This window comes from Homo sapiens, chromosome 18 (genome assembly GCF_000001405.40).
Source record: "Homo sapiens chromosome 18, GRCh38.p14 Primary Assembly".
Taxonomy (NCBI): domain Eukaryota; kingdom Metazoa; phylum Chordata; class Mammalia; order Primates; family Hominidae; genus Homo; species Homo sapiens.
This window is the reverse complement of record NC_000018.10, coordinates 70,617,719-70,689,807: the sequence shown is the minus strand read 5'-3', so window position 1 is coordinate 70,689,807 and position 72,089 is coordinate 70,617,719. Positions and strand designations below refer to the sequence as shown.

General features: G+C 38.2%; 1 long non-coding RNA gene across 1 annotated transcript; it reads left to right on the top strand.

The window, feature by feature from the left end:
- Positions 1-38,853: 38,853 nt before the first annotated feature.
- GTSCR1 (Gilles de la Tourette syndrome chromosome region, candidate 1) lies at positions 38,854-59,289 on the top strand. Its single transcript, NR_160904.1, has 3 exons — positions 38,854-39,198; positions 47,085-47,263; positions 59,119-59,289. It is a non-coding gene; the product is annotated as a Gilles de la Tourette syndrome chromosome region, candidate 1 (long non-coding RNA).
- The last annotated feature ends 12,800 nt before the right edge of the window (positions 59,290-72,089 follow it).

Sequence of the window (72,089 nt, the reverse complement as noted above, 5' to 3'; positions counted from 1 at the left end):
GGCCAAAATGGTGAAACCCCATCTCTACTAAAAATACAAAAATTAGCCAGGTGTGGTGGTGGGCACCTGTAATCCCAGCTACTTGGGAGGCTGAGGCAGGAGAATCGCTTGGACCCGGGAGGTGTAGGTTGCAGTGAGCCAAGATTGCGCCACTGCACTCCAGCCTGGGTGACAGAGCAAGACTTCGTCTCAAAAAAAAAAAATTAAAATTTTAAGGTGATAATAGGCCACATCTACAGGTCCAGCACTTACCCAAGATGTGGCTGAGTCCCCAAAATTCCTTTCTTTTTTTTTTTTTTGCTCTGTTATGCAGCTCTCCAAAACAGTAAGTGTTATTCTAGAAGCTGACACTTCTAGACACTTCTAGAAATCAACAATCGATTATTTTAACTAAAAGGTGGCTAGGATTTCTTCAGACTTTTATGATATTTGGGTTATGTGTTTGGTATACACTGAATTATTTTAGAATAAAAGTGTTTTAAGTCCACTACTTAGTGCTAGATGATAGATCAATATGAGAAAAATCTAAATATTTTCTTTGACTATATAAATACCAATCTCAATGCACATATAATCCTCTAATTCTAGTTGGTCGGTCTTAGAGGGGCTTTTGAATAAAAAGCATAGTTAGTTACTTATTATCATTAGTATGACTTCTTAAAGGAGTTATTGACATCACAATCCAGTTGTATTATAACTGCTCCTCAATCCAACACACTAACAGATGCAAGTACACAATGTATATGTTAAGAAACAACAGAATATCATTCCATGGCAAAACAAGCTGGGAAGTAATCTTTAAATACACACACACACACACACACACACACACACACACACACACAAATAGTGTTAAGGTTTTTAAATGTTTAAAAAATTCTACAACGATAAATGTAAAAGAAAGTATTTAATAGCTCTTATGAAACTGCAAAGTTCAACCAAAACATTCACTTGTCTGTGTATGTGTGTGTGCATGTGTAAACACATAACACATATATACACATATATACTTGTTATATATACACACATACACATATCTATATCTGTATATATATATACACACACACATATATACACACACATATATATACTCAAGTATATATAACTATATAAGACATTCAAGATTTAGTCATAGTTATTTGGCATTTTGTAGACAAAACAAAAAGAAAGAAGTAGGTTTGAGACCTGGTACGGTGAGAACTCTGTCACTCTTTATTGTTCTTCCTTCTTGTCTTAGTTAGCTCAGGCTGCTATAATAAATTATCCTAGACTGGGTGGCTTAAACAACAGACATTTTTTTTTTCCTCACTGTTCTGAAGGCTGGAAGCCTAAGATTAAGATGCTGGCAGATTACACTCCTGATAAAGGCCCTTCTCCTGAATCATAGAATGCTGCTTCTTACTGTGTCCTCACATGGCAGAGAAACAGGGAAAGAGAATGAGAGAGAGAGAGACAGAGAGAGAGAGAGAGAGAGAAAGAGAAAGAGAGAGAGAGAGAGAGACAGAGAGTATGTGTTCTTGTTCTTCTTATAAAGCCACCAAACTCATGATCTCATCTAACTCAAATTACCTCCCAATTCTCCCCACCTTCACATGCCAACACATTGAGGGTTAGGGCTTTTCTGGGGGTGGGAAAGAGACACAATTCAGCCCAGGCACTTCTTATTTCTTCTTTGCCCATTACTTCTTTTATCTTTAAAAAATATTTCACAACAGATGTGAAAATCTTGTTTGACTAGAGGTGCAAACGTGTGTGTCCGATGATGCCCAATTTAAGTATATTTAGACAGAAAGATATAAGATTCTGTGAGTGAAAAATGCCATGCATTAATAGTGATTGTCTAGGGAAAGTGTTTCTCATTTTCAGTGAAAGTTGGTTTTGCAATACAAATAGTGTTGTGTGTCCCATTATATGTTATACATTAAATTAGTAGAAATACATGCACGAAATGTATTAAAAACATGCACAAAATGCACATGAATGGTAGCAGTTATGAGCACACTCCAAAGCCAAACAGTCTGGGTTTGAACACTCATTCTGCTACATACTAGCTGGATGACTTTGGCCAAGTAAATTGATTTGTCTGTGCCTCAGTTTCCTTACCTATAAAATAAGAACAACAGTATCCACCCCCTCAGTTTCCTCACCTATAAAATAAGAACAACAGTATCCACCCCATTTGATGGTTGTAAAGATTAAACGTATCAAATTACATATATAAACATGTATAGACACATAGATGCAGAACAATGTCTAGCTTTCAGAAAGTACTGTATGTTTATTCCCGATAAAGTACTAAACATGAAGATGAAACACAACACATGCTTTCAGAGGAGTTCCGATTACAAATAAGACTGAAAAGAAATATAGAACTTACCACCAAGTCACGGAACAATAACCCCAGAAACACAGAGTTTCTAAACTGGTAGTCTCATGTCATTTTATACCGAGGTTAAACTTTTATGATGACAACCAGAGCATCCCTCAAATCAAACGGGGGATGTATGAGGACTCTTTTGGTTCATTACTGAATCCTAGAATTCAACCAATACCTGTTGAACATAGTTATAAAGAAATAATAAGTTCCAAAGGGGATAATGCATGCATGAGAAATATTCAACATAAATGGTGACAACAAATTAGGCCAGTCAGAGTTTGAAGGAAGCACAGCAGATATCTGATCAAAAATAAAAAGGGGAATGTAATCTTCTCATTTGTGAAATCTGGATTCTTAGCATTAAAGAGTATAACTCAAAACCAAAACCAAACCCTGGCTAAGTGTATCAAAGAACATGATACTTAAGTGCCTTGAATTCACCTACATAGAACTATCGAGAAGCCAGGTGTCAAAGATATTGTGAGAAGTCCAGGAATAGGTAATAATTAACCACAGGCTCCAGCAATGCAGGCAAGAGAGCTGTTACATATATGCCTGCTGCTTGTTTGGCTATTAAAGTCATTTCTTTTAGAAACACCATATGATTCATCTCTGAATAAAATAAAGTCTTCCAAAATTAGGGGAATCCCAGCTTGAAAAGGTATCAGACAAAAAATCTGACCTGTGTTGGAAGCACTATAGCAAGAGGACTTCGCTCTATAAAGAACCAGCTCTGCCAAAAAAGAGCCCGCATCGCCAAGTCAATCCTAAGCCAAAAGAACAAAGCTGGAGGCATCACACTACCTGACTTCAAACTATACTACAAGGCTACAGTAACCAAAACAGCCTGGTACTGGTACCAAAACAGAGATATAGATCAATGGAACAGAACAGAGCCCTCAGAAATAATGCCGCATATCTACAACTATCTGATCTTTGACAAACCTGAGAAAAACAAGCAATGGGGAAAGGATTCCCTATTTAATAAATGGTGCTGGGAAAACTGGCTAGCCATATGTAGAAAGCTGAAACTGGATCCCTTCCTTACACCTTATACAAAAATCAATTCAAGATGGATTAAAGATTTAAACGTTAGACCTAAAACCATAAAAACCCTAGAAGAAAACCTAGGCATTACCATTCAGGACATAGGCGTGGGCAAGGACTTCATGTCCAAAACACCAAAAGCAATGGCAACAAAAGCCAAAATTGACAAATGGGATCTAATTAAACTAAAGAGCTTCTGCACAGCAAAAGAAACTACCATCAGAGTGAACAGGCAACCTACAACATGGGAGAAAATTTTCGCAACCTACTCATCGGACAAAGGGCTAATATCCAGAATCTACAATGAACTCAAACAAATTTACAAGAAAAAAACAAACAACCCCATCAAAAAGTGGGCGAAGGACATGAACAGACACTTCTCAAAAGAAGACATTTATGCAGCCAAAAAACACATGAAGAAATGCTCATCATCACTGGCCATCAGAGAAATGCAAATCAAAACCACTATGAGATATCATCTCACACCAGTTAGAATGGCAATCATTAAAAAGTCAGGCAACAACAGGTGCTGGAGAGGATGTGGAGAAATAGGAACACTTTTACACTGTTGGTGGGACTGTAAACTAGTTCAACCATTGTGGAAGTCAGTGTGGCGATTCCTCAGGGATCTAGAACTAGAAATACCATTTGACCCAGCCATCCCATTACTGGGTATATACCCAAAGGACTATAAATCATGCTGCTATAAAGACACATGCACACGTATGTTTATTGCGGCACTATTCACAATAGCAAAGACTTGGAACCAACCCAAATGTCCAACAATGATAGACTGGATTAAGAAAATGTGGCACATATACACCATGGAATACTATGCAGCCATAAAAAATGATGAGTTCATGTCCTTTGTAGGGACATGGATGAAATTGGAAACCATCATTCTCAGTAAACTATTGCAAGAACAAAAAACCAAACACCGCATATTCTCACTCATAGGTGGGAATTGAACAATGAGATCACATGGACACAGGAAGGGGAATATCACACTCTGGGGACTGTGGTGGGGTCGGGGGAGGGGGGAGGGATAGCATTGGGAGATATACCTAATGCTAGATGACACGTTAGTGGGTGCAGCGCACCAACATGGCACATGTATACATATGTAACTAACCTGCACAATGTGCACATGTACCCTAAAACTTAGAGTATAATAAAAAAAAAAAAAGAAAAAAAAAAAAGAAAATTAAAAAGTAAAAAAAAAAAAAAAAAAAAAAAAAAAAAAGAACCAGCTCTGCCTTTCACTATTGCAAATCACTATCTATGACTAGCAGCCATATGTCTGGCCTGTTTCGGGTTTTGTCACAGCGTGACTTTAATGCATAAATAGCTACAGTTCCAAAATCTACAGGTGCTTGGCCATACTATTCCAAGTCTCCAGTAGCCTTTTAAAATTCTATTCCCAGAGTAGTTAAATGATGGAAAGTTTAGTCAACATTTATGCAGATATACTTTTGGCTCTTTCAAAGTCTTCTGAATATTCATCTTCTCTAAATGTTAACACTACAAAGTTTTCCAATTTTAATGTATTTTTTAATTTTTCAAATAACATAATGACTGACTGAAAAAATTCTGTTTATTATCTCAAGAAAACTGCTAAAAAGAAATGGAAGTTCAAGTGAGCAGGTTTACTAAGGAATGAATAGGAATTGAGAAATAGAGATAGTGACAGCTGATTTAATATATCAGTTGCATTTAGAATCACTGGGTATATTAATAAAAGGAAGATTACTAATACTTATATAATTTCTACTGAATCTCAATTTCTAATCATAGAGCTAAACAAAATATGTTTTGAAGAGTCTTCACATACGGCCCCAATGTTCCTGAAACACCAGTATAGACAACGCTGGCAGATGTGCTAAGGAAGGAAAGATCTAAGCAGGTTTAAAAAGAAAAACTGGAAACAGCAAGATGACAGTGAAATAATGAAAAAAGAAATAATGGGCTAATCAATGCAAACAAGGTCTCTCTGGGGACAGGATGAGAAAGGCAGAGAGAGGTACTAGGTTTACAGAGAAGAAAGAACCAACTTCCACATTGAAGCAGAAGACACAAAGGAAAGAAAGAGCAGAGACGCAATTCAGTCCATATGTTACGTGGCATAAAGTTGACATTTCCAGACTCTTCTCAAGCCCAAGCCATCTCCTGAGAATGAGGGAAGAGGCAGGAAGTACAGAGGTTCAGTGCAAGTCCAGAAAGCTTGAAGCTGCTGATTGCTTTCTAATTAAGATACTATATATGTTCTTTGTTTTAGAGAGGTAAAGGGATACTCACTAGCAATCTCTCATTAGTATTTCTTAGGTGCTTTAAACTGCTGTAACTACCACCAATTCAAATATAACTTCTAGGATTGATGAATTGGTCTGGGCAATTAGAATAGCAGAAAAAGCATATTGAAAGGAATTTATCAATTTCTACCAAGGCAGGTTTTTTTTTTTTTTTTGCGACAGCCTTTGTTAATTTCAGATATCATATCATCCATGATTACCATCATCTATAATAAATCATGTGATTTCTGCATCACAGCTTATTTTTAAAACAAGAAAAGGAAGGTAAAAAATTATTGTCTCTTCATAGTCAATGTAATCTTGTTGAATCAACCCAATTTTTTTTCCTAGGTGAATTTTGGTAGAAAGAAGATGAATTTGGGACAAATGAAGAAGAATGTCAAAGAGAGGGAGGAAGGGAGAGACTCATTATCCCCCAGTGTTTATATAGTGTATTTATTGTTCCTTTCTGTTTTCTGAAAAACGCAGATGCATTTAAATTGATTAGTAAGTCAGACATCTCTATAAACAACAGGAAATTGTATGCTCAAGTCTAACTACCACCAAAATCAGAAGAACTTCTTCAGACGCCAGGAAAACACTGATCTGCATTCTGTAACTACAGATTTGATTTGTCCTCTCTACAGTTTCATATGATGCAATTATACAGGATGTACTCTTTCATGTCTAGCTACTTCAGCGTAGGTTTTGCGATTCTCCCATATCGTTATCTGTACTTTGCTCTTTTTATTGTTGAGTAGTGTTCCATTGTATGGATGTGCCACAATTTGTTTATCCATTTGGCATTTCATGAATATTTAGGTGTTTAAAGTTCCAAACAACAAGAAATGGGAGTTCCATTTCCTTCATAGCCTCACCTCCAATTTGGATTGTCAGTTTAAGAATTTTAGCTATTTAAGTGAGTGAATAGCGGCAAACTGTGTTTTTTTGTAAAATTTTCATTTCCCTAATGACCAGATGATAGTAAAATGTACTTACTAGCCACTTATGTGTCTTATTTAATGAACTATTGAAATCTTTTGCTCATTTTCAATTATGCTGTTTGTCATATTATTGAATTGTATATGTGGACATGGACAAAGATATATATAGATAAAGATATATAAATGATGTATATACAGTATAGCTATATTTTAGAACCAAGTCCTTTATCAAGTAAGTGTATTCCAAATATGTTCTTACAGTCTGTAACTTGTTTTTCCATTGCCTTAATGATGTCTTCCAAAGAGCATTTTTTCACTGTGAGAAAGACCAATAGTGTTAGTTTACTTTTGCTGCGGTAACAAATGACCAGAAACATAGTGGCTTACAACAGCATAAATGTGTCATGTGACAGTTCTATAGGTTAGACATTTGGCATGGCCTCAGTGTTCTAAAATCAAGGTGTTGGCAGGGCTGTGTTTCTTTCTGAAGGCTCTAGGGACTCTTTCTGCTTCCAGAAGTGGCCAGCATTCCTTGGTTCATGGTCCTCTTCCTCTATCTTCAAAGCCAGCAACTTGATATCTTGCTGACTGTTCTTTTTCAGTCACATGTCCTCCTGCTTTTAAGGATTTCTATGATTACATTAAGCCCATCTGGATAATCAAAAATAATGTCTCCCATCTCAAAATTCTTAATGTAATCACATCTACAAAAGTTCCTTTTGCCATGTATGGTAACATATTTAGAAGTTCTGGGGATAAAAATGTGTACAACTTGTGGAGGGGAGGAAATTATTTTGTCCAGCATACCAGTGTGCATTCTAAGAAACCTTTACCTAAACCAAGTTTGCAAATATATTTTTTCTAGTAGGTGGTTTGTAGTTTTAGCTCTTATATTTTGATCTATCATGTATTTGAATTCAAATCTTGCCTGTGGTGTGAGGTAAGGGTTGATGTTTTATTTGTCCCATTATAATTAGTTGTTACACCATTGTAAAAATGACTATTTCCTATTTGAATTACCTTGGAACTTTGTCAAAAATCAACTCTGACTACATGTGTCTGGATATATTTCTGGATTTTATATTCTGTTCTATTGATTTGTATGTCTAATCTTACATTGATAATTCTCTTTTGATTATTGTAGCTTTTTAGCAAATCTTGAAATCTCTGGAGCTTTCTCTGGAAGCACAGCATGAATATAATAATATTCTTTTATAATTTAAAAATGAATAACAGAATTGACCTGGTAATAATAATGAATTGCTGCTTGGCACTTTGTCTCGACAGAACTATCAATATCTATGCTGTCAAAATCTCTCCATTTTGACTAAAAGGATTTTAGTTCAACATTTCAAAAATGTACAAAAATGTGCCCACTATGGTCCTGGATGTGGTAGAGTAGAAAAATAAGGCACGTGTGCAGTGTGGTGAAAAGAGAGACACACGGGGTAGCACAGTGCGATTGTCTTTGCAGGGTACTTAGGCACCAAGCCCAGCTCACTCACAGGAGCAGGAGTCCCTGTCCACCTGCGGAGCCAGTGGTAGCTCCACAGAGGATGAGGCCAAAAGCTGTGGGACTTTAAAGACAAGTACGACTTCCCAGCAGAGAATCATGATGAAAAGAAACAGTTGAGACGTGACTTCCAGCACTTACTTTTAGGACTCAGATAAAGTTCTTCATATTCATCCTTACTAAATTTAGAATCATTTGTTTTGGATGAATCCCCAGGCTATCGAGTGTTTTTAAAAGAATTCTTGGCCGAGCGCGGTGGCTCACGCCTGTAATCCCAGCACTTTGGGAGGCCGAGGCAGGTGGATCACCTGAAGTCAGGAGTTTGAGGGCAGCCTGGCCAACAGGGTGAAAACCCATCTCTACTAAAAATACAAAAATTCACTGGGTGTGGTGGCGGGCGCCTGTAATCCCAGCTATTCGGGAGGCTGAGGCAGGAGAATCACTTGAACTCGGGAGGCAGAGGTTGCAGTAAGCTGAGATCATGCCACTGCACTCCAGCCTGGGAGCCTGGGACAGGGCAAGACTCCATCTCAAAAAAAAAAAAAAAAAAAAAAAAAAAAAGAATTCTTAGTATATTACCCAAGCACATTGGTGTGAGGTCATTTGTGAAGGTGAGATGCACTTGTTATATTAGATTGGACAAGCCAACGGCTAACAGGAGACCTGCCTTTGTTAAAATATGACCTCAGGAACCAAGAGGTGTTGGTTGGGTGCTGACTAGATACTGGTAACTGCTCAGGGCGTCATCGAGAAAACAAATACAAGTTTCCAGTTGCTGAGATTGCTAATTACTACCTTCTACAAATAGTTGATAGAGGGAAGAATATGGCAAATAAAATATGACTGCCACATAATAAGAGGGTGAAAGACTTTGCTATTATGACCTTGTTGCATGCTGTATTCATTTCCTAGAGCTGCCGTATCAAAATACCAAAAATTGAGCAGCTTAAATCAACATACATTTATTTTCTTATTAGTGCCGGTGGTTAGAAGTCCAAAATGAAGGTGCTGGCAGGGTCATGCTCTCTCCGACAGTTTTAGAGAAGCATCTTTCCTTGCCTCGTCTAGCTTCCAGTGTTTGCAGGCAATCCTTGACATTCCTCGGCATGTAGATGCTTCAGTGCAGTCACTTGGCTGACTTCTTCCTATACCTGTACATCGTTTCCCTTCTGTGCACGTCTGTATGTGCCCCCAATTTCCCCTTTCATAAGGACCATCAGTTATATTGGATTACGGCCCACCCTAACTACTTCCTTTTAACTTAATTACCTGTGTAAAGACTCTGTTTCCAAATAAGGTCACATTCTGAGGTACTGGAGGCTATGACATCAACAGATCTTTTCTGAGGCAGACACAATTCAGTCCATAACACATGCCTTACTAAAATATAAACAGAGACACTGTTTACAACCCTTCATTGATCTATATAATAAATAAGCTTAATTTGGAGAGACTACTATTGGGTAACTCCAACACACTTCAGAGTGGTCATATTTTTTTCAATAATTACACAGAAATCCTATGTTTAATAATCTGCTTAAGATCATATTTACAATCCTATATTTGATTATTCATATCCTATTTGCTGATGTAAAAACATCCCACAGTTTCCAAAGATAATCGAGTGCCTGTCAATTCCTCATTGCCACTTCCTGATAGCTAATAATTTTTCTAAATTATACCTTCTGTACATCACGACACCTGGTTTTACCTAGTAGTTTTAACCTTTCTCATTTCTGTTCAAATTACCATTTCTAGGTCTCTTGATAAGGATTAGGACTCTTCATTTCTAAAGCCAGTGTTTGGAATTTTCATAGTGGGGATGTTTTTAAAAATCCGTGGTAAAATAGAATAAATAATATTTTTAAACAAAGTAAAATAGGCTTATTTACTTTCAAACACTTCAGCCTTTTGTATACAGGCATATATTGAAAATCATGAAGAAAAGGATGTAATAGGCAATGCTGAACATATTTATTTGCCCATGGAATACTTTTATCATATCACACATAAGAAACACACTTAAGAAATCACAGACCTACAATAAATAAATTATAAAATCTTATTCTTTAAAATCATCTGTGTGTTCAGGTATTCACTTTTCTTGTTGTCCTTTCTGCTTGGTTTCATGACCTTCAACCCAGAAGAAGAAATTAAAATATTTTCTTTATTTTCTGTTAATACCATCTTCTACTTAGTAAAAAAAATCACCAAAGTTTTCTGTTTCTTTCTTCCAGTTAATCAATTAAATGTTGGTATACTTAAGTAGACATGTATCTATCTACCTAAGTCACTTCCTTTGGGAAACAATCCTTTCTCTCACTCTTCAAAAATACTGCTCGGCCGATTAGGTTTGGTCAGGGCTAACCCTACACAAGAGAGAGCAAAATAAATGTACTCCACCTCCTTAAGTCAGAATTTCACACATGAAAGTGGGAGAAGGAGAAGAAAAAGAAAGAAAAGGAAAGAAGAAAGAAGAAAGGAAAGGAAAGGAAAGAGGAAAAGAGAGGAAAGGAAAGGAGAAAGGGAAGGAAAGGAAAAAGGGGAGGGGAGGGCAAGGAGAGGGGAGGGGAGGGGAGGCAAAGGGGAAAGAGAAGAGGAAGGGGAAGGGACTCTTGGTTTGCCTGAAACTTCAAACTGTAAAAATCATATCAGTGTTTCATTTCCAGAACCATTATGCTCATATCCCTTTTGCTTAGGGAAGTTTGAATTAACTTTCTGTCTCAGACCACTGAGAAAGTAATAATAAATGCTTTTTCGTTGTTAACAAGTCATCAATGACTCTTATAGTTCACACGTAGGCAAATGATACCCAATATAATTGAATGTTTCTCCATGTAGAAGCAACCCCAATTTCGCACAGAAATGAATGATAATTAACTTTCTTCTCTAGTCCCATTTGTTTCCTTTAGGAGCAGTACTTGCCATTCCAGCAAGTTTCTTTCTTCAGAGAGTGGGTTGCCTAAGAGAAGAGAAGATGCATTGTCTTTTTTGCATTTTTCACAAATCTCAGCCAAGTGTTCAATAAATTTTTTAATTAAATTACTTCTTTGATATCTTAGATAATGTATCATAGAGTTTATTGATTATAATTAATTGCTCCATCTCCAATTAAAATTTGTTCACTGTAACTCAAATAGCATACCCATCTTAAGATGTTTTATATAAATTGTATTCCAAAGTGAATATCATGTTAAAGGATTTTCTCTGCCCTTGCTTCTAGCAGCCTGCTTTCCCTTAATGTGAAATATTAGCCTCTGAAGACTACTTTCCTTTGAGCAGATTATCAAGATTAACCATCATTCTGCACTTTATATTCTACAAGGAAGGCTTTTTGCTCAATTTCTTCAAGAAAACATATGCACTCACTACTCTTTCTGATTTGTTGGGTTAGCTTATGTTATTTTGTTATTGGTGTTGCTGTTGTTGTTTTTGTTGTTACATTGTTCAATTTTTGGAGTTAAGCTTTCTGGATAACATTGAGAACATCCCCATAAAGCTTTGATTTTTTTTCTTGAAATACTAGTGAACAGTATTCCTACAGAAACTATAGGATTGATCAATGGTGAAATTTTTTTTAAAAAAGAAACTCTAGGACCAAGATGACCCTTTGGTGCCTATATATTTCCACTGTATTATAATATAAAGATCTTATTTCACCCTAAGATTCAATTAACATAAGCTTTAACAAACATTATTATTTAATGTTAAGCTATTAACATTACCATTATTTGATGTTCTATTATATTTAACATTATTTAATGTTCTATTATTCAACATTAAACTTAATAACAGAAACAGATGTTGTATTATTACAGGAAAAATGAGAAAATTATTGACGATAAATATTGGTCTCAACAATCAATAGAATTTATATACCCTCTTTTTTCTTTGCATTCTGACACAATCCACTGGGTACATGGTTATTAATGAGTTCCTTTTGAAATTATAAGATATTCTACCTATAACAGTAGTTTATCCTTGGTTACAGAGTAGGTCATTAGTTGTTAAGAACCATAACTTCAGATAAGGTTTTACAGTTAAATTTCCTTTAATCACTAACAAATAGCTTCTATTAAAGCCAAACTCTCTGCTGAAATTATCTTACCCAACTGCCCAGGGATTCCCAGGAGCTATGAATTTAGGTCTTTTTCTCATTTATTGAGCAGATCATCATATGGTAAGTAATCCTCAGCTTTGGAATCCAGAGGTTATAACAGACACCTATAAATTCTATGTAAAGTGTTATCTCTTTTTTTTTTCTTCCAGAAATACTTACTGTGCCTCAATGGGAAAATAGAAGAAACACAGTTGTGTGGTAACAATATAATTGTAGCCCAATTCGTTCTGCTCATTTCAATATTGCCTTTATTATTAATGCCCTCTCATTACTTTTCACTTAACAAATGATAAGACTAAAGAAAAGAAATTACTATAGGATATGATCGGGATTTTTTTCATGTACTCATACAAAGGTGATATCAAAAAAGGAGCACTTGTTCAAAAGATGTTAGGGTAGACTTTAGGGAGAGAAAGTGAAATAATTATCAGCGGCTGAGAAAAAAGAAAGATAAGAATTGTTTAATGTTCATAGGATATCCCAAATAGCAATGAAAAATCAGGATGTAAAAACTGGTTTTGCATAGTAAATGTGTTTTATGAAACAGAAGTATTGCTTTGAAATGAAGGTGCAAGGTACATCAGTTCTAAGTGCCTTATCCATCACATACAAAGCTTCCACAGTCAGGCAGCATTAATTCTATGGTTTTGTATTGCAAGTCAGGCCACAGGATACATATTATTTTAAAAGGAAATATTGGAAATGGTTGGAGGTGCTTGTAAACATATAATAGAGATGGAATAATGATGCATAGCACATTTACTGTACACACAGAATTTAGATAAGTGGAAGGAGAAGTCTTGTTCATCTTAAAGGCTCAGCTCACCATTCCTTAGGTAAGGTTTATGCCCTGGTTCAACACATTTACATTATGTAGGAGGAGAGGAAGGTACACCAAACAATTAATATAAAACCTTGAAGAACATGAGCATCCTGTTAATGGCCTATGAACAAGAAAGCCTTCTCTCACCATGGTAACCAGGAAGAGCTGTCAGAGTTTTCACAGTTGAGGCTTCCATTGTTGCTCAAGGGAATCCTGTGGATGCCTTAATTTCCTCTGCTTCTAGACATGTTTTCTAAAGGTTAAGACACTTTTTTGAGGGTCATGTTTAAGGTTCTTTTTCAGAATTAAAAATAAAATCAAATAAAGTGGGCCTAATTGAACACTCTGTGCAATGTATTAGAACTTGCTAAACAAGGTGACTTCTGCAATCTAAAGCTCTGGTGCAAGGTATGAAAAACTGGCATGGTGCCCTAGAAGGCAAGAACAGGTATGAATATGTGAGTGCACAGGGACTCCAGGAAGCCCATAGTTGAATTTGTTATACACATGTCATTTTCATTTTCTGGGAGAAAAGATGGCTAAGAATTGAAAGTGCTATATGATTCTAATGGAGGGGCCGTCTCAAAAAAGAGTGTGCAAATGTTCAATTTCAGTCCAAATGGACAATGGAGAATCATGGACTGTCCATTAAAGAAAGGTTGGGTCATGGATATGCATGGCATATATATGGTCAGGAGATGACAATGATCACTTCTCACATGATCCACTTATGAAGAAACTTTCTCAGAACGAGCTGCTCTTGTTTACACCTGCTGGACTTGCTGTCTACGCTCAATCTCAACTCACCAACTCCTTGCATTTATCTTCTCGGTATTAACCCTTAAGTCTTATATGTGATATCCATGTTCTCTGCTTGGGAAATTAATATTTTCAAGTATCTATCATGGTGACAACTGGGGCCAGTGGTCTTATATCTAAAGGGTCTGTTATTTTATGGTCAATGTTATATGTCAATCGGACTGGGCTAAGGAATGCCCTGAGAGCTGGTAAAACATGAATTCTGGGTGTGTCCATGAAGGTGTTTCTGGGAGAGATTAGCATTTGAATCAGTAGACTAGTAAAGGACTGAATGACACCTACCTACTGGGTACCAAGATGGTGGGCAGCATTCGATCCATGGAAGGCCAGCATAGAAAAATAAGGCAGAAGAAGTGTGAATTCACTCTCTCCTTATGCTGGAACATCTATCCTCCTGCCCTTGAACCTCCAAGCTCTTGGTTTCAGGCCTTCAGACTTCAGGCCTTGAAATTACACCAACAACCTCACACCCTTCCCCCATCCCTTTACACACCAACCTCCCTCCCACCCCCATTCTCAGGTTTTGGTCTCTGTCTGGGAGTGACACCATCAGCTCCCTTCCTTCTCAGCTCTTGGGACTCGGACTGAATTACGCCACAGAATTCCTAGTTCTCATGCAGATGTCATGTTGTGAGAATTCTTGGCATCCATAATTCCATGAGCCAAGTCCCATAATTAATTTCCTCTTATAGATCTGTATATCCTATTGGTTCTGTTTCTTTGCAGAACCGTAATGCAAAGCCCCAGGAAATATGCTCCAGAATCAAACAATGACAGATGGTTGCAGAGCCTCAAGGAAGAAGACATGCCAGCCATGCCCAGTTATCTCAGACTCCTCTCTTCAATAATCTTATAATAACTATATTTATAAGCTCAAGATTTGAACATATAGACATGCTGTGTCTCAATTCCCATAGGACACGTGAAAAAGATTTTTTGTAATATACTGATTGAGCATCCCTAATCTGAAAATCTGAAATCCAAAATGCTTCAATCTTCAAAGCCTTAGAAATCTGACATGATACCACAAGCAGAAAATTCCACATGTAAGTACTTAACACAATTTTTTATGCACAAAATTAATAAAACTATTGTATAAAATTACCTTTAGACTATGTTTATAAGGTATATATGAAACATAAATGAGTTTTATGCTTAGCCATGGGTACCATCCCTAAGATACCTCATTATATATATGCAAATATTCCAGAATCTGAAATCCAAAACACTTCTGGTCCCAAGCATTTCACATAAGGGATACTCAACCTGTATTGATAAATATATACTAGAGTCAATAGAGTTACATATACACATAGCAGGGTGTACAGCCTGCCATAAAAATCTTAATCAGTGGGTTGATATAGAAATGTTTTAAAAGAGAAAGAAAAAAATGTTTTAGAAATATTTCAGAGTTTCACTCTTGGCTTATTCCATTTAACACAGAGATATAAAAGATTTTTATCTAGAATTTGGATGTCAGATTTCAGAATAATAGGAAATTGATCAGATGTTGTAATTATCATTCAATATTATCCTTTTAAGGAGGAATAACAGCTTGAAATATGGAATATTAAGCTACCAAAATAGACATTTGACATTAGTCCATATGGAAAAGGGTCAATATAAATCAACATAGGAATACAATATATAAACAGTAAATGTGAAATAAGGCTCGAATGACAGAAACAAAGCCATAGAATCAAGAAATATTATTCACTCACTAGAATTCAAACGGCCGTTTAAGTACCTATGCACCGTGAACATGATCAAGATTTAACATGTGAATGAGGCCTAGACATCAGGAAACTTTCAGCATGACAAGTCTGGTGGGAGAGACAGACTTGTAAACACAAATGTCAAGACGTGTGATATGCAGAGCTGACATTCAACAGTGCTGCCCAGCAACATACAGGCTTGCATTAGCTCAGACTAGCAATAGACACCATGTAACGCTGATTAAAACATATTTTTAATATCAACTGAACTGGGTGATACAGGTTCCATAATACTGTTGTGCTTAAAGATAGGCAGAATTTCTAACAAGAAAGGAACCAGGAAATGACGCTGAAGACTGAAGGAGCATCATGGAGCCTAGAAACATAAAACTTTTGGTAGTTTTCACCAGTCAAGTTCGGTGAAAGAGCTTTGGTGGGAGACAGGCCTGGAAGAGTAGAAAGTGAGCCCAGGGATGGATTTGGGAGCCACTCACGTGGATGTGATAGTTACAGTAACAAAAGTGAATACAATCTTCAAGGAAGAGAATGCAAATGAAAAAACAGTAGAAGGCCCTATTAAGTGAAAATTGGATTTATATTTCAAGAGAAGTTAAAAAAAAATCATGAAGCTCGGTAATGTAGAAAAGCTAGGCTTTCATAGAAAACTGAGGGTAAAAAGCTCAGAGAGTACAGTTCTGCCCTGTCCTCTACATCTGGGTCCTGGAACACAACCATGTACAGAGGACATCATTGGATCAAGTAGAACAGAGCATAAGTAATCAGAGGATTTTCTTTGTCCTGTTAAAATCTCCAATGCTGTTCACGGTAGAATATATGACCCCATATATTCCACTGAGAAACTTCAAGATTCAGTTTGCTGTCAATGTGTCTCCAGCTAAATTAGGCTAATAAGTTAGCCTAATTTATTCTTTCTGAGGGCTTTTGTGCTTAGTAAAGACAACCTGAAAGCATAGATTTTCACTCTTTGGTGTCAGCAATCTTCTTATCCCAACATCATCCTTGGTAATCTTGATAATGTTGGAGGAGAAAGAAAATGAAGAAAAATCTGTGATAAGATTTATCTCAGAAGCACCCTAAATGATAAATTATGATTTTCATGGGCATTCACAACAGTCTCTGATAGGAGCTTCATGCTTGGAAAATGAAAGGGTTCGTTTCTGATACATCTCCCTGGGCCATCTTGCAGCATTCCTTGATCTTCCCTTCAATATGTTACCAGTCACGCAGTAGCACTCTGTCACCTAATTTAATGGTGCACCTGAGAGAAACTGCGTCTGCCTTCCACAGACAGAACATTAGCAATAACAGGAAACCACAAGTCTGTTAGGAGGTCACAGTTGGCAATTTTATTGTTATTATTGAGGATGGTGATCAGAGGCTCGGGAGTGAACATCACCCTTGACAGAGATTGTTCTGGAACAACCACAATTTCATTTTATGGCTCCTTTTTCAAAAGTGCATATATTTATGAAATCGCTCTTATGAAGTTCAGCACAATCTTGATGGAACACTTCTGCATTGTTGTGTGATACGGTACAGTGGCAGAGGCTGAAAATATCTTTAAATCAAAAATAGTGATACCAGTTGCAATTTTTTAGTTAAAAAAGGAAGAAATGCTTCCCAACAATAATCCCTTATGCCAAACCAACTGTTAGAGCAGAGATTACTATCCTTACCACAGTTACCATATGCTTAGAGAATCTGCTCCAAGCACAAGTAACAGCTGTCACTCCCATATGCGGGGTTAGTGAGAGCCCAGCGGTGCTGTGCTGCTATTTCCATTGCACGTCTGGGTGTGCATGCTCATGCCTGATTCAGGTTCACATAAACTGAAGGTGTGTGCCTCACAGGTGCTGCACTTTGCTGGTGGCATATACTACGAGGCCCAGTCATGTCTGTGTGACAGCCCACAGGTTGAAAATGCAGGCTGTGGCATTTGCAGAGAGCTTATTTTAAATGGATTTGTCCTCTTCTAAAGGTATTGCTCCAGCATTACGTAAAGTCAAAAAGTCCTTCGACTCATGGGCTCAGAACCCCGGGGCTACAGAGACTCATGAAACTTTCATCAAAAACAATTCTCAGTTCTCAATTTATTAAAGAGATCACCTGTGTATAGGTTTTGACAGTTATTTATGGAATTCATGGTGGTTAAGTCTAAAGTTCTATATCTCGTTTCCAGTGGTTCTTTAAGATACCTCTCGACTAGACATTTTTATGGCATATATTGTTGGTAGTGAACAAAGAAGTGTAAAATTATATTACATTAGAGGTATAATCTGACCCAACATCCAACTTGGTTACTTCAAAGATGAAGAAACCAAGTTAATATTTTATTATTTTTGTTTATATCTTTATTAGGCCATTAGATTTTTGTTCTTCAAAACCTCACTGCCTTTTTGTGACTCCCTGTTTCCCTGGAAAATTCAAGGTTTATGTAAGGTTTGTAAAAATAAGTCAGCTTCATTCTCATGGATGTTCTTATTATGATGATCTTTTTGTATCTATTCTATCATCTGAGAAAAGGCACAAATGAAATGTTAGCTCTCCTTTCTCTCATGCATCAAGTCATTTTAAATTGGAGAAACTGTGCAACAGGGAGTATCACAGTATAAAATTTACATACATGTTTTTCCACTTTATATTACCTGCTAGGAGGACCTATAAAAGAGGAGGATTCATGGACAAATTTTAGAAGCATAGAGTCTACCAGATCACTATTTTAAATTAAGGATTTTTTTAATCTCCAATTTACATACAAGTTTAGAGCTAAGCAATGAATACTAAAGGCATTGACCTCACTGGAAATGGACTTCTTAGATGGAAATGTTATAAAATACTCTAGGAATTGCACTATCAGCTTAGTACAAGGTCTGCATTAAAAACCTAAGTAGTTAGAAGCCAGGGGCCATGACCAGAATCTAATCCCAGAACAGTCAAATGAATAGAGTTGGGTCATTTAACTTTGAGAACTACGCTGTCCACTTTAAAACAAATAGAATGATACCAGGTGACTGAAAAGGGTATCTGGGGGGTGCACAATCATCGATGTAGCTGAAGCCTCAGCAGGGACAGAGAGTCCACATGACTAAGCTGAGTTCAAAGATGGATTCTAAACACTCTTCCTGATTCAGCTGAACAGCCCTGGGTGTGGGCATTGTTTAACTGGAAATTGAGTTGAAAGCACATACGACCTTAAATTCATGGTGCCCTTTAAGGATTCTCCTGTAATCCAAATTCTGTGATTCTAGAATACTCATTGAGAAAGATGATGTTCACCTACTGCAAGGAGTAGAGATCGCACTCCAAGGCTATGCTGAAGGTGCTTTTCCATTACATAAAAGTTCCCTCAATAGAATGAGCTCTTAGTGTGATAGCTGAATTTAGTGGTAGCCTTGATCTTATTTGTTTTTTATTTTTATGAACAACGCTGTGAACTCCACAATGCAAGTTGTGTAGAGATAGGCCAAACTGTCCTTAGCTCTGGTTTCAATGAAGTTTATTATTTTCATACTATTTCTTTTCAGAGCAATTAAGAGAGCAAAAAAATACAGACAACAAAGCCCCCACATCTTGGCATTTTTAAAGAATAGTTAACAGAGACAAAGATGGAGAAATAGGAGGTCCCCAGCCATCATCCCCCTACAGAAGCAACAATTTTCCAGCCACCCGTGGACAAAAGTGCCTTTGTGGGAGCCTTGGGATCCAGGTAGGAGGTTGTGAAACCCTGATGGAGCCCAAGAATAAGAAAGCCCACTTTGAAAGGGCAGGCCCATGCCCTGGTGATAGGCCTGCTGACAGTAGTCCTGGCTATAGATTCAAAAGCAGCCCATGCCCCTGGGGACTTGGCTTCAGCCCCATTTGGGGTTCAGCCACTACACAAAACCAGGCATGCTGGCTGTGGCAGGGTAGGCAACTCCAGGTGCCAGCATGGGTGCTGGATCCCTACAAGGCTGCAGCTGGTCCAGGTGTACCACAAGCAGCTTCCACAGGTGGCACTGGGGAACTGAGTGGCACATGGAAGCTTGGAGATGCCAGGAATGCAGGCTCTGAGAGTTCCCAGGTCTGGGCTCCCCAGAGGGCCACAGCTCTTCTCTCTTCTCTCCTTCTTGTCATCCACAACATGATGAGCAAGGGGCATGTTTCAGTTTGTGTTACAACTCTTTTAGACCTGCCATGTGGTGGCTCCCAAGTTCTTGTCCTGTGTCCAGGAAGAATTAGGTGTGCAGACAAGTGGAGGGTGAGCATGGTGAAGAGGAGCTTTATTGAGTGACAGAACAGCTCAGAGGAGAACTGAATTGGGTAGCTCCTCTCTGTAGGCAGGGTGTCTCGATAAGTGTTCAGCTGTCAGCAGAAAGGAGACCATGGAGTGGGTAGCTCCTCTCCACATCCAGTCATCCAATAATCTCCACAAGTCAGGCTGAGTCCAGGGTGTTTATGGGCCTCAGAGCAGGGAAGTGCACACCGATTGGTCCATGGGTTGCCATGGATGGGCCTAGAAAAAGCACCACAAGTTCCCACTCTGGTCTGTGGGACTGGCAGCCCGGGCCCCAGGCTTTAGGCCCTATCCAGCTTGAAGGTGAGGCTTCACTAAGGACTTGCCCTTTCTACTCAGGCACCTGTCTGCCTCCTGCCCCCATTCATGGAGATCAGGCTGTTCATGAAAAGGGGTCCCTGCAGGCCAGCACTGAACTGCCCTCAGTCCCTGCTTAGCCTTCCTCCTGTGCTCCTTGGTGCCCAAAGTCTGGAGGGGGCTGAGACAGCAGGGGGCTGGTGTATCAGCACTGCCATGAGTGTGTGCACACCCAGCTAAGTTGCAACAGCACCTGGGCTCAGCCCCAACCTTGCTCTGAGATTGGAGAAGGAGTCAGGAGCCAGGAGAGGCCAAGCAGCAGGAGCAGACACCTCTGAGCCTGCAGGGGCAGCGAGGGCCTTTCCAGGACCCTGAGAGTGCAAAGATGCCTGGGTCCACAGCTGAGGCTGCACCTGGGAGGGCGGGACTCCTGCCTGCTCCCAGCCCCCAAGTACACAGGGAGGTCCAAGCCACAGCTGCAACTTGGGCAGCTGCAGATGCACCCAGGAGAGTGGGGCTCCTGCCTGCTCCATGGAGCACACAGCCCCACCATACCTCCCCTACTGCAGTTGGTGTCATGGCAGCAGCTGCTCCCAATGGGCCACCACTGCCACTAACAACGCAACCAAAGGAAACTGGTAAAGCTCCAGTAACTAACCCTAAGAAAATGAAGACCTACAAACTGAGACAAATCAAAATAACCAGCTTAAAAAAGCTCAATGAACTACAAGATCACAACTAAATAAAGTAAGCAAAGCAATACAAGAACAAAATGTTAACAAATATTATAGCAGCATGATTTCTAGTCCTTTGGGTATATACCCAGTAATGGGATGGCTGGGTCAAATGGTATTTCTAGTTCTAGATCCCTGAGGAATCGCCACACTGTCTTCCACAATGGTTGAACTAGTTTACAGTCCCACCAACAGTGTAAAAGTGTTCCTATTTCTCCACATCCTCTCCAGCACCTGTTGTTTCCTGACTTTTTAATGATTGCCATTCTAACTGATGTGAGATGGTATCTCATTGTGGTTTTGATTTGCATTTCTCTGATGGCCAGTGATGGTGAGCACTTTTTCATGTGTTTTTTGGCTGCATAAATGTCTTCTTTTGAGAAGTGTCTGTTCATGTCCTTTGCCCACTTTTTGATGGGGTTGTTTGTTTTTTTCTTGTAAATTTGTTTGAGTTCATTGTAGATCCTGGATATTAGCCCTTCGTCAGATAAGTAGGTTGTGAAAATTTTCTCCCATGTTGTAGGTTGCCTGTTCACTCTGATGGTAGTTTCTTTATTGCAGCACTGTTCACAATAGCAAAGACTTGGAACCAACCCAAATGTCCAACGCTGATAGACTGTATTAAGAAAATTGGCACATATACACCATGGAATACTATGCAGCCATAAAAAATGATGAGTTCATGTCCTTTGTAGGGACATGGATGAAATTGGAAATCATCATTCTCAGTAAACTACCGCAAGGACAAAAAACCAAACACCGCATGTTCTCACTCATAGGTGGGAACTGAACAATGAGAACACATGGACACAGGAAGGGGAACATCACACTGTGGGGACTGTTGTGGGGTGGGGGGAGGGGGGAGGGATAGTATTAGGAGCTATACCTAATGCTAAATGGCGAGTTAATGGGTGCAGCACACCAGCATGACACATGTATACATATGTAACTAACCTGCACATTGTGCACATGTACCCTAAAACTTAAAGTATAATAATAATAAAATAAAAAATATATATTAACAAAATATTTCTTAATAAAGAAATAGAAACCACAAACTAAAACTGAGCAGATATCCTGGAACTGAAAAAATCAATGGAAAAATACTGAAAGCTTCTCCTCTAAGATTTGGTGTGAAACAAGGATGTCCCCTTTTGCCACTTCTATTAACGAGAGCAAATAAACAAGAAAATAATTTAAAAGTATTTAGTATTAGTAATTTAAAGTTATTTACTATTATTAGTAGTCCCAGCTACTCAGGAGGCTGAGGTGAAAGGATCACTTGAGCCCAGGAGTTTGAGTCTGAAATGAGCTATAATTGTGCCACTGCATTTCAGCCTGGGCAACAGAGCAAGACCTCGTCTTTTAACAATAAGGAGGAAGGGAAGGGAAGGGAAGGGGAGGGAAGGGGAGGGGAGGGGAGGGAAGGGGAGGGGAGGGGAGGGGAGGGGAGGGGAGGGGAGGGGGAGGGGAGGGGGAAGGGAGGGGAAGGGGAAGGGAGGGGAAAGGGAAGGGAGGGGAGGGAAGGGGAGGGGAAAGGGAAAGGAGGGGAGGGAAGGGGAGGGGAAAGAAGGGGAGGGGAAAGGGAAAGGAGGGGAGGGAAGGGGAGGGGAAGGAAGGGGAGGGGAAGGGAAGGGAGGGAAGGAGGGAGGGAGATTTTAACAGGCAACTAATTGGAAAGAAAAAGTAAAATTATCTCTACAGATGAGATGATATGATCATGTATAGAGAAAATTCTGAAGTCTGTAAAGACAACAAAAAATTATTGTCTTAATAAATTCAGTAAAGTTGCAGAATACAAAATCAACATACAAAAAATCAGTGGAACCTTTATGAACAGATAAAAAATTATCTCATAAGAAAAATTTTAAAATAACTCCATCTACAATAGCAATAAAATACTTAGGAATAAATTTAACCATGCAGTTAAAAGACTTGTACACTGGAAAACAGAAAATATTGATGAAGAAAATTACAGAAGAGACAATGAAATGGAAAGGTATCCCATGTTCGTGGACTGAAAGAATTAATATTATTAAAATTAATATTATTAATATTATTAAAAAGTCCATACTAACCAAAGAACTCTACAGATTTAATGAAATCCCTAGCAAAATTCCAACTGAATTTTCCTCAGAAATAAAAAAATCTATTCAAAGGTGTATGTAGAACCACAAAAGACACCCGAATAGTCGAAGAAATTCTGATAAAGAAGGACAAGGCTGAAGACATCATACTACCTCACTTCAAAATATATTACAAAGCTATAATAATCAAGACAGTATGGTATTGGCATAAAAGCAGACACATAAACAAATGGAACATAATAGAGAGCCCATAAATAAATCCATGCATTTACAACTAACTGATTTTTCAAAAGGGTGCCAAGAACACACAACGGGGAAGAACAGTCTTTTCAATAAACGGTTCCAGGAAAACTGAATATTCACACACGGAACAATGAAATTGGACCCTTTTCTCATACCATATACAAAATTGTACTGAAAATGAACTAAAGACTTAAACACAAGACCTAAAACTGTAAAACTACTAGAAGAAAACAAAGGGAAAAATCTCGATGACCATATTTTTTAAGATATGATTAAAAGCACAGGCCACAAAAGCAAAAATAAACAAGAGTGATTGCATCAAACTAAAATTCTTCTGCAAAGCAAATGAAAAGTCAATGGAGTAAAAAGGCAACCTACAGAATAAGAATATATCCTAATTATTGTGTGTCTATGTATATAATGTATATATAATAATGTATATATGTATATACACATACACATATGTATATACACATACATATACATATGTATTATATATCTGTATATCTGATAAGAGGCAAATATCCAAAATATATAAGAAACTTAAACAACTCTATATAGCAAAAAAATAACCTGACTTAAAAATGGGCAAAAGGCCTGAATGCATATTTCTCAAAAGAAGACATAAAACAAACTAACGTATGTATGAAAAGGTGCTGAACATCACTAAATGTCAGAAAAATACAAATCAAAACCACAATAAGATATTACATCACACTATTAGAATGGCTATTATCAAAAACACAAGACGTACCAAGTGTTGTGAAGATGTGGAGAAATGGGGAACCCTTATATACTACTGGTGGGGATGTAAATTGACACAGCCATTAAAGAAAAAAAATAGTAATTCTTCAAAAAATAAAAAAGTAGAACTGCCATTTGACCCACCAATCCCACTTCTGAGTATATATCGAAAGGAAATAAAATCAGTTTATTGGAGAAACAGCTGCACTTTCATGTTCTTTGAAGCATTATTTACAATAGCCAAGATACAGAACCAACCTGTTTTCATCAAAGATGAATGGATAAAGATAATGTGGGAGATATATATGTTTATAAAATAAGATGATATTATTCAGCCTTTATAAAAAGAAATTCCTGCCATTTGCAACAACATGGATGAACCTGGAGAACATTATGCTAAGTGAAGTAAGCCAGACATAGAAAGACAAATAATACACGACCTCACTTATATCTGGACTCTAACATAGTCAAACTCAAACGGAGAGTAAAATGGTGGTTGTCAGAGTTGGGGAAGGAGGAGTAGGGGAAAATGGGGAGATGTTGGTCTAAAGGTATAAAATTTCAGCTATTCAAGATAACTAAGCTCTGAGATCTAATGGACAACATGGTGAACATAGTTAATGCTACTGTATTGTACACTTGAAATTTGATAAGAGGGTAAATCTCAGGTGTTCTCACCAAAAAAAAGCAGGTAGCTATGTGAGGCGATAGATATATTAATTAGCTTGACTGTGGTAATCATTTCAAAATGAAGATGTATATTAAAACATAAAATTGTATACCTTAAATATGTACAATTTGTGTCAGTTATATCTCAATAGAGCTACAAATAGTAGTTAATAGAACGGTGATGCTTGACTGCATTCCAACTTGGAGGTAAAAAGCTTAGTATGTGTCAAAATTCTGTCAATGAATTTATTCACTGTCTCAGATCTGTAGTAGATGGGTAATTGCAGAACTGAAGAAGTGCAAATGAATGCCAGGCCCTATGCCAAGTATTTTATCAACATAATTTTACTTAACTCTTAAAACACATCTTTAAGCAAAGCTGTAAAAGAGCAACAATTTTTTCCCATCACAAACATGGTAAAAGGCAGCGTTTAAAATTCTAACTCACATTTGTCTCACTTAAAACTCTATCATCTTCTGAATATACGACTATTTTGAAATATATATTCTTACATATTATAAAACATTGAAATATAGAGAGGTGACAAATTTAGATATCTGCTCACTATACTGTGACCACTCAACTCCATTAAGAAGGGAAGATCACACAAATCTGTCATCTGTACCGAAAAGGATGAAAATCTTCCTTTGTTAAACTGGAAGTGTTGGTACTTTGGCTACAATTAAATCCACAGAACCACCCTGTTCAAATAGCAGTCAACTCTTCTATGAGTTGTCAAATATTCCCATGCATCAAGTAAGGCCCATTCTTCACATTAAACAAAATGCTGAACTAAGTAGATTAGCAGGAGTTTTATTGTTTTCACTTATTCTTTATTTATTTTGTCTCATTACATGTGAAAAAATTATCTGCTGCAGTTTAGAAAAAAACTTTTGAAGTCAAATAACACACTATCTCAAGTGAGCCAAGAAGGTTAACGATCTATACTTTCAAAGCACTAGCTCAGTTAAAGTTTAAAATAATCCTTTGAAGACAGCAGAACTAGTTATCATTTTACCATTTTGCAGATGAGGAAACTGAGGCCTAAAAATTTTAGTTGCTTGCCCAAAGTCAGAAGGCGAGTGAGTGTAGCCAATGTTGCTTTGAGGGAGGAGAACGTCTCCTTGCTTTGACAATCTGTGAGTCAGGATCAGTTTGACTCTGCTATAATTAAAATCAGTCCAGTGAAAATTTGTGTTAGATGGGTTAATAGTGATAATTATTTAATATATCACACTGATAGCTAGTCAATTCCCTAAACATTAGTTGGTGTATTGTCAGGTGCTATATGCTAACTTTCATCTTACCATTTAAAAAAATTCTAAAAACACCTAACAGATTCATCAAGAAACCAAATGTAGATGGTTTCAGTGTAACTACTCTCAGTTGATTCTTAAGTTTTAAAACAATTGTAGATAGAGGTAAATTTGGGGTTAAACAATAAACTCTGTTGCTCAGATTTCATTAATTTGGTGCATTTTTCTTTCAAGATTAAATTTAACTCATATGGCTAATTATCAAAAAAGAATAATAAAATAAAGTATATTTGTTTATAAGTATAGGTTATTGCAAGTCTCACTTGGCTATAAAAATTACTATTTTCCAAAAATTAAGCTTGTAACTGCTCTCAGTTAATTCTTAATTTCTTCTATCCAAGAAGAAAATTGAAATGATTGAATCAGATACATCACCATCTATCTTGGCAGCACATACAAAAATTATCAGACCACATCCGTTATTCTACCAGTTCTGGTTTTGTGTTGTTTTTGCTTTCTGATAACTGACTCCTTACTTATGAAATGTTAGAGAAAGTTCTCATTAAACTTCAAAAGAAACTTTTCAGAAATAAATAAATCTGTCCAATACACTGGGATCTTGGGAAACAGATTCCTTTACAGGCATAGGCTGTTACACTGTGCACTAAATTTGAGAATTCGGAACAGCTATCAGAATGCATTTTGTGTAGCTATGATGCCTGTGGAGTCTAGACAGAGAGAGGCCGAGCCATTCCTTCAATTGCTCCCACTTTCTCTCGGACTGATCAGGGTTCATGCAGGAAGGACACAGCATAGTCACAGGTAACTCAGAAGAGTTTTATAAAAGGAGAATTTACAACGCAGAGAGAACTAACAAACATTGGTGAAGCAAGAGTGGAAAGTCTACCATCAGGAAGACGCCTGATAGGTAAAGGAGGGAACATCATCGCTGGATCCCTGAGGGAGAGCTGTGGTCAGGAGCCCAGGTACTGGTCTCCATACTGCGTGGCATAAGAGATCTGACTTGCTTGCTCCCAACTCCTGCTGACACCTCTCACTGGCCATGCCCTATCAGAAGCCAGAGGGTAGCAGCATCCCTTGCAGCCAATAAGGGTTAGACTCCTGGGGGACAGTGCAAGGCAGAGAAGGGCAGAGGGTAAGTAGGTGTAGAGAGGCCACTGGAAAATATCCAGGACCACCCCCCACCAAGAGCACCCAGCAGTCAGAAAGGTCCCCAGACAGGTTTGGGAAAGGTGTGAGGAGAAGGGCAAAAACACAGCCAGTAATGACCACGTGAACATAGTGGGAAGACCAGGTTATAATTTCCTAGCTTTGCATTAAGATCATGAGTTATAGAATTCATAGAAATCATCATTCTTATTTTACAGATGAGATAACTGAGGTGCAGAAAAGTTAAATAAATTGTCAAAATTCATACAACCAGTAAGTGGCAAAATTGAGATTTAAATTAATGCTTTCTGATATCAAATCATATGCTTTTCAAGTAGAGAATCCACACCCCTAGCAATATGTGAGGAGCCATTTGATTTCCCACTGGTCTGAGAGGTAGCCCTAGTAAGAAAAATCAGATGTTGTTCAACCCTGCTTGCATTTAGATTAGAAGTAACTGGAGGTCCTTGAGACTTGAGTAACCAAGAAATGCATTAAATAACATGAAGAACAAGACTAGTCATGGAAAGTTTGCTTTTTCTTTGCCTTTCTTTGAAAGAAAATTTGCCACCAAGGCATTTTTTTTCTCTTTGCCAGAGGCATTTCTAGCACTTGAGAGAACAGACTGTCATTTATACAATCCTGAAGTGGTTAATATTTATGATCAGTTGCCTGCTACCCTCTTCCCCAGGACAACTTGAGCTAATTTTTAGACTATAATTCACAATATGCTTTCTAAAAATAAGAAAAATAGTATGTGTCACCAATCTGTTTTTTATTTGGCCTCAATAAACTCCTCTCCACTAATATCTCTCAATTGTCCAACTATTCTTCAAAGAAAAGACCATTTCTTTTATCTTTCTAATCTTAAGGAAAACATTCATATTAACTGGATTTATCATTTTGTGATCAGACCATATAATCTGAATTAGGAAACTATTTTGGCAAAAAATGATAATAATTGTTTTTTGTTGTAATTTTGATGGAAATATCGCTGTGGAAATTCCTTTCTATCTAACATATGAGGAAGATCACCTACCGAGACTCCAGTACTTATATGTCATTTGCCTGAGAGTGCACACATTAAATACTTCATTGGTCACATTAAATATCTCAATCTTAAATTTTGGGTTGATTCTATTAAGTCTTTCTATAGTCATGAAGGAGCAACATGGATATATAATACTACTTATCTCTACGATAGACTTATGTTAAAATACTGACTCTGCAATGGTCATTGGCTAGGTACTGTTGGGAGGTGAGGACAGAGAAGACATAAGGAATAAAACAAATGCACGTACATGAACTCACACACATATGAATTCACATATGTGAACACATATAGAACACACAGGCGAACACACATGCATATGAACACTTATGGACCACGCACAAATCATCTTGGAACTAAAGTTCTTCACCATCTGATGGGGTGAGTGAATCTCTCTTACAGGCTAACAGACAAGTCACATACACGATCATTAATTTGTAGAACAACACATGCACTATTATGTTATTTCTGTAACTCACACAAAAGATAACACTGTCCATTTTATGTGGGGCCATGTATATGCATATAGAAATAAAAGTGGCTGGTGGGATATTCCCACACTGAGAACAGTGGTTAATCCAAAGAGTGGTTAATCTAAAAGATAACACTGTCCATTTTATATGGGGCCAGGAAATGTGTACAGAAATAAAAGTGGCCTGGTGGGATATTCCCACACTGAGAACAGGGGTTAATCCAAAGAGCGTGGAATGGAAGAATGGAGAGTAGTGATGAGAGATTTGACCCTTATTCATGCTACTTCACCTTTTATAAGAAGAATATATTTTCTTAATTGTGGTGTATTTTAAAAAACCTTTACAATAAGCCAAGTATTCTAATAGTGGTGTATACACAGTAATGTTAGCACAGATGAAGGAAAGATTAAATGTTTATGCATCCTTGGAAGCCATCTTAGAGGAGGTGCTATTTGAATTCAGTCTTAAAGATAAAAAAGAATGTTCTTATAAGAAATATGAGGGTGGGAGCATATCCAAAGAAACACAATAACGTATTGAAAGACAAAGAAATGGGACAAAACATGGTGTATTCACATTTTGGTGTGGCTCACAAGGAGAATGTGTATGCAGGGGAAATGAACTGGTGAAGAAGAGTTACTGTATTTGAAAGAGGCTTGCCTGTCAGATGAGACTTTAGAATCACTTTTAACCCATGACCCCTTAGATAAACAGAAATATCTCCTGCCTTCTTTTAATGTTAATTGAAACTGCACAAATAATGTGAATATTGCAAACTAAAAATGAAACAAAGGAATAGTAGCTTTAGAATCACACACACACACACACAATCATATTATCTGCTTTTGCTGGCTACACATTTTCTATTCTATGCATCATAAAAGAAAGAGAGAACAGAGAGCTGACATGCAATATTGAACCATTCCTACTGCTTTACTTCCATAGGGACAATGAACACAGAGTAACTTCCCAATTACATACAAATTAAAATAACAAGACAATACCCAAAGCCCACCAGAGCACACCGTTTACCTCATAATCAAATCCTAAAAATGATTTTCTAGAAGTTAACTGTATCAAATGAATGAAGCATTAATTTTTAAAAATTAAACTTCTCTGGGATAGCGACAAAAACTGGGCATCTCTGAGGAGAGTTTTGCACAAGCTTCCTTCTCGGCCAGAGCACGCGAGGTCATGGATTCATTCCCTGGATTTCACTTTCCCCACCTGAGCTGTGCTTTTGTCCCTTTGAACCACTGTCAAGCCGGGTGCTCTTTGAGATCTTCACTGAAGGATGAGACATTTGGTGTTGTGATTTTGTTAGCTGGGGCTGGAGCTTATATATGGATGCTGTAGGGCTTTTTTCCCATCAGTTTCAGTTTCAGCATATTTGAAGCTCGAATATACTTGCCAATTTTGCTAAGTTCTTTTGAAAATTATCATTTTTGGAGGTTTGAAGCATTTGGTAATTTTCCCTGGTGTTCTGAAACCAGAGCAACTTTAGGTCGCAAATCGGGGCAAGCATATTTCTATTTGACAAGGTTGCAGCGTGTTTTCCATGAGCTAATTTCAATAATGTATAAGCAGTCTATTCCAGGTCCCCTGAGTCAAGCTTTGTGGTTCACCAAATTAAATATATATGTGTGTGTGTGTGCATGTCTCTGTGTGTGTGTGTGTATAATTTATACATATATGTATATGTGTGTATATATATATAAAAAACATTAGATCTTTACGAAAGAAAAAGAAGTAGTGCATAGAATGGATGAGCCTGAAGCATGGATCCTGGAATAGTTCTGCCACCTAGTTCCCTCACAGTCTAATCCACACTCTGTCCTCACGAGCCTGGGTGAACATTTCTTCTGGAGGAATCCGTGTTAATAGCTCCTCCTAGAACAGGGCTCAGCTGTGCGGATGTCGTCTTATCAACCACAAGCAAACATGGGGGTAGGGAGCTGTGCGTCAGTGAATCTTGCTCGTGGGAAAATTGTTCTATCAGTCACAGTAGTATGTAGCAGGGCTACATTTTTTTAAAATAGTGCCTGCCCTTCTTGACTGTCTAAAAAAGCAGAACGAAATTCTCACTGAACCAGTAAACCAGCCAAGGAAAAGTGTGTCAATCACATTGATGATTTATTTCTAAGACTCTTGCTGAGTACAAACATTCTAAGTACCATTGGTTAAACTATTATCTTACTTAGAGGGAATAGCTACATAAATCAGAATATTCTTCTCAAGGACTTGCCTTTTGATTTATAATACTTTGGGACAAAATATATTCATCATCTCCATTCTAAAATGAGTAAGTTATTGGTTTCATATTTTTCCCTGCCTAGAATATGGAAAGCATCTTCAGAAGAAATTCCCAAACACAGTGCAAAAAGAGCTTCACTTTAAAAATGTTCAGGTCCAGTGGGACGATATGGGACGATATTCATAATCTGAAGTTTTAAAATTCTGATAGACATTCAAATGGCATCATTGTGGAAAATAAGCAAATTCTATTTGTCATTCAGGATCCTCACATTGCAATTTGAACAATCTACTAATCAACAGTTTTTAATTAACTGCATTACTCACAATGGACTCTCACCCTGGATCACTAAACAGGGTTTTCAAAGCTAAAATTTGGTAACAAATGATCTAATACATTCCTGAAAGAACTTGTTTCCTTCGACTTTCCACCAGAAATCCCTATTACAAAGCTAGCATAGCTGGCATTTTACCAGCTCATGCTCCAATCAGCTTTTTTCTAAATTAATTCATTACATCAAAGAATTTTATTCAGCTGCAAAGCTATCATCAGCTTTATTGTAATCTTCAAGACTTGAGAAAAAATCAGACATTTTTCTACAGATTTTTTTAACCACATATGCTATACATACACTAGTAGTTGGGAAAAAACTGCTTTGCTATAAAATTCATCACAATAAGTAACATAAGAGTAATAATGTCATTCCTGGCATATCCTACATTTTGATATGCTAAATTATTAATTCAGTGGTGGACATTGTGATGATTGATTTTATGTGTCAACTTGGCTCAGCCTTGGTACCCAAACAGTTGGTCAAAAATTATCCAAGGCCAAGCATGGCAGCTCACACCTGGAATCCCTGCACTTTGGGAGGCTGAGGTGGGAGGATTGCTTGAGTACAGGATTCAAGACCGGCCTATGCAACATGGCAAGACCCAATCTCTACAAAAAAAAAAATTTAAAATTAGCTGGGCATAGTGGTCCATGCCTGTGATCCCAGCTACTCAAGAGGCTGAGGCAGGAGGATTGCCTGAACCCAGGAGTTTGAGACATTTAACCACTAGAAATAGAACCAATAGCGTGTGTGTGTGTGTGTGTGTGTGTGTGTGTGTGTTTGTGTGTGTGTGTGTGTGTATGTGTGTCTATGTGTGCATGTGTGTCTGTGTTTGTCGGTGTGCATGTGTATGTCTATATATAAATTTTGATCTTTTTCAAGAAATTGGCTTGCAATTTTGGAGGCTGGCAAGTCTGAAATATGCAGAGTAGGCTGGCAGCTGGAAGCCCAGGAAGAGTTGATAGCACAGTTCGAGCCTGAAGGCCATCTGCTGTCAGAATTCCCTCTTTTCTTTGAGGGAGGTTAGTCTTTGTTCTATTCAGGCCTTTAACTGATTATATGAGGCCTATCTACTTATAAAGAGTAATCTGCTTTACTCAAAGTCTACTGGTTAACTGTTAGCTTCATCTAAAACATACCTTACAAAAATATCTAGGATTTTTTTTTCTTTGAGACAGGGTCTCTGTTGCCCAGGCTGAAGTGCAGTAGTGTGATCGCGGCTCACTGCAGTCTAAAACTCCCTGACTAACACAACTATATATCCAGATAAATTCATATTCTGGAATTTCTTCTCAATTTTCACTGCAGGTAAAATTTGGAAGCCATTATAATAAATATTTTTATGAGGTTTCCTCAGAAATGTGGCATTTAAAAATTATTTGTAATTGGAAGTGTAAGTTCTCAAATTATACCTTTAAATGGGGTTTGCACAAGTATGACTTCAATAGTGTTCAAGTAGTCAAGAGGGTGATGCAATATTATTGTGTAGAATTTTTAGACTAAAATATTCCCAAAACCACAATCCTTTTCTTTTCAATACATGTGAATCAATACTGGATATAAGCTTTGAAAGTTTTTGAACTGTATATTTCCATTATCAGCCACCTAAAAGAACAAGAGGAAAATAGGAATAATGACCCGTCACTCTTACAGAAGAGAAATCATGCTAGCTGTTGCCAGTGATAGGTAGAAGTCTTCCAAACATGCACTCTTTTCTGATCCATGGAAAAGAAACTTTGTATTTACTTTTCGTATATACCTAAAACCACAGTCTATTAATAACCAGCAATTGGTAATGCCCAAAATTAAATATAAATTATTTTATGTTGACAATCTTCTGGTATTTAGCTAGCAAAGCCAAGGATGAAAACTAACTCCTGGGGAAGATGGAATAAAATACAATACGCTTCTCAGGGTTCAGAGATGCTTTACATGTACCCAGTTAGAATAGAAATAGTAAATTTCAATAGAAATAATTTTTTAAAAACTGGATTAATGGTGGTTATGTGCATAGGAATATTTATAATTTGCTAAAAAGAAGCCATTTGATTGGCAGTCACAGAGTTGATTCAATGGTTCAAAGCCATCAAACCTAGGCTCCTTCAACCTTCTGTTTTAGGGTGTTGGCTTTGTCCTCAGGCTTGAATCCTCACTGTCACAAGATAGCTGCCATACCTCCAGCCATCATTCCCAACACAGGAAGCAAAGGAGCAGTCAAAAGAATAGATTTTCTCATTACAGAATTACAATATTTCTCTCAAGAAGAAATATTTTTCTAGAGAAGCCCAGAGGACTTCATAGATCACTGCCCAGAACTGGGTCATATGGCCCCCTAGGACAATCACTGTCAAAGGGAACTAGAATTACTAGCATTCTCTGAGACTCACCATGATTTATCTACCAAATTCAAGCACTTTGCCACATGAACAACACTGGAATTTTGTTAGCAAGAAAGAATTGTAGCATAGGCCGGGTGCAGCAGCTCATGACTATAATCCCAGCACTTTGGGAGGCCGAGGCAGGTGGATCATGAGGTCGGGAGATCAAGACCATCCCGGCTAACATGGTGAAACCCCGCCTCCACTAAAAATACAAAAAAAAAAAAAAAATTAGCCGGGCATGGTGGTGGGCGCCTGTAATCCCAGCTACTTGGGAGGCTGAGGCAGGAGAATGGTGAACCCGGGAGGCGGAGCTTGCAGTGAGCCGAGATCGTGCCACTGCACTCCAGCCTGGGCAACAGAGCAAGACTCCACCTCAAAAAAAAAAAAAATTGTAGCATAAACATTGGGTGGGCAGCCAACTGGCCCACAGTAACTGCCTGCCTTAAATCAGTCAACTTGTAGATGCATAAGATCTTTATCCATAATTAACAAACATGACACAGTCTTTGTAATAGTAGGGTTTACATCAAATATTTTCTCATTCTACACTGAGCATATTTCCACTTGCCATGAAAATGTTGCCAAGCATTACTTCTTTTGTTTTTATTTAGCATTTAGTGTTTTATTTAATTTGTATAATGAAATTGTGTAAGATTTTACTTGTATAAAATATAAATTAATCCAATTGAGTAAAATTTCTCAAACCACTCTATACCTTTATTCAGACATGCATTTTCCTTGCCAGCTAAAGAATCATTAGCTCAGAATGCACCCTAATATGATGCCATCTGAGAGTTTTGAGTGGGAAATGGCAAAAGGTGAGCTACAGACATGGAGGAAGAACCAGAGTTAGAAAGATAACTCCACCAAGGGACAGATAATGCAGGCCAAGGCAGCTGCAATAAAAATAGGGGGAAGGCCAGGTGTGGTGGCTCACGCCTGTAATCCCATCACGTTGGGAGGCCGAGGCAGGCAGATCACCTGAGGTCAAAAGGTCAAGACCATCCTGGCCAACATAGTGAAACCCCGACTCTACTAAAAATACAGAAACCAGCCGGGCATGGTGGCACGTGCCTGTAGTCCCACCTACTCATGAGGCTGAGGCAGGAGAATCGCTTGAACCCGGGAGACGGAGGTTGGAGTGAGCTGAGATCGTGCTATTGCACTTCAGCCTCGGCAACAGAGTGATACTCCACCAAAAAATAAAAATAAAAAGTAAAAAATAATAGGGGGAGAAAGCCCAGAAAGATATTCAGAAGCTCAAGCGACATAAATTTTTGACCAGATAGGAAGCAATTACTGCACTATACAAAACCTGGGCTTTGGGTGAGGTACACCTGAGTCTGAGTCGTGATCTTTCTGCTCACTAACTGAGGTTTTGAACAAGTGATTTTTCTTTCCTAAACCTGAGTTTCATCCAATATGAAATAGGAATAAATGAGAATGCTCAGTAGTTGTAAATACTAAATGACACAATATATAACATGTCTGTCCCCTGTTGAGTATTGAATAAATAAAATAGAAGCTGAATATGATGATCATGATGCTTGTTTCTAGGATAGAAGACAAGTAGATGATATTCAATGAGGATATGAAATATAGTGGAAGATGAGGCTGAGAAGGAACTGTATCAAGTTCAGTTTTAGCCTGCATTGTATTTTATTTGTGTTTATTAAATCCTCATAAAATGTAGAACACAATCTTGGACACAGAGGATTCTCTGTCCAGTGCACCTCCCTGACTCTCAGAACCGCCACCCCTCCCAGCCGACATGGGTCACTTTCAAGTTCACCCAAGTTACAACAAGAGTACTTGGGCACCCTAAACCTCAGCTTCTTCATCTGAAATGGAGAAAATATTACCCAACTGACAATATAAATAGTAAATGTATATAAAACACATAACTACCAGCTGCATAGACAATCAATTAAAAAAAATTCTTCCCTTTCTTTCATCTGAAATTCATACCCCAACATTTCCAGTAGATTTTGAAGGAGTTCCAGTTGACCCAATTTACAGACCAGTAAGAGTTCTAATTCCAGAAATTTAAGAATTCTAATTCCAGCTATTTACACGGGGCCTATGCAAACCAAGGTCCATATGGATTGTAATACAACTAATGCCACCTTGTTAACACAATTAATGCTTTTTCTACTACTTATTAAAACTGATATCATGGCTTTTAGCTATCCCTTACATTACATAATTTGTGGATCAGTTTTCTCACCAGGCTTGCAAAAGCAGTTTACTGTGATCAAGTTCACTCACTGTAAATATCCACCAAATTTGCTAGAAGAGGAAGTCTGCAATAACTTATCTTGCTGATAAACCAATGGGCAGGTCTCATATCTTCTTATCCATGTTTTTCCCTACCTAGTGCCTCACTTATAATAAACATTCAACAAATGCTTTGCAAATAAATGAGGCAGATAACTTTTAGAAGAAACTTCACCCCCAAAAAATTCAATTCATATGTGGAGCAATATTTCAAAGACCTAAATGCAATCTAAGATAAAGGGAATGAATACTACTATATCATTTCCAGCAAAATGATTCACTATTATAAGACTATCCAAATGTAATTAACTAATTTAAAAAATACATGCATCTTTCAAATTTTCCATTTTTTTCACCAGTAATACAAGATGGTAAATCATAACCATTGATCATTCCCAGGTAACATTTTGACTTGCTAAAACAGCAGTCCTTCATATTTTCAAAGGATAAAAATCCATTGGTGAAAGGAAATTCTTCTATACCACAAAATGTTGAAGAAAAGAATATTGAGGCTGTAAAAAAATTATATAGAATATTTCCATATCCCTTTATTCAAAATTGATATAATTAATGTTAACGGTAATAGCTAAATAAAGAAAAACAATTTTAAAAATGCTGTGGATATTCTGGGTATAGGAGTGGCATTAAAATAGTTGCAAATAATAATGAAGCATAAATCATAATAAATATTGATAATTAACATGCAAAAAAGAATATATCACTGTCTGTCCACATGAGCCTTCATTGCTGAAAGCACTGAAAGCAAGAGCCAAAGCTACCTATTGAAGAGGCTAAAAAACAATTGTCAAGTCAGGAATAACCTCCCATGTCCTACTGATGTTTAAGATTCTAAATACTAAGTAATATATTAATAATGTACTGTCTTGGTTCATCTAGTTTAGCAAATTTACTCTCTAGAATATGAAATTCTATTGATTATATCAGCATCAAAAATATATAAAAGTGATTGAGAATGAGGCTTTAAGATAACCTCCTAATAATATGTATCTGATTAGGATATGCCACATCCCACTTTCCAACCCACATATCTATAAAGACAAAATCTGAATCACATGGAAAAGCAAGCTATTAGTAAACAATTTGCAGGAGTCTGAGAAAATTTATAACTATAGAGTAGATAACACTTCAGTTTTAAACATAATCAGTGACTTATACTCAACTTGTTCTCAGAAATGTCATCTTACAAGTTGGTATAATAACCCAGTTCAGAAATATGGAATATACAAGTTACAGGAAAGTGGTTAGGCATATTCAAATTTTTGCACCCAACCATGCTCTACCCTCTTAGCCACACTATGGGTATTATTTTCTGAGGCAGTCAAAATTGACTGCCACTCATTTTTCAAAATCTGTTCTATGACTGCAAGCTCTCAAAGACAGCAATGCAGAAAGGATAGGAGATTGAGTCCTGCATATGGACTCTTCCATAAATCAATGTGATGAAGGACAATATAATCTCTTATCTTGCTGAAAATTAGTGAGCAAGACCCATGTCATATTCATATTGTGCCCTACTTAGTGTCTCACTCATAATAAACACAACAAATACTTTACAAATGAAGAAGATGACTTCTATAAATCAGTGTGATCAAGGGCAGAGACACTAGCCCTGGTGATTGGAATTTCCCTGGAAGAACTACAACATGACTCCAATTATTTGAAAAATGAAATAGCTCACTAATATACAGGGAAGACTGAATATTAGAAGGCCCACATTAGACACATGCATTCTAGACCTAATTTGGGCCAGACATGTGCTCATTAGTGTATAATTCAACTTCAGATCTGGGGAAGGGGGTTGCAAGGTGGGGAAGGGCAGGGAATTCTTTTAGTCACATGTCCAATCCATACAGTACTCTCAGTCATTTGAAAACATAAAATCCAGGAAGGCAAGGCCAGCTTGCCTCTCCTTACCATCTGTTCACTCTCTCAGCTTCAGGGAACTTCAGGGAGCAGTTATACCGGGTACATCACAAATGTTTGACCTCAGCCACAAATGTTTGACCTCTGTGAATGCCACCAGCATCCAATAAATAGCTCAATATAGAGACCTAGGAATTATCTAAGACTCCTCCACTGCCCCAGGTTACATATCCAACCTTTATCGATCTTATCCATTTTACTTCCCAAATATCTCTCATTTTTCTCCATTTCCATTATTCCCACAGTAGTCCAAGCTAATGTCATCTTTCTCCAGTAATATGCCATCACTTGCTAACTGATCAAGCAATATCCACACTGCAAACCTCCTTCAGACGATCTATTCTGCCCTGCATAACCAGAGTGTCCCTTTCAAAATTCAAATCCAGTGTCACTACCCAAATCCCATCTCGAATTGTAACCCCCATGGTTTGGCTCTGTGTCCCCACCCAAATCCCATCTCGAATTGTAACCCCCATGTGTTGAGGAAGGGACCTGTAATCCCCAAATCTCAAGGGAAGGAGGTGACTGGATCATGTAAACAGTTTCCCCCATGCTGTTCTCATGACAGTGAGTGAGTTCTCATGAGATCTGATGGTTTATAAGTGTTTGACTGTTCCTCCTTCATAGGCTCTCTCTCGCCTGCCACCACGTAAGACATCCCTCCTTCCCCTTCTGACATGATTGTAAGTTTCCTGAGGCCTCACCAGCCATGCGGAACTGTGAGTCACCTAAATCTCTTTTCTGTATAAATGACCCAGTCTCAGGCAGTTCTTTACAGCAGTGTGAAAATGGACTAATATGCTACCCCATCTCCATCCCACTGCCATCCTCCCTAAAGCCCTACAGTAGATTGCTGTTACTCTTAGAATCAAGACCAGACTGCTTCCGGGGTCTATACCACCTTCTGTGGTTTTGTCCCCAGCTAGTTTACATCACATGCCCCTCCTCTTCCTTTCTCCATCACATTTCACATTTGCCATTTACTTTTTTTTTTTTTTCATTTCAACCTTCCTTTGCTTTTACCCTATCATGCTCCCTCACCCCACAAAGCTTTTGTACATTCTGCATCTCCTTCCTGGAACATTCTACCTCCCTCTGCATCTAGGTCTCTGCCTGAGCTCAGGTTCCCTAAAAAGCCTGGTCTGAGGCAATGACTAAAAAGGCTCCTATTTTGTTTAAGGACGTGCAAACTCATGGCAAGAAGGTGAGGAAAACAGCTACGGAGGGAAGGATGAGAAGCAATGCAAAGTGACATATACCATCCTGGCCACAGCTTCCCAAGTTGGGTCCTTTGCTGGGTGCACTCATGTGGCCATGAGGGACATCTCAGAGAGACTGCAGAGGTAAGCAAGATCTCTTTCCTGAAACAGTTTGTTCATCAGAAAAAGGGAGAAGAGGAAATGAATCTTCCTAGCTCTTTCAAGGTCTTTTTTCCTTATTACTCAATTCCCTGAACAGGGGGTTAATTCACTCAGTTTCAGATTGTGACTTCCAGCCTCATTATTTGGGAAGCCAGGCTGCAAACCATAGTACATTATTTTATCCAAACCTTGAAGTAATGGGGAAAACATTAAAAAAAAAAAAAAAAAAAAAAAAAAAAACAGAGACTCGGGTGCACAGCTGGTTAGATTGGCTGTAGGTGGCAGCCAAGGGGAGAGCCTGGCCTTCTGAGGTGCAGACTGGTCACGTTTAGGCAGGAGCATGGGTCAGCCAAGGCTGTGGCCTAATTAGAGGATACAGTGGAGCATTAAGTCAATGGCGATGCACTCTTAGAATGTGGCTACGCCCCTTGTAACCACTATGGTATTTACAACCATTCTAAGGACACAGAAAACTTGTTCATAGTATTAAGAAAAAATGGTATATAAAACTGTGTATAAAGTATGTTTCAATTATAATCTTTAATTCTGTTAGAATTCTTTTTTCCCAAGAGTATGCATTAACTTTACAGTTTTCTTAAAAAAAAAAATGGAAGAAAACAGTTTCCAAGAAGAAGGGTCAACAGATTCCACAGTATTGACTCAGGAAAGTGCAAGCATTGCAGGGACCAGGAACATCCAGGCTGGCAAGAAGCCAAAACAGGAGGGAGCGGGGAGGGGCGCAGCCCCGAAGCAATGTTAGGAGGCTCTGACCACTTTCCGAAGAACGTTGTATCTCCAAGGCCTTCGCTTCTCTATCTGTAAATTTCAAACAAGATCCCGGTGTGTGATGTTCCCCTTCCTGTGTCCATGTGTTCTCATTGTTCAATTCCCACCTAAGAGTGAGAACATGCCGTGTTTGGTTTTGTGTCCTTGCGATAGTTTGCTGAGAATGATGGTTTCCAGCTTCATCCATGTCCCTAAAAAGGACATGAACTCATCATTTTTTATGGCTGCATAGTATTCCATGGTGTATATGTGCCACATTTTCTTAATCCAGTCTATCATTGTTGGACATTTGGGTTGGTTCCAAGTCTTTGCTATTGTGAATAGTGCCGCAATGTTGTGGGGTGGGGGGAGGGGGGAGGGATAGCATTAGGAGATATACCTAATGTTAAATGATGAGTTAATGGGTGCAGCACACCCACATGGCACATGAATACATATGTAACAAACCTGCACGTTGTGCACATGTACCCTAAAACTTAAAGTATAATTTAAAAAAAGTTCAAACAAGATCTTCATTTGGGTATAATGAAGAGAAAGTGAGGACATGCATCTGAAAGCTGACTCAGAAACTCTGACGCTCTTCCTACATTTCCTAACTGCTGCCAATGGAGAAATGTCCTATGTCACTTTTCCTCACAGAGACTATGGCCTTTTACGAATTTATCTTTTTTTCTGAAACTTCTCTCTAACTTTATTTGACATTGCAGTACTAAATAATAGATGTGAAGCTTTTCACATCTGTACTGGAAAAAAATATGTTACAAAATAAAGTTGTATAATGCCTCCAGCTATCATTATAACTGAACAGCAGAGAATATTTCAAAATATTTTGAAAAAAGATTGTTATGAAAAATTTGCACTTCAGGCCGGGTGCAGTGGCTCACACCTGTAATCCCAGTACTTTGGGAGGCCAAGGCGGGCAGATCATGAGGTCAGGAGATCGAGACCATCCTGGCTAACACAGTGAAATCCCGTCTCTACTAAAAACAATACAAAAAATTAGCTGGGCGTGGTGGCGGGCGCCTGTAGTCCCAGCTACTCAGGAGGCTGAGGCAGGAGAATGGCGTGAACCCGCGAGGAGCTTGCAGTGAGCCAAGATCTCGCCACTGCACTCCAGCCTGGGCGACAGAGCGAGACTCTGTCTCAAAAACAAATAAATTAAAAAAAAAAGAAAAAGAAAAATTCGCACTTCACCAAGTGGTTTTCTTTTACTGTTGGGATGTTTCTGCACTTTCCAAATTTTCTACAACCAGCATAAATTTCTCATATTTCAAGAAGTATCCATTCTTCTAATATCCATAACGAAATGATCTATCAATTTAAGATATATTTTTAAATGATGATGGGCAATACTAATAGCATGAGGTGGTTCGGGCATTCTCATAATTATTAGAAAAAAGTATCCAGTCTATTTGGGAAACAATTACGTCAACTTGGGAAACAACTGGAAAAGTGCATATCACTTTTAAATGATTACATTCATTGCTGCAGGAAATTTTTTTATTTTTTGAAACTGACTCTCACTCTGTCGCCCAGGCTGGGGTGCAGTGGCACAATCTCAGCTCACTGCAACCTCCACATCCTGGGTTCAAGCCATTCTCACGCCTCAGCCTCCCAAGTAGCTGGGACTACAGGCATGTGCCACCACATCCAGCTGATTTTTGTATTTTTTAGTAGAGACAGGGTTTTCCCGTGTTAGCCAGGGCTGGTCTCGAACTCCTGGCCTCAAGTAATCTGCCCACCTTGGCCTCCAAAAGTGCTGGGATTACAGGCGTGATGCCTGTATCCCAGGCTGGCCTGGTGCAGTAATATACCCCCAAAATTCTCCCCCAGACTAATTTTAAATGTTGGTAAAATTTCATGCACAGAGAAATGTGGATTACCATACCTTACATGATCTTGAAAAATAAAAAATACATAAAATGTCCCCAAATTGTATAATATAAATGATTACATGAATATATCCTTATTGTGACCATCATAAAGCCATTAGAAATTAAATTTATAGAAAAACTTTAACTTTTAATCATGAAAACGTTTAAATATATGCAAAATACAGAGAACAGTATAATAAATTCCATCATTTCCATCACCCAGATTCAACAATTATCAGCACAGTACCAAACTTACTTCATTCATACTCCTACTTACTTTGCCCCTCTCGAGTACATATTTTGAAGCAAAATCCTGACATATTATTACATCTATAAATTCCTCAGTATGTGTGCTTCCAAGATAAAAACTTTCAGAATATGACATTATTACACACAAACATTAATAATTCTTAACATAAAATATCTAGTCAACATTACAAATAATTTGTATTTTTCTCTATGACAGAGGAATTTTAATTCTTCTAACGACATGGGAAATGCATAGAAGGGGAACTGCAGGTGCAAATCTGTATATACAACATTATTCAAACACGCACAAACAAGTGTGGAAAGAGATTATACACGGGCCTTCTACAATTGAATATCTGTCCCTTCAGCTGTCCACGAGCCCCCTTGTCTTCTCACATTTCTGATCTGTCACATGTCCTACCAGGAGTCCTACCCCTGTGAGTTTATATGTTAGTAGGTGAACATGAGTGGGCACTCAGGGTGAACAAAGCCCATCTTCCAGCATGTGCCTTCCAGATGAGTTTTGCTGTTCTCAAAATCATTGTACATGTACTTTATGGAAAGATACATATGTAGATTTGGGGATTTCCAAAATCTTTGTAAAATTTCCTTCTCAAATGTCATAGACCTAGTGCAGCAAAATGTTTAATAAAGTTAACCTTCTGTTAAAGAGATAATGCTTTCCAATTTACATACTGAATGCTTATTTTTTCTTCTATTTAAAAAATCAGAGCCAACATATTATTGCCACACTAAATTGTGAATCAAATTAGCCAATGCTTGCCAGTCACCTACTATCATACCTGCAGCACAGAGAACATACTAGAAATGGAGGTAATTATGGGGCCATGTTTTATGTTTATCCCTGAAGATTAAAAAAAGAATATATGGCACTAGCTTTCCATCTAAGAGAAACAGATTGAGTAAATTTTATTTATCTTCCCTACTTTACCACATATCTGAGCATTACTTTTTACACATATCAAACTATATGATCTAATGATAAGCCACATATAACCTGTTTTTTTAACAAAGTCTTTGTACTCCTTGCCTGTATTGTTTTGAGCTTAACCCTTTTAAATTCTCCATGTTTCTCAACTACTACAGGGTATTATTTCACCATTCCATATAACATCCAAGAAGGAAATCTCTCATATTATACGTATTTTCAAAATTGAATTAAAGGCAAGTATAAGTAAAGAAAATTAGTAATGAGTGACTAGAAACCTTTTTAAGCCGTAATCCAGGTTTCTACAACATGAACCTAAATGATAGATGTGTTGTCTGCAATAATTATTTTAGACGAGGATATTCTAAAGACCTATATTTACATATATCTAGCTATAATATGCACTATTAGTGAATGTAACATGAAAGACAACTTAGATTTTGAGTTTGAATTTTTAAAAAATCTACTATTATAACAGAAGGAAGAAATCAAAGGTCGTGTCCCAGCCTTTGCTCTCCCCGTAAGAGAGAGCACTTCCCATGAGCCAGACTTCCCTTCAGCGCCTTATGACTCAATAGTGACTGTGAAGGACATCGTCATCTATTCAATATACTATATTTGGATCATGAAGCAAGTAGTGTACGCTGTCAAATATAATTCAGAAAATGCTAGTGGTTTGTAAATATTACTTTTTAAAATAGTAGAAAATAAGTATATTCTTAACAGTGCTTGTCAAGAGGAAAAAGAAATTACCAGCCTGCTGTCTTTAGAAAGCATATGTGTCATAAATAGTTTAATAAAAGACAGCTGTAAAGAGGGAGGTTTCACAATGATTGTCAATAGGCGATGTGCTTATATGCACAAATGTGGTGTGTGTGTGTATACGTGTGCAAGCATGCGTGTGTGTTGTAGCAGGAGAGGAAAAGGGGTATTTAGCAGAATCATCTGGAGCCATTTCAAAATATACCTTCCTTCTTTCAATTAGGACTTCACCTAACAAAGGTTTATCAAGTATCCATCAGGTACAGACAGCTTTTAGTATGTGCAACACCCCTATCCTTTAATACCACCCCTTCAACAAGACACATATTCATGGATGTGTTGGCTCTGTCTCTGGAGGTGAGAGATAGTGTATGCTGTGCTTCATCTGTTTACCTCTGCAAAAGTCTTCCTTATCTTTAATTAAAGACTCTTCCATACAATATCCAAGGAGGCAATCTATTATCACATCTATTTTCGAGCTAGAAAACAAAAAAGACACCAAAAATTTGAGAAATTTCTCCAAGATTACACAGCTAGCCATTAGTAAAGGTAAGATTTGGGCTCCAAAGAGCAGATGAGAATGCATGCCATGGACAGGCAGATGAACCTGGGGGAGAGAGAAAAAGGAAGCCATTAGGACTGAGCCAAGCATGGCCAGTTCCTCCTTCTCACCAGTCAGGGAAGGGACATGCCTCCTTCTCCTGGAGTAATGTCCAGGATGAGGGGCAGAGGAAAGCGGAAGTCCCAAATACAAGTCCCTCCATAGGAAACATGAGCCCATCTTTTAAGATTCTCCCTAAGAGCAATTACTTGTTCTAGGGGAAACAAGTGCCTGGATGAGGACTAGAGCAGTGTGAGAAGCAAGGTTCAGTTTGTGGATTCTTCTTGAAAGATGGAATGCATATTTTCTCTAGCCTCCCTGTTTAATCATGCCTTATTATGCCAAGTTTACATGATACTTAAGATAGAGAAAACTTTAGAAACCCAAATGAACACACTTAGCACAGCCTATCTAAGGAAGAAAATTCAGTGTGTCCACATGGCTGAGCTCCCAACTCCTACCTATTGATTGTATACAGTGTACATATAATCTCTCCATTTCTCTCCTCATGCCAGTGCATAGCAAAACACTCTGGCTCTCTCCCATGGGACTCTCACAGCCATGTCAAGTTCATCCTCCTTCTCTCAAGACTGCTTTTAAAATCCCAGTGTGTGTGTGTTTGTGTGCATGTGTATATTCTACTCTGCACGTATCATTACTTCCTTCTTGTTTTCTTATTCCTAATTTCCTCTTTAATTATTTTTTTCTTTTTCTTTTTCTTTTTTTTTTTTTTTTCGAGAGGCAGTCTCACTGTGTCACCCAGGCTGGAGTGCAGTGGTGCAATCTCAGCTCACTGCAACCTCCACCTCCTGGGTTCAAGTGATTCTTCTGCCTCGGTCTCCCAAGTATCTGGGATTACAGATGCACCCCACCACACCTGGCTAATTTTTTATCTTTAGTAGAGATGGGGTTTCGCCATGTTGGCCAGGCTGATCTCCAACTCCTGACCTCAAGCGATTCACCTGCCTCAGCCTCCCAAAGTGCTGGGATTACAGGTGTGAGCCACCATGCCCGGCCTCCTCTTTAATTATTATCAGCATTTCCTACACCAAATTTCACACTACATATCTGTTTTCTTCTCCTCAAAAAACGTTCAAATAGGCCTATTCAGAGATTCAAAGAAAATTGAAATCTTCCACAATGGTTAATAAAACGGTTGTTATGACATATAAAAAGTGTGGAGATTATCCATTGATTTTGCATAATATTCATGGCAGTTAGCTCAAGAATTCTGGAATTGGCTTCTCAATTGCTTTCAGGCTAATATTGAAGTCTAAAAAGAAGAAAAAAATAAAACCTTAATAAATTAGAAAATTAATAGATTAATAAAATAATAAATTAAAATTAAAATTTTATTTAAAAAATAATAAAATAAAATTTAAAAATTAAAACCGTAATAAAAAGTTGTCCTCCAACTAAGAAAAAGCTCCAGGAGTCCCAATGACCCCAAACACTCACTCCCATTAAGGTAATCTCCATAAAATGCACTGAATGAGTGCACAATTACAAAATAAGGGAGATTGTATGCAAATTTTTGTAGGCTTTTTTCCCCCATATTCCAGAGCTAAATTGAGCCTCTGTCTAAACCCTCTTGTTTTTCTCCTCCCCTGAGACAACGTACAACATCACAGCATGAATTCAGCAGGGTGCAGGACATCACATACAGAGATCATTGCTTCTGAAGGGTTTTCACGTGCACAAAGACAGGCTACAGGTGGTGCAGTAAAATTCAGAAATGCACCGGAGTATCATGCATCCTGATTCAACCATCCTATCTGTATATATAAAAAAACGGGATCCTCGCAAAGCATACATTGATTCATTTCTATGCTGATTCTTATTTTATCAATGGCCTGTGGGCATATGCAAATATTTTTAGCTAGGTCAGTATCACATGCATACACACCACACATGGCAGACAAAAAATTGCCACCTACCAGCCTTCTTTAAATAAACAAATTCAAACAAGTCAAAACCAAAGACGGTCAAGGAAAATAAACGTGTTGTTATAATTAGGTAATGCTTTCATAATTCCATTTGGATATTTTCCACAAACTGCAAGTAGGTTAAATCCCCAAGTAAAATCTACATTCCTCCCAAATGTATGATTCACAGGTGTAGCTGCAGCCTAAGGGAGAGGGCATCTTGCTGATGCAGCCAGTCCCCAGGAGGTCTGCATTCCACCCTGTGCCAGGTCTCCCTCCATAGCATTCCAAGAAATACCCAGCCCACCTCAGAAAGAATCACATAGCATCCTTTCTGAGAAAATAATAAGCCAAACAATTAAATTAGTTGACAGCAAATTTCTCTTCATTTCATTGCAATCTGAATGTGAATTTTCAAGTTGTCTAATAGATTAAAGCGCTCATGTTTGCATCCCTATGTTATCTCCATTGATTTTACTCTTGTCATTAGTATAATGCTTGCAGGACTGAGCCAAAACATCTGGAAAAAAGCAGAAGATTAAGTATGGATCTCCTCTAAACTTTTGTTTACATCTCACAATTTTTTTTAAAAAAAGCACATTCATCAACACAAAATTTTGTAACTAAATATTACACAATAAATTAAATAGCAAACTTGGACTACTTTCAATTAGAACTATATTAATGCAACTCAGTTCACAGTCCCCATTTTACTTTGTCAGATCAGAAAAACTCATCAAAATGGAGACCTGCAAATAAGAGGAGGAAGAGGGAGGAGAGAGAGCACAGAAATCTTCCAAGTGGCTTCAGTGACAGAAGGGGAGGAGTCACCACCTGCCATTTGCATGGAAGTGTTTTTGTTCCTCTGGTTTATTGCTCCTATTTATGCATGCGTGTGCAGGTATGTATTAGCTATACCAGAATTTAATTTTCTGTATATAATCAACACATCCCACAAAAGGTTTGAAATAGGTGCCATTCACATTAAAGAATGTACATAAGTCACTCCTAAAAGCTGAGAACTTTCTAAACACACAAAAAACGGTACCTAGTTGCAGAAGTTGCCCAGAATGTGGTCACCAATGATTGGACAGTCAGAATCAAAGTAACTCAGGAAAGAGGGTTTATTTCTAGCCACAGAGGTCCAGAAGGCATAACAGAGAAAAGGGGACTGAGAGGACCCTGACGTGATGTTAAGATAGGTGAAGAAATGTGTAGAAAGAAGACAAATGACAACTAGTTGAAACACAGGAAAAAAAAAAGTACGTGATTCAAACATTTCAATGTGGTCACCATTATCTTCACTACTTCTACTAGTATTTATATTATTTATGTACATTAAGGACCTGTATTGGAACACATTCAAGGCAAAAACTTAAAGCAACAAATGAAAACATTAGTGTGATTGGAGCAAATGTTTTGTGAAAGGAGTACTAATCAAAAATAAGGCTAAAAATAAAAACTGGACCCAAACTTTGGAGACTTGGAAATCCAAAATAATAATGTGTTTAGATTTTAACCTATAGGTAACAGGAGTCATTAAAGGGTTTTATGCTGTAACCTATGTAAAAGAGATGTTTCTGAAGTATTCAATTGGTAGTGATGTTAGGAGGAATAAAACTGGGAAAAGGAGACAACTTCAACCAAATAAATGAGGTGTGTTCATTCCAATGCAAGACAAATAAAATTTTTATGAAATTCTCTACTTCGGTTTTGAAAAAGACAAATGGATGTTGACAAATCAAGGCATAAAACAAAGTTGGAGGCATCAGGGTCAGAAATATGTCTGTGGTATTTCTTTTAGTCAAACAGTTCAGAGGCAGGGCCCTGTTCAATAATTAAACATTTGTTCTCAATGCACTCTATTGTGCCACTCCAGAATATCCAGGAAGCAAAAAAAGATGATTGTAGGTCACTCAATTTCAATTGGAAGGAATTTTGACCAATGAAGTAAGCACACAAGTAATTTCTCCCAAAATATTGCAGAGTAGCTGGAGTCAGTGCTGTGAGTGCAGCCGAGAGCAGTGAGGGGCACAGTCTGTGGTGGCAGGCGCTTTGTCCTACGTGCTGCTGCACATCAGGATTCCAAATCACACACTTGGGAGGGAGCTGACACCTTATCCTGAGACGACAACACCAGCATGTCCAAGGTTTCTCTTGCATGGCTGTGACCCAGACGGGACAACTGGTCAGGCACAAAGCTGAGATTTCTGCTAGGGTCAGTCAGACCAGGAAACACTGTTTTATTCCATGCTGCTCAGGGCCTCAAAGAGCCTCATGCTTACCCAGCTCTACCTAACACCTCCCATTCTCCAAAATGATCTGGCAACACTCCCACTAATATCCCTGCCATGGCATCATCCCCACTTCCATCTGACTATATCCCTTCAGGTATTAGAAGGGAAACAACCTATTTATTTTTAATTAATTATGAAAAATAATTAGTTATTTATACCATCATCTCATTACATGAAGGACTTGAGCCAGATTTCAGAGATATGTATAAGAAAATGAGATAATAAATAAGTCAGAAATTTGAAGAAAAAAGATGAAGGAAGGAAAATAAGATGATAGAAATAAAAGTCATAAAAAGATGATATTATAAAGTATATATTGAAAATCCACTGAGTAGGGCTCATTGGAAGAGACTAGATATTAAAGCTTTAGAAACAAGTAAATATGAGATTGGTTGATAAGTCTATGGACCTGTATTCACTGCAGGTCATTGGAAGAACTGAACTGAAAGTAAAACATAAGTCAGTAAAATGCCCAGAATAGAAAGAGATACATAGTTAAGATAAATGAGAAAAACTAAGCAAAGCCTGCTATCGTGATTGTTGAGAAAGAGGAATCATGATGCCCTGCATTCTCGTGGGGACAGGGACCCAGCAGAAACAGCTCTGCCACAATTCACAAAGCAGGTGGGATGGTGTGGAATTTGAAATTTTACCAAGATGTCTATGGCTACCTTGTCCAGGTCACAGGCTGGGGAATTTAAGTCTAAAATTTTGCCAATTTCTCTCTGAGCCTCTTGGCAACCAAAACAAAGTAAAGAGGAAAATCATGAAACTGTAGCAGCATTTCACAAACTGGTATCTGCTTAATGCTGTTCTGTCAGATCATAATTGAAATGCCCACATACCACACACATGATGTAAGAAATATTGGCAAATTCAGGATTTAAATAAAGTTAATGTTTGTTTCTTCTTAACTGTTCAATCACACACAGCCGTTAATATGATGATTACCATATAAAGGGGCCAGAAACTTTTTCCATGTGCCACTTACCAGTCTGCTTAGAAAAAGACTGCAGAACACAGTCTGGGGAGTAATGACTTAAAAAAATTAATGGTGGAAAACCCTCAAAAAACTGTGTATAGAAGAAATATACCTCAACAAAATAAAAGTTACATATGACAGATCCACAGCTAGTATCATACTGGATGGGGGAAAACTGAAAACTTTTTCTCTAGTATCTGGAACATGACAAGGATGCCCACTTTCACCACTGTTATTCAACATAATACTAGAAATCCTAGCTAGAGTAATCAGACAAGAGAAAGAAATAAAGTGCATCCAAACCAGAAAGGAAGAAGTCAAATTATCCTTACTTACAGATGATACAACCTTGTATTTGGAAAAACCCAAAGACTCCACCAAAAACTATTAGAATTTATTCACAAATTCAGTAAAGTTGCAGTATACAAAGTCAACATACAAAAATCAGTAACACTTCTCTGTGCCAACAGTGAACAATATGAAAAAGAAATCAAGAAAGTAATCCCATTTATGACAGCTACAAATAAAATAAAATACCTAGGCATAAATTTAACCAAATAGGTGAAAGATCTCTGCAATGAAAACTATAAAACATTAATGCAAGAGATTGAAAAGGACACACAAATATATAGAAAGATATTCCATGTTTATGGATTGGAAGAATCAATATTGTTAAAATATCCATATTATCCCTACCCCAAAAATCTACAGAGTAAATGCAATTCCTATCAAAATACCAATGATATTCTTCACAGAAATAGGAAAACTATCTTAAAATTTATATGGAACCCCAGAAGACCCAGAATAGCCAAAGCCAACCTGAGCAAAAAGAACATCACTGGAGAAATCACATTACCTGACTTCAAATTATACTACAGAGTTATGATAACCAAAATAGCATGGTACTGGTATAAAAACAGACACATATATCAATGGAACAAAATAGAGATCCTAGCAGGAAATCCATACCTTTACAATGAACTCATTTTTGACAACGGTGCCAAGAATATACATTGGGGAAAGAGTCTCTCCAATAAATAGTGCTAGGAAAATTGGATATTCATATGCAGAAGAATGAAACTAGATCCCTATCTCTATCCACATACAAAAATCAAATCAAAATCCATTAAATACTTAAATCTAAGACCTCAAACTATGAAACTACTACAAGAAAACATTGGGGAAACTCTCCAGGATTGGTCTGGACAAAGATTTCTTGAGTAATACCCCACAAGCATAAGCAACCAAAGCAAAAATGAACAAATAGGATCACATCAAGTTAAAAAGCTTCTACAGTAGCAAATGAAATAATCAACAAAGTGAAGAGACAACCCGAAGTATAGGAGAAAAATATTTGCAAACTATTCATCTGACAAGGAATTAATAACCAGAATATATGAGGAGCTCAAATAACCCAACAGGAAAAAATTCAATAATCCAATTTAAAAATGGACCAAATATCTGAATACACATTTCTCAAAAGACATACAAATGGAAAACAGGTATATGAAAAGGCACTCAACATCATTGATCACCAGAGAAATGCAAATCAAAACTACAATGGGGTATCATCTCAACCCAGTTAAAATGGCTTTTATTCAAAACACAGTAAATAACCAATGCTGGCGAGGATGTAGAGAAAAGGGAACCCTTGTAGACTGCTGATGGTAATATAAATTAGTACAAGTACCTCAAAAAACTAATAATAGAACTACTATATGGGCCAGCAATTTCACTGCTAGGTGCATACCCAAAAGAAAGGAAATCAGCATATCTAAAAGATATCTGCCCTCCCATGTTTACTGCGGCACTATTCCCAATAGCCAACATTTGGAATCAACCTAAGTATCCATCAGTGAATGAATGGATCAAGAAAATGTGGTACATATACACAATGGAGTACGATTCAGCCATTAAAAAAAAATGAGATCCTGTCATTTGCAACCACATAGATGGAACTGGAGGTCATTATGTTAAATGAAATATGTTGGGCACAGGAAGACAAACTGCATGTTCTCACTCATTTGTGGGAGCTAAAAATTAAAACAATTGAACTCGTGGAGATAGAAAGTAGAATAATGGTTAACAGAGGCTGGGAAGGGTGATGGGGATGGGAGCAGGAAAGTGGGGATGGTTAATGGGTACAAAAGTATGATAGAATGATTAAAATCTAGTATTAGATAGCACAACAGGGTCTATAGTCAATAATAATTTTTTGTACATTTTTAAATAAATGTGCATAATTGGGATGTTTGTAACACAAAGACATGATACATGCTTTCGGTGATATATACCCCATTTGCCTTGATATGAATATTATATGTTGGATACCTGTATTAAAATATCTCATGTAGGCCAAGCATGGTGACTAACTTCTGTAATCCTAGCACTTTGGGAGGCCGAGGCAGGAGGATCACTTGAGGCTAGGAGTTTGAGACCAGTCTGGGCAACATGGCAAGACCCCCATCTCTATAATTTTTTTTTAATTTACCAGGCATAGTGTCTGTAGTCCCAGCTACTTGAGAGGCTGGGGCAGAAGGATTCCTTGAGCCTGACAGGTCACTATCCTGCTGTGAGCCAGGATAGCACCACTGCACTTCAGCTGGGTGACAGAGTGAGACCTTGTCAATAAATATATATAATGTTTATATATATTATATATAATGTATCCCATAAATATGTACACCTACTATGTACCCATAAAAATTAAAAATTAAAATTAAAAAAGATGAACGGCCAAAAGAAAAAAAATGTTCAGGAAAAATTTAGTTTTCCTTAGGAATCAAGAATTAGGAAACACAGCATTCTTTCATAAAAAGAATTGCACAACACATTTTCCATAGGGAATATGTTCCAAGTCCCTCAGTGAATGACTAAAACTTTGGATAACACTGAACTCTTTACACACCATTTTTTTTCAATACAATAAAGAAGACAGCTACTAAGTGACTAACAGGGGGAGGTAATATCTACATTGAGGATACACTGAACAAAAGGATGACTCATGTCCCAGGTGGGATGGAGCAGGACAGCATATTTCACCACACTACCCAAAATCAACAGGGAATTTAAAAATGTATGAATTGTTTATTTCTGGAATTTTCTACTTAATATTGTTGGACATCAGTTGGCCTCGGGAAGCTGAAACCACAAAATGTGAAAGTGCAGATGAGAAGGGAGGACTACATTTATGCTGGGAATCCCCATGAAGGTCTCACTGTGTGTATGGAACACAAAATCCACAACCTCGGCCCTACAAAAAAATGTCCTAATAGCATTTCTCTGACAACATCCCTTGACATGGTCACATGCATAACACTGAAGAAAATATGTACATGTAGTTAAAAAAAAAAAACAGGATGGGTGCAGTGGCTCATGCCTGTAATCTCAGCACACTGGGGAGGCTGAGGAGGGTGGATCACCAGAGGTCAGGAGTTCGAGACCAGCTTGGCCAACATGGTGAAATCCCATCTCTACTAAAAATACAAAAATTAGCTGGGCATGGTGGTGGGCACCTGTAATCCCAGCTACTGGGGAGGCCGAGGCATGAGAATTGCTTGAACTCGGGAGGCAGAAGTTTCAGTGAGCCAAGATGGTGCTACCACACTCCAGCTGGGGGGCAGAGCGAGACTCTTGTCTCCAAAAAACAAACAAACAAACAAACAAACAGGCCAAAACTATTGTCTGATTCTCTAAATATGTGGTTTTCTAGTGGTCTAACTTGATTCCAGAGTTCTAAAATTTAGAAAAATAAGAATAGATTGTCACATGCACTTCAAGTAATCTTGAAGAGATGTTCTAACCTGATATCTAAGCTAAGATATCCTACAGCTAAGAGTTAAAGCTCTTTGGAAAGCATTTGCAGATAATCTACAGCACTAATTAAAGACAGATTGATTTATTTTGTGCACAAACAAAAAGACTAGGATTTTAATCCCTTAATAAAAGTTTTGGATTTATGCTTTAATAGAAAGCTCTGAAACTTGTCCATCAGGTAGGTAAAGGAAAGGTTGGCAGAAAAGGTCAAGTATCTCAACAGCAATATCAGATCCACTGAAACCAAAGGTCTCAAAGTTTTGCATTATAGAGCTTATAAATAAGTATTTTATACTAGAGAATTTTTAAAGCAGGTGTTATAAAATGCCCATTTAAACCATTTAAAACTTCTTTCCAGATTGCAGTCAAAGGACATCTAATTTTAGTGAAGGTAACTTCTTGGTGTACCTCCAAGATAAATTGAATACAAAATGTAATCCCAAGTAACTAAATGAGTTAACCTGCTACATAGGATTTTAGTGATAAGCCAATTATATTTAGAGACTGCCTGCCAAAAAATAATGACTAGGTTTTCAGAAAAATTGATCTTGAGCCGTTCTTACTGATGCAACTTTGAGAGCAGGGCCACATGCCTACTGAGGAATGGCCAGTTTCTGAGAGTCACACCTTGTTGTCAGCACCAGAAGAGTCTCCCTTTTCAGTCTCATGTCAATAAAGCATCCAGCATTCAGAACAGTGTCATGGCATTGAGAAATAAGATAAAAATAGAACCCTAATATGGTTCTATTTGCCCCTTTTAAAATTGTTCTTATCAAAGAGAGTGTTCTTACTCAGCTAGACATGTGTGGGGGCTTCTATCTGAGCCTAAAGAGCTGACCAGGGCCCAGAGTGGCAGCTGTTATGAGCTCTTAACCCAAGTTCATTCTTCCCTGGTGCGGAGTCAAAGACTTACCTACCATCTGCAAGGAACAGACCTATCTGTCTTACATTATCCTCATACTTTGTGCATTGTCTAGTGTTAATATTGCTGTCCCTACTTAACAGGAAGCCCATGCTAAGCTGGAGCCAATGGCTAGAATCAGTCCACATGAGCTTCCTGCCTACCTTGGCAGAGATGATCGTGAAACTATGCCCCTGCCTCCCAGCATCACATGAGATGCTTCTTCTGACAGAGCATAACCAATTTCCCCATTCTGCTGCAACTGTCAGTCTTTAGGCCTCATTCTGTGATTCAGGGCCCCTGCTATTATTATACCAGGAATCAAAGAGTGACAAGAAAAATAATCAAAAATATATTTTGTCTTTTAACAAAATAAGAATAAAATTATGTAGCAAAAGACAACACACGATGATGTTAGCACTCAGAAATGGGTTTTTTGCAAGTTGATATGCCGAAATATGTCCTGAGGCTTGTCTTGGATAAGATCTACATACTGGTCTCTGGCCAAGTTGCTGTGAATCATTGCAGGAGACATTGAAATCTAGGTTCTAATCTTCTTATACTCCTCTGTAAAAGCAGCCTATCACACAGTGCTCTTGAGTTCTTTGAGCTTCTGAAACAAGTGAAAAGGAGACACTGTTGTACTGATACTCTCTAGGGAGTGAATTGCCACCCCCAACATGCTATCTTCCTTCTTATTCATCAATGCCTTCTGTACAAAATAAGCCAATGATAAACCCACATATGTTGAGCTCCTGTCAAATTCAAAGTGCTCTGCCAAGGAGGAAGGATAAGCCATTCGTCCCACACTCAGGAAGCTAAAAGGCAAAGTTGGGGTAATACATTTTATATATATATATATATATATATATATATACACACACACACATATATATACACACACATATTATGTATATTATATATAATTATGTATTATATATTTAAAATATATTATAAACATATTTTATAATATATGAAAAATATTTTTAATAAATATAATTATATATTTTATAATGTATATATATTATATATTATGTACTATATGTATTATTACCCCATATATATGATATATAAACATATAGGTTTTGGATTCAGCCTTGGGCTTAAATCTAGGCTTCATCACTTGCTGCCTTGGTCACTTTGCTTAACCTTAAAGTATGGAAGGTGATCAGCAGAGTGTTTGGCCCAAAGTAATTCCTTAAGAAACTGTAATTATTATCTATAATATATCCAGAAAGTGAGGGGACTTTGAGGATCATTGTTGGCCTAATATACATCAGTAACTATTGTAGACACATATTTTATACATTGACTCCTTGGTAAGTCTACTTAGGCTGTACGGAGGTGTGTGTGTGTGTGTGTGTGTGTGTAGTCATCCCTTGGAATGTGGCAAAATTCCTATAACTTGTAAATATTATAGCAGGACTGGGTTCAAACCCTGACTCTATCTGGCTCAAAGCCAGATACCACCACAGAACACTGGTGCTACAGTCCGAAGCTACCCCGTCCAATATGGGAGCCACTAGCCAATATGGCTATTTAATTTAAATTCAAATTAGTTAAATTAAAAATCAAGTTCCTCAGTTGCACTGGCCACACTTCCAAGGCTCAAAAGCCACACGTGGCTTATGGCCACAGTGTTGGATAATAGAGACAGTAGAACATTGCTATCAGCACCGAAAATTCTACTGGGAAGCACCAATCTAGATAAAAAGATGAACACAATAAACATTTTTCACTGGCCAGAAAAATGATGGTATCTGTTAAGTTAAAGCAATGATAGAATGAAGGAAGTGATCATTCTGTATCCCTGAGTGGGCTGTGATAGTCATAGTTAAATAAAACTCTCACCTTCACCTTTAGGTCTCTATTATGCAGGAGTTAGGAAGCAACTAAGCTCCTAGAAGTTGCTATTATCTGTCTGGTTAATATGCTTTCATCAAGCTCAGAGAAGCGTTCTGTTAATGTAAGTTTGTCTCCGTTTCTTCAGTAAACTGTTACCAGTGAAATAAAATTGTGTGGAACAGTCAAACGAGGTGTTAGGAATGTCCCTGTGCACACATGTGAGTATCAACTCCTTTGCAAGTTTGTTCAAGCTGTTAGCTCTTTTCTTTGGTGCTCAGTTAGATACTTGTTTGTGCTTTTTCTACTTAAAACAATAGTAGAAATGACCAAGTGTTTGAATTAGCCTCCTTTTCAAGAGTTCAGTTTAGCCAGGTTTTTAAAAAATTACTTATAGAATAGAACGTTCATTTCACTTTTATTCACTTGCTTAATCAATAAATATTTGGAAAAAAAGAAATATTTGCTTATCACCTGCTCTGTATCTATCTGCTGCTGGGCTGGATGCTATAAGGATGCAAAAATTAACCAAAATAAACTGGGCCCCTAATGCCACGGCGTTTAGAGTTTTTGGTCTTCTCTCACCATAAAATATTTAGATTTTACTACAAAAGATAAAAAAAATGTATAGGAAATAATTTGACTTACATAACTTAGCAAATAATGACACATCCCAAGTATGACAAATTAATCACCACTGGAATATAAATTCTTGTTCACCATTCTCTTTACTCTTCCTTACTATGCCTCTGTCTTATACTACAGGCCCTGTAAATATTACACTTATTCTCAGAGAAAATTCGGGTATAAAGTTATTAATTTTTTTTTCACAGATGGAAAGAAAGAAGTACAAAAAAAAAACCCCACAATTATTGTTTCAAGTTTATACACTATGTAGAGATCCTAGAAATAGAAATCCTGCCTGGCAAAGAAAACCAGAACTAGACAGAGGTTAAGGTTAAAATTGTGAACACAGATTCTATTCAGGAACAATTGCAAAGGAGAAAGAAAACCAGGTTCAATTCAAATATAGCATGGACAAGTGGAGATTTATAGCCAAGGAGGAGGGTGAGGTCAGTGGATGGAAAATTACTGAGAGGAAACATCAGATGTAATGGGAATTCTGGCTAAACTGACTTCATAGGATTCTTGGTGAAGGTGGGCCAGGATGATCACATACCACAGGTTATGGGGATGAAGAATTTGATTGTAAAACCACATTCAGATATTTGAAAGTCTGCTTTCTATGTCACTACATTTAAATTATAAATGCAAGTGAGTTGTTACCAACGCAGCATCCTAAAGCTGAGTTAAGTAGCCACGAAGATTCTATGAGTAAAAAGCCTTTCATTTTATCAAATTTGGCCAAGAAGGATTCTTTAAACTGTGAGCCTACAAAAGCCGATGTGATTGAACATTGTTTCATGGTCTATGCAGTCAATTTGTGTTTTCCTTATGGCCTGAAGACAAGTGGCCATGAGCAGTGAACATTTTTGACTGGAGTCTAAGAACCCGTATTGTTTCTAAATGCAATCTAATGGAAAATTCCACTGGGAAAGAAAATCACAAGTCAACCTAAACCAGTAAGATAATATTAAAAGAACAGAGAATGGACAACAACAATAACTTCATTTTTATGTAACACTTATCTCTATCATGAAAAAGCAAATTGTCTTAGTATTGTCTGAAAAACTTGGAAGACTAAGAACATGCTAAGCAAGAATTAGTCCTGTTAAGAACATTCAGAACAGAAGCTGCCAATCTTAATAGCAACTGTTCTTTTCAAAAACTGTATATTCAACTTTCTGTGTATTTTGACTTTGGTTAGAAGAGGTAAGAAAATAAGAAGATGACTACCTATTTAAATATGAAATAAAATAATGCAACAATTGTGCATTTCTTTCTTTCCCAGGACCTCACACAATCACTTCAAATGCTGCCATCAAAAAGGAGAACATTTTGGTATAGGAAGCAGATCGATTTGTAAAGATCAGGATGTGGTTTGCAAGAGATATAGGTTCTACATTCATTTTTCTATGTGAAAAATACAACAGTTATGTTGCATTGACTATAGAAGGCAAGACAACTAAAAGAGACCCACCAGATTTCTCTTCATGGGTCTAATTTTACCCTCAATTTTTCCTTTTCTAAATATGAAACTTAAATTTTTGTCTTCTTCCTTTAAACACTCTTGGTCATACATCAGCGGTTTCCAAGTCAATACTTTGCCTCCTTAATTTCAAATTCATCAAGCTTTAAATTGATTTTGAAAACTTTTTTCCATTAAATAAATGTTTTAAACTCTTTCTGGCCAATTAACTTTGTTTGCTCCCAAATAGTACTTACTAGGGTAGCCCTTCTTATTCATCTAATCATCCTGTCATCATAAAATTCTAGTATTATTTTCTAACAGTTGAGTACAATGCATTTTCCTTCCCCCAAAGAATTCACAATTGACCTTAAGAGGCAAATGATACACACATATTATGGTAAATAAAAATACAAATCAGTAAATTACACATTCACCAAAGACTTTTTAAGAATGGTGTTTACTGGACAGCCAAAGTAATCAAAAAAGTCTATTTTTAGAAAAAGTGCACTTAATTGGGTTCTAAACAAAGGAAAGACTAGAGAGGGAAGACATTCTATACAAAATAAAAAGAGAAATGATAACTGTTAGGAACAAAAGCAGAAATGACATGCACATCTTATATTTCAGAAGGCAGTGACAAGCCAATTTGGCTATAGGGAAAGGTTTTCAAAACTTTCTTAATCACTGAGTTTTACTGACCTTCTTTCTAGAATGTTCAGGACTGGCAATAACTTCCCCTCAGTGATGTAAGTACATTCATGTAAAAAAAAAGTATTAGACCCAGAGAAAATGTTTATTGTTTCTAAACAATATTTCTGTATTTCAGGATCTTCAAAATCCAGGTAAGAAACACAGTGAAGAACTCATCTACTGCAAGCTTGGCCCCATCCATCAGTACCAGTGAAGAGAGACAAATCAGGATAGAAAGACATCACTACCATCTCTATGGTCAGTGATATTATGGACTAATGAATAAAAATAACTGCTTTACACAGGATTCTACAATGTTCTACAGTGATTTCACATACTCCTTTCATTCTTGCAATGACCCAAATTTAAGTGTTGTGTTTAAACCGAAGTTAGGCACACGTTAATATCTCTACTTTACTAATGAAAAAAACCCGAGGTTAAGTAATTTATCCTTGCTCGTCTTCCTGTCAATGACAGAGGCATACTTTTTATTTTTATTTTATTTTTTATTTTTTTTATTATACTTTAAGTTCTAGGGTACATGTGCATGACGTGCAGGTTTGTTGCATATATGTATACATGTTGCTGTGCTGCACCCATTAACTCATCATTTAACATTAGGTATATCTCCTAATGCTATCTCTCCCCATTCCCCCCACCCCACAACAGGCCCCAGTGTGTGAAGTTCCCCTTACTGTATCCAAGTGTTCTCATTGTTCAATTCCCACCTATGAGTGAGAACATGCGGTGTTTGGTGTTTTGTCCTTGCGATAGTTTGCTCAGAATAATGGTTGCCAGCTTCATCCATGTCCCTACAAAGGACATGAACTCATCCTTTTTTATGGCTGCATAGTATTCCATGGTGTAGATGTGCCACATTTGCTTGATCCAGTCTATCACTGACGGACATTTGGGTTGCTTCCAAGTCTTTGCTATCGTGAATAATGCCGCAATAAACATACGTGTGCATGTGTCTTTATAGCAGCATGATTCATAATCCTTTGGGTAGATACCCAGTAATGGGATGGCTGGGTCAAGTGATATTTCTAGTTCTAGATCCTTGAGGAATCACCACACTGTCTTCCACAATGGCTGAACTAGTTTACAGTCCCACCAACAGTGTTAAAGTGTTCCTATTTCTCCACATCCTCTCCAGCACCTGTTGTTTCCTGACTTTTTAATGATCGCCATTCTAACTGGTGTAAGATGATGTCTCACTGTGGTTTTGATTTGCATTTCTCTGATGGCCAGTGATGATGAGCATTTTTTCATGTGTCTGTTGGCTGCATAAATGTCTTCTTTTGAGAAGTGTCTGTTCATATCCTTCGCCCACTTTTTGATGGGGTTGTTTGTTTTTTTCTTGTAAATTTGTTTGAGTTCTGTGTAGATTCTGGATATTAGCCCTTTGTCAGATGAGTAGATTGCAAAAATTTTCTCCCATTCTGTAGGTTGCCTGTTCACTCTGATGGTAGTTTCTTTTGCTGTGCAGAAGCCCTTTAGTTTAATTAGATCCCATTTGTCAATTTTGGCTTTTGTTGCCATTGCTTTTGGTGTTTTAGACATGAAGTCCTTGCCCGTGCCTATATCCTGAATGGTATTGCCTAGGTTTTCTTCTAGGGTTTTTATGGTTTTAGGTCTAACATGTAAGTCTTTAATCCATTTTGAGTTAATTTTTGTATAAGGTATAAGGAAGGGATCCAGTTTCAGCTTTCTACATATGGCTAGCAAGTTTTCCCAGCACCATTTATTAAATAGGGGATTCTTTCTCCATTTCTTGTTTTTGTCAGGTTTGTCAAAGATCAGATGGGTGTAGATGTGTGGTATTATTTCTGAGGGCTCTGTTCTGTTCCATTGGTCTACATCTCTGTTTTGGTACCAGTACTATGTGTTTTGGTTACTGTAGCCTTGTAGTATAGTTTGAAGTCAGGTAGCGTGATGCCTCCAGCTTTGTTCTTTTGGCTTAGGATTGTCTTGGCAATGCGGGCTCTTTTTCGGTTCCATATGAACTTTAAAGTAGTTTTTTCCAATTCTGTGAACAAAGTCATTGGTGTCCTGATGGGGATGGCGTTGAATCTATAAATTACCTCGGGCAGTATGGCCATTTTCACGATATTGATTCTTCCTATCCATGAGCATGGAATGTTCTTCCATTTGTTTGTGTCCTCTTTTATTTCGTTGAGCAGTGGTTTGTAGTTCTCCTTGAAGAGGTCCTTCACATCCCTTGTAAGTTGGATTCCTAGGTATTTTATTCTCTTTGAAGCAATTGTGAATGGGAGTTCACTCATGATTTGGCTCTCTGTTTGTCTGTTATTGGTGTATAAGAATGCTTGTGATTTTTGCACATTGATTTTTTATCCTGAGACTTTGCTGAAGTTGCCCACTGAGCTACACCTACAAAGTGCATGCTGAAAACAATGCAATGAAAATCAGGGTGTTTCCCCCTGGAAAAATCTATACAATTTAAGAGTGAGAAAGAGAGAGGGAGTGGTAGACTCCTAATTAAATTAAAGTTTGAAAGGTTTCTTAACTTTCTTAAAGACTAATAGCATAGCAGAGACTGATTTTCAAAGGGGATCATTAATTTTCCTTAATTTTAAACTAAATCTCAAAGTATATTTTATTCATATTCAGAAAAGGATAAATGGAAGATCAAAAAGCAATAATGCAGACCTCACCAGTGCCCAGCCCCTGAGGGAACCATTGCACTGCATTTTTTATGTCAGCCGACCTTTCCTTTTTAGTATTCATGAAAACTTAGCAAATAATCAATTGAATTGATTTCAGGGACATATATCCATTGCTTCCTGCCTGAAACGTGAAGCTCAAGCATGGTTATCTGACACAGGAGTGCCCTTTCATTCTGTCTTCTGTAGGAACAACTGTACAGAACAAGTAAATGAGCGACCCAATGAAATCTCCCATCCCACAGTCTGCTCTTGCCTTACTATTCAATTCATCTCTCTTCATCCGCACAGGGCTCTTGTTCTCCTTCAAAGCAAGCTCCGGGGCTGTGGAGGAAAATTCAGGTGCAATGAACAGAAACCACTTCACTTGTTAGCCAAGAGGATATTTAAGGTGCTGAGCAATGAAAAGTTAATACGATGTACTATTCAGTCTCCATAAATCACCTCTAAGTTTAACATCTTAAAGGTCATATCAGACACCATGACCTGTGTTTATGCTGTGTTTACCCGTATATCATTCATGAGTTTCATGATGACTTGCTGAGAAAAACAATACATTACAGTGCAAGATTGAATCGCAGCTATTTATTTTCACTTTATAAGACAGATGGCTAAGAGATAACTTGTTCAAAGGAAGGCAAAAGACAATCAAATGTCATGGGCTCAAGATAAGCCAGCTGGCTTATCAACCACACCAGGCAGGCTACCAATTTATAATTCAACTGTTGGGATGTTTATCATTGAAATGTTCAACTTCCTGGAGCAAACATTGACTATTTTGCCAGTAATAGGAGCCAAAATGCTATTATATTCAACTTAGCGGTCACAAAAAGATAAAAGGCTAAACAACTCATCTTACACAAACCCACATTTGTCCACAAGGGGCTTCATAATGAGGTAGCCACTTGCAAGTAAAAGTGATGTGCTCTGATTTGGAATACTAAGACTTAGTTTATTCCCACAGCCAAGAGGCCTGGATTTTCTTTAACTAAAATCATTATTTTAGCTTAAGGTGTCATTCTCTACAATGCGTTTTCTAAAATGTGTGACTTAGTATTATTCATGCTGAACCAATTTAAAAGGTATTGACTTGCTATCACTCAGCAAAGCAGGAACTGGACAGGTGTTGTTAGAAGGCAGCTTGTTTATAAATTTTCAGAGTTCAGAATGCTAAAGGGGAGAGCACTGGGTGACAATTGTTACTACTGGGTCCTTGTGCAGTCAAAGGGGATCAGGAGAATATATAGTTCTTCTTGGAGCAAGGAGACACTGTAAGTAAACGATTTTTAAAAATTAGAGAGCTGAGCACAGTGGCTCACACCTGTAATCCTGGCAACTCAGGGGGCTGAATCCGGAGGATCACTTGAGGCCAGGAGGTCAACACTAACCTGAACGACATAGAGAGACCCCATCTCTATTTAAAAAATTTTAAAATTAACCAGGCATGGTAGTACACGCCTGTAGTCTCAGGTACTTGTGAGGCTGAGGTGGGAGAATTGCTTGAGCCCAAGGAAAAAGTTAGAAAGGTTCTCACTTTTGGCCTACTTTTGATTTGTGTCCCAATCTGTAATAATTATAAAATTCAAATTTCCACCGAATTGATGAACTGCAAGATTAAAAGAGAACCACTACACACAGTGAAAAGACTAACCCCAGGTGGGAAACAAGAAGACCAAAGGAAAACAGCATGTCAAACGGTTTAGAAACCAAGTTCAGGAAATTCAATATTCACTGTTAATTTTCCCATGAGTCCATATATTGTTTTCTTTTTTGTCTCTAGCCAGCTGTGCTTTTTAATAGGATAATTATTTGCTATTCAGATGTATTCCAATTATTTATTTAAAAAGAAAAGTTCTATAGGATTATCAAGTCTGTCCCTTCAAGAAAATTTTTCTCCACTTTTTATTGCCTGGTGTAGCATCCACAATGTGATTTTGATAAATTCTTCATTGTCATTAACAATAATCATGTTAACAAGGAAAGATGTAGATTGTTTGTAACTTTAGTTCAAGGAGAGATAATGAGAGCTAAATAAACTTGATACGAATTGGAAATTGGACGAAATGGATAAGGCCACAGGGTAAGCAGTTTCCAGAGTCGTGGCCATAGAATGAATGACTCAGACCTGAGTGCTCAGTCACAACAAGGTGCAGCACAGCCTGCCTCCTCTGAAGATGAGTTTATTAACTTCCAACAAGGCCTCCAGCTGCTCATTAGCTGTGAATACTCTGGAGAGGAACACAAGGAGCTGCTTCTTTTATTATTCCCTTAAAGAAGCTAAAATATGGTTTTCAATGTGATGCAGACTGGAAACATTGATTTATTCAAATGATCTTGTTAATGTAAGCTACTTGTGCTTTTGGTACAAAGTACTTTGAGCTTTGTGTGTGTGTTTTAATGGCAAAATTCTCCATTGGTGTGCTTGGGCCTCTTCTACCTGCAAGCATAATCAATGAGGAAAGGTACTGGGAGACTTTTCTGTATACAAAATTGAACTAGTGCCGCCATATTTATTTCTCATCAATCTTTTTTAATGGGATTATCGACATGTGTGTAAAAGTGACTTTCCTAGCTTGATTCATTTTTGCCTCTTCTTTACATGAGAAAACCATCAAACCCCTGATGAAAACAGTGCAATGATACTACACTGATTATAACAAGCTTACTTACTTCATTATTCATTGCGTTCTCTAGATGAATCATATGCTTTCCATATACGGAAAAGACAGGTTAAATCATAAGTGCCCCTTAGTGCTTACCTGGAGAGAAGCAGAAAGCAACTTTCCCACCACAATGCCCTGGGAAATAAGGGAATGTCCAACTTTTCACCAAATCAAATGGTGTTTTTTTCGATCCTCATCCTTCTTAATATTTTTGGCACATCAAACTGTTTACTCCCCTCTCCTTGCCAAAGAGCTTCCCTTAGCTGATATGTAACACACCAACTTAGTCTTCCTGCCTCAAAAACAAAATTCTTTCTCCACATTTACACACTGACCTTATACCATGTCCCAGTCTCTGAGCATGTTCCCCCCAATCCAATCATCAATCTAACACTCTCCTCTGACACTTTAAGAAAATCCATCCTTGATTTAGTCTCAGTCATCACCTCTGTGTATTTGAAAATCAAATCCTTCTTGACAACTCATCCTTCATCCAATTCTAGGACTGTATCCTTATCATTCTACCACATAGATTTTCTAGAAAAGAGGAATGAGGTTGTCATTCTTAACAGAACAACATATCCAAATGACTAGCTTCCCAAATGTGTTGTTTTTCTATGGCCCTCCAGGAAAAAAGTACAACCAGAAAATTAGTCAAAATAGAAGCAACAAAATATCAATTCACAAGGGATTAGACTATATTTTTCTCAGCATTCACTGTATTTGTTTCTAAATCAAAATCACTAGGGTTCATAGGTGGCAGAGATATTCCAGTTTCTATGAAATTTTGCATGTGAACTATATGCCCTGACATTCCATATCTCCTCTTCCTGACCTTGAAATCAAGAATTCAGTCTCAAAATATGGTCTTTTACAAAGAACACTGAGCACAGAGGTTGCCTTAACAAGAAAGCATTCTAATTCTATCATAAATTAAAGGCAGCACTTCAGAGAATAGAGCATAAACTGCTGCCACTCTATTCCTGAGAGAGATCAAATGATCCTTTCTATAAAACCTGTCTTTCTATTACCAGGAACTAGGAGTTCAACAAATAACCAATGAGGAATGTAAAAGTTTCATGTGTGGATGTCCTGAAACGGATCCTGGGTGGGTCTGAACGTATGTTTGTCTTCACAGAGTCTTCTTATTTCTCCAGTCTTAACTTGAGAAAGTCTCCCAATAGGCACTTTTGTCATAAATATTCCCGTCTAATTTACATTCAAATCAGTAACCATTTACTGAGTAGGTGCTAGAGACCTGAAAATAAATATACCAGAACCTCTGCAGGCCGTGATTCTAAAGGAAGCGTGCCAAGCCCAGCTCCACCATTCAGCAGCTATGTCACCTTGGGCAAGTAATTCACCTCTCTGCCCATATTTCCTCTTCCGTTACATGTGGAGAATAATAGTACCTATGCCACAGGCGAGACTGCTCTGATGATTAAATGAAACAACTCATATAATGAGAGTAATAATATTATCTTCCTCTTGAGGCTTTGAGGGAATTAAATAGCTGGAAACATGTAAAACAGAGAGAGCAGTTTCGGACACACCGTGCACATAACACTTACACCCAGTAAATGGCAGCCCTCATTGTCATTGTTATTGCCTGGTATCATATAGTTAGTTAAGGAGTTTCAACAAGATTCAGTGCCAGGAACACAGAGCGAGTCATTCTGAGAAGTGCTGTGGCACTGATCACCAGTGCCCAAACTCTCCCAATAGGAGTTTCAGGGAAATGACAAAGAGGAACTAGCCCTTGAATGGACCCTGATCCAATGAGCCCAATGTCCCAGGCAAACAGTAGAGAGGCAGTAGAGGGCAGAGGCATCCCAGACAAGGAGGCAAGGAAGAGTATGCAGCACTTGCAGGGAGGAAGGGCTCGTTCATACTGTTAGAGGGCAGGGAATGCAGACAGCTTAGAAATCCCCGTAGGGACAGACCTGCACCCCAGTATCAGCCACACCAAGGAGTGGGCCTTTTTTCTGGAGGTAACAGGACACAAGTGAGTAATACGACCAAGTCATTTTTCCCCCATCTGGAGCACTGGAGGTGTCACAGCTGAAGGTGAAGAGATTAGTGAGGAAGCTGGGCAGTAGCCATGGCAGAGCATGAAGACAGCCTGACCTGGGCAGTGACTCAGCAGAGGAAGGCACAAAGATGCAGAGACCATCAGCAGAACAGATGGACACTGGCATGATGGGCCTGAGTCAGAAGACGAAGTGTAAATACCCGATGCTCTCATTCTGTGATCTGGGACATGAACGTAGTCTCTTTAACAGCTCCCATCTTGTAAAAGGGAGTGCTGATGTGTACACCACGAGATTGTCGTAAGCCATAAAACACATGATGTGAGTGGCAATGATCTGCAATCTGCAAAGGTCTGTATGGATGTGCAATGTACGTTACCTCCAAAGTACATGATTTCCCTGGAATGATTTGGGATGACTGCCTCACGCATCAGGGCTCCACACTGCTCCAGTGATAGATGACTTTCTCACTTCTAAAGCTATGAATTATTTTTGTCAGGGGGACCTCTTTCTTGGAAGGATCTTCTCATTTTTTTTACAAAAGAAAAAATATATATCTTTGGTCTTTAGAACTGTCCACGCTGGCTTGCTAGGTCCCTTCTGTGTCTGATGTCATTATGCCTATGTGTGCATAAAGGCATGCTATTCCTCCTGCAGGCTTCCTTGTGATCTTGATCATTATCCAGCTTCTAATAAAACCAGTCAGCACAGGAAGACCAGGGAGGACTGAATGGGTTCTTAATGCTATATAAGGTCTGAGTGTAGACAACTCTTCTACATTTTCCGGACAGCTAACATGTAACACTCAAAAGAGAATAAAAACTACTTAGGAATATTTCCTGTTCCTTCAGTCATTGTGGCCATGGCAATGCACGTTCAAATGATTTAAAATGTGACCATTTGGAAAATGATCTCTCACAGCTTGTTGTAGTTGTACATATATATTTCTGTCATATATATCTATATATTATATAGATATATTTGATATGGGTATACAGAGATATCATATATTTGATATATGTATATCTTTAAATTATTGTTCCTCTGTATTCTTTATGTCATTATAATTCCATCAAAAATGCTCCAAGAAATTATTCTGGGGTTAAAACACAAATAATGGACATTTTCAGGTATGACAGCAAATAGAGATATGCTCATACCTTTTGTTTGTTCACTTGTCAATATAAATCTGTCTGTACCAGTTTTTACTGGTCTCTTAGCTCACTTCTACATATCAGTTCTCTGCTTAGTAAGGCTGAAGCCAGAAAGCCATAAGTATTTCTCCGGTGTCCTCGTGATGTGGCCTCCTGTTGGATAGGAGGCAGCAGCAGGAAAACAGAAGGCTAGCAAATGAGAAATATCTTTGTCCTTTCTCCCTCCCTCCCTCTTTACTTCTCTCTGCCTGCCTGTGCCTCGGGCGGGGTCTCTGGAAGTTGCTGTGTTGCTGGCACTCCTCTGAGGCCCCTCCTCCACGGTGCCAGCACTGGCTAAGGTGTCCTTGTGGTCAGGTGCCCCTTCCTACAAGTTTCAGCACCCATTCAGGACCCCCTGCAGCATGCAGCATGTGTGTGTTCGACTCTGATAACAACAGCTCCTCCCTTTTCCTCCCTGAGATCTGTGGGCAATAACAGCTTCCTGCTGTTACCAAGCTCTTGCTGCCCACTTTCTGTTTTTTCATCTCCTCCAATATTTTTTAAGCTATTCTCTTGATTAAGCAACCTCCTTGCAGAATATCTAGGTTTTTATTTCCTTTAAAAGACCCTGACTTATATAGCAGTCAGTACCGGTAGTGATCCCAGGAAACAATCACTCAAAACTGAATTCCAGTATTGATCTGTTGACCTGTTCAAGCTTGCATAGAATGACCTCCTTATTTGCAGCAGAAAATAGGTATCTAGTAAACTGAGACTTGAAGTGGCATTATAATGACTTAATCACCTCTTGTAGCTTGAGGTCAAAATTCTGCTAAAGACAAGGCTTTGGGAAAGCAAGTGGCCACTTCATTTAACTGTAACTTTTAGTACTGATGATTCAAAGGGCTACAGTGTGGGGCAGTTACTTCTAAATGCACTCAAGATACAGGGAAAGAAAAGGATACACTCAGAGGTTAAACTCTCAGTTCAAGGTATGGTCAGAAAATCAAAGAATGTCTACAGTAGTGAAGATGTAAGGGTTTTCATTTGTTTGTTTGTTTAAGGTAGCTCTAAAACAAACAAATAAAAACCTCACATCTTATAGTCAGAATGCATTTAGGGCTGAGGATTATGCTAAAAACTAAATAGTACATTGTAATACAGATTTGAGAGGTGGGCACGTAGTAGGCCATAGAGCCAGAAGGGCAATGTGAATGTTTCAGCCGTAGGGGCCAAGGGAAAACCTCCCCTTCACCTAACAGGGTGTAGAAGCTTATATACCATCTTGAAATTACAGAGTGAATGGGGGCTTTGATCATGGCAAAACAAGTTATGGGAGAAAGAGAAGAGGAAGTCTGGCTAGCAAGGTGGCCTTGTTACATAACTGAAACCTCACAGGTAGCAGCCCTCAGAGACAAAGGATGGTAAATATTTCTTTCTGACCTTTAAGAGTATCAGACTCAGTTAATCTTTCCTAGATCTGGACAAGGGGAGACCTGGCTGCATCAATGCAGAGTCTCTGCAGATGCCACTCTCCCCACAAAAGACAGCTTTGCAGAGCCACTTCTGTTTGCTGGCTCAATGAATAACCATCTCAAAGGGTGTCAAAGAAGTACATTTGGTGGTAACATATTTGATTTCTTTCACAACTCACAGGGATCATTGGTGGTACCCAATAGACTCAGGAAAGAGAGAGATGAGCTGCCTACTGGATTGTTACCTGGCCTGTGTAATTGGATAGTCTCCAGTCTGGTGAGCAGAAACTAACTCGAGTGAGGACAACAGAGGGTCACAGTCTTTTACCCAGTATCAGAACAAGACCATCTCACAGAGGCAGAGTCCTTTTATTGGAGGGGAAGCTGACTTCTTTTGAGTTTGAATCCTGCTACATTGTCACTGGTGTCCATTATCAATCCTTTGTCTAAGCTTCCTCAAAAGGACCTGTGTCATATTCTTGAGCAGCTATACACTGGGTAGACAGAATGGCCCAGATTTTAGAATTTACTAAACACTTGCTCTGCACTGACACTAATCTCTAGGGAAAGTCATGGTGGTTTATTGTCAGAGGGGAAACTTACACAGTTTAGATAATAATGGAGTTTTAGCCCAAGTCTTTCTCATAATAGGTCCACAGACCCACCCTGCTGGAATGTGTACAGTTGCTGAAGGTATAATGGGTTATACACACTTAGCAGCAGCTGGAATCCTCACCTTGGTTGCATGACCTAAGCTAAGAAGGACCAAGTGGATGGCCCTGAGATATCACCACATTGCTACCAAATAGTAAAACCAAAGCAATATTATGCCCTTGGGGAAACTTATGAATTTAGTCGCACCATAAAAATACCATAAAAGACTTGAAAGAGGCAGTACGGATCATTAATTTTACATCTCCATTTAATCCACTCCTTTGGTCCAGACAGAAGTTAGATCATCTGTATAAAGAATAGACCAGGCGCAGTGGCTCATACCTGTAATCCCAGCACTTTGGGAGGCTGAGGCAGGCAGATCACAAGGTCAGGAGTTCGAGACCAGCCTGACCAACATGGTGAAACCTCATCTGTACTAAACATACAAAAAAAAAAAATTAGCTGGGCATGGTGGTGCATGCCTGTAATCCAAACTACTCAGGAGGCTGAAGCAGGAGCATCACTTGAACCTGGGAGGCAGAAATTGCAGTGAGCCGAGAGCACGCCATTGCACTCCAGCCTGGGCAACAGAGTGAGACTCCATCTCAAAAATAAATAAATAAATACAAAGATCTTTTTATCTTTGCATCTTGCTAGGAAGACGATTTTTTTATTGGCGTAAGATGGAAATTTGCTTATGAATAAAAGGCTGTGTACGGATTCCTAGTGCCAAAAAGGTAGGTTGTTTCAATATGTACCTGTTGGCTTTCAAACCCATATGCCCTCTTATATAATTGGCTCTACGACACTAGCACTAGAAGTCTGAAAACTACGTTTCCCAGAGACTCCCTTGCCTGTTGGCTTGCTGTGAATTTTGTCATTTCTGGGAACTAGTAGAATACCCAAAGACTGAAGGGAAGAAGGAAGAAGCCTCTGTTTATGCTCATTCTCCCCACCTCCCTCCTTCCAACAGTGTCGCTGAAGTGTTTGCATCTCTCTGCAATCCTAGTGTGTGCAGCAGTCTCTCCACAGTTATCACCGGCCACACAGCCCCTTTACCATGAATCCAGCATTGGCCCAGGACACCCCCACCTTATAGGTTCTCACACTAGCCAGTCAGTCTCAGTGTCTCACGTGGCACAGGCAATACAACAAGCATGCTTCTGAATTCTGGTAAAACCACTTTCTTCCCTTTTGCCCTCTGAACTGATATTTATTTCTGGGTTACATTGAGTGCCCTGTTTTAATCTTTGGTTTATCCAACACTTTTGGGACTTCCCCATCTTAAGTCTCCTGCGTTTGAAGTGCATAACATGATGTTCATTTTTCTGACTGGACTCTGGCAGAAAAATCCATTTAAAAAATGTCTTCATGGAAATTACGCATACACATCCTTCCCCAATCCATCTCTGCTTTCCCTGAACTTCCTGCTGCCCTATGCTAGGCTGCTTAATGAACTCTTGGAGTATCTTTCTCCTCAACACCATAGTTGTACTGTATGTCAATTGGGCATTATATGATCAGAGAAACACGCTGGACTTAGGCCACACTGTCTTTATGATATAGGACATCCTCTATGTATCTTTCACTACCAAGGAGCTCCTTTCTCAGTCATTGCAGTTAATATGACCTCCTTGAGGACAAGGGCTTCGTTTGCATGTTTGTCTGTGTTTCCTCACCACAATTTTTTTTTTTTTTTGAGACGGAGTCTCGCTCTGTCCCCAGGCTGGAGTGCAGTGGTGCAATCTCGGCTCACTGCAAGCTCCACCTCCCGGGTTCACGCCATTCTCCTGCCTCAGCCTCCCGAGTAGCTGGAACTACAGGCGCCCGCCACCATGCCCAGCTAATTTTTTTTTGTATTTTTAGTAGAGACGGAGTTTCACCGTGTTTGCCAGGATGGTCTCGATCTCCTGACCTCGTGATCCACCCGCCTCGGCCTCCCAAAGTGCTGGGATTACAGGCATGAGTCACTGCACCCCGCTCTTCACCACATTTTTTAATGTTCAGTTAATAGTATTGAGTAAATTGATGGATAAAGTTTCTGTATATAAATGCAGTGTTGCCAAATTCAGAAAATCTTCATGTTAAACAACTCAATTTTTTATCTGTTAATAGCACCAACAAGGATTAGTGTTGGAGCCTTTCTCTTCAGACCAATACTATGTGTCCAGGTCGCCAGAAGAGTGTTCTGGGGAAAGCTGCCCCCACACAAGGCTGCAAGCACCAAGTCAGAGCCTGGACTTCCTGTGACTTGAACACACAGTATTTCTGCTATCATTGTACACACTACTCATAATTTTGATACATGTATTTAATATGTCAATTAGTGTTCTCATGTTTTACTGCAAAGACCAGGTTTACATAATCAGAAAGCACAAAAAGGCAGGATCATGTTAGTGGTGTCTAAAAGATTTTATGAAACTTCCCTCTGCAGCACAATTGGTATTTCACTTTAAGAAGCTAATAAA